The sequence below is a fragment of the Eleutherodactylus coqui genome, chromosome 3 (assembly GCF_035609145.1).
Source record: "Eleutherodactylus coqui strain aEleCoq1 chromosome 3, aEleCoq1.hap1, whole genome shotgun sequence".
In the NCBI taxonomy this organism is placed as follows: domain Eukaryota; kingdom Metazoa; phylum Chordata; class Amphibia; order Anura; family Eleutherodactylidae; genus Eleutherodactylus; species Eleutherodactylus coqui.
Window position 1 is genome coordinate 79,800,368 of NC_089839.1, and position 72,089 is coordinate 79,872,456.

The 72,089-nt window shown below is 44.5% G+C and overlaps 1 protein-coding gene across 1 annotated transcript; it reads left to right on the plus strand.

The window, feature by feature from the left end:
• Nucleotides 1–5,883: 5,883 nt before the first annotated feature.
• On the plus strand, nt 5,884–60,522 carry SNX5 (sorting nexin 5). Its single transcript, XM_066595781.1, has 13 exons — nt 5,884–6,014; nt 25,173–25,277; nt 25,364–25,474; nt 34,598–34,719; nt 37,953–38,076; nt 39,848–39,943; nt 48,031–48,136; nt 50,028–50,103; nt 53,974–54,013; nt 54,111–54,197; nt 54,297–54,456; nt 55,422–55,507; nt 60,202–60,522. Exons 1-13 carry the CDS (start codon nt 5,976–5,978, stop codon nt 60,250–60,252), a joined length of 1,203 nt encoding a protein of 400 aa, XP_066451878.1. The 5' UTR covers nt 5,884–5,975; the 3' UTR covers nt 60,253–60,522.
• The last annotated feature ends 11,567 nt before the right edge of the window (nt 60,523–72,089 follow it).

Consider the following 72,089-nt stretch of genomic DNA (forward strand, 5'->3'; position numbering starts at 1 on the left):
AGAGAAAACAAAAAATCTATGTTCTCACCTTGCAGGTGCCATCAGTGTTCCAGGCACCGCTGTCTGGGACCTCCGTGCAGGCTGACGGCACTTGTGAAGCTAGCAGAACATCTTGCTAGTAATGGGGATTGAAATCCCCGTGCCTCCAGCAATTGATTGCTCTGACTGACTGAGTCGGCTGAGTGACAGCCAATCACAGCCAGTGCTACATAAACCAATCACAGCCATTCATCCATGAATGGCTGTGATTGGAGCAATCCATGAATGGCTATGATTGGACAGTGAGGCCAAGTGGGCCGGCGGCCACTGGCGAAATTGGAAGCAGGCAACAAAAGTAGAGGCGAAATCCTGCGGTGAAGAATCGGCGAAACTGGAAACTGGTGAAAAAAGAAGGTGACGAAAGTAGAGGTATGACTGTATCTGCAATATAACCTACATCAGCTGCACTAGTAGAAAACTAAAGGCTCATTTACACACAACGATTATCGCTCAAAAGCCATCGTCTGAGCGATAATCGTTGTGTGAAAAAGCTCCCATCTTTCAGTCTTCGGCTGAACGATGATTTTTAGGTGAGCATAAAATCCATCGTTCAGCCGGAGAGAAAACACAGACAGCATGCTGTGTTTGCTGTCCATGGCGCTGTATTCTCCACGGGAGCTGCTGATTACATTGTATTCAGCAGAAAGCCTGTGGCAGCCCCTGGCAGAACAAAGGAGCTGAATGCAAAGAACAGACCACCTTCTGTTCTCCGCATACAGCCCTCAGAGGCTCATTTACATGCAAATGAAGCTGATGAGCTGCTAATGGGCATTAGTGTCCATTAGCAGTTTATGCAAAACAATCGCTCAAAACTAGAGATGAGCGAGCGTACTCGCTAAGGCAAATTACTCGAGCGAGTATTGCCATTTTCGAGTACATGCCCGCTTGTCTCAAAAGATTCGGCGGCTGGCGAGGGTGAGCAGTGAGTTGCTCGAGTGAGCATGGGGGAGCGGGGGGGGGGGGGGGAGAAAGAAAGATCTCTCCCCCCCTGTTCCTCCCCGCTCCCGCCGCCCCCACCCTCCGGCAGACCCCAAATCTTTTGAGACGAGCTGGCATGTACTCGAAAATGGCAATACTCGCTTGAGTAATTTGCCTTAGCGAGTACGCTCGCTCATCTCTACTCAAAACCTCTCTTTTAAATGATTATCTTTTTGTGTGAATGGGCCTTAAAGGCCATTTAGACACAAGAATTATTGCTCAAAATTCGCACAAAAGCTGTCTTTTGAGCGATAACTGTTGCATCTAAACACCTGAGTATCGTGCACTTTCCATGCACTGTTCGTTCATCACTCACTTTTAGTTTTCTAGAAATGAGTGATGACTCTTATCAGCGGCACAGGCTGATATGTCAGCCAACAGCACTGATAAGATTCTCTCAGCTGACATCCTGCTGGCAGTTCTCAGTGGGACACCAGTTGAAAGCACAGAGAAGAAAGGAGCTTATACAGAAGATAGCGCTACAGCTGTCTTCTGCATACCTTGCTCGGAGCACTCAGCTGTATACCCACTGAAAGCTCCTACAAGAAAGGAGCTGTATACAGAAGACAGCGCTCCTACTGTCTTCTGTATACAGTGTGAGCTTCATTTACACACTAATAAGCTCTTAAGCCTTCTACCCACTAGCCCTTTCTTTAACGCTGCGAAATCGCTGTATTTTTTTCAATGGGACTTTCTAATGTTAAAATTGCATCGCACAAAAATCGCATGAGCTTATCCAAAGTGAACGCTCAAAACTGTCACTCAAATTGCCGTTTGAGCGAATTTTGAGCAATCATCTTGTTGTGAAAATGCACACAACGATTATCGCTCAAAAGATTGCTTTTGAGCGATAATTGTTGTGTCTAAATGGGCCTTAAGAGTCCTGTTTTTGGAACATCTAAAGGATATATAGGTTTCTTCCTCTAACTTTCTCCAATGCATTTAGGCAATTTATAACTCATCATGATAAATCTGTTCTGTCTCTAAATTATTGGTATTGAGAAGGTGAAAAAAATGCTTTGAGGTGGTGATCAGAGGCGCCTTTTATTAAAAGGTGAAGCCTTTTTGGATCATGAACTTCTATAATTTGAGTGATTTTTATCTTTGCTTCTGAGTCAAGAGTAATATAAAGTTCTCTCCTGGCGTTCACATGGAGTTGGCGCACATTTTCAGAACACGTATTTCATATAATGTGACATCAGGACATGTTTGTGTCCATATTAATTGTTATTTGATGCATATGCTGTCTATCACGTTTGGCCATCTTCTATTCTACTTGAGTACTGTGAAGATTCGTTACTGTTATACACACGGCTTTGGAATGAGTATTCTTAAACCTTGCACTTTATGGAATATCATATGGGTATATGTCTGTATTTATTCTAGGAGTTTATATTGAAGTCATGCAATCTGCAAGAAGTGCGTATACTCACATTATGCGTCGTCCGATGCATCTGTGCATGTGACAACTTTTCCTTTCGCTGCTGAATTCAGTCTGAGGTTTTCCTGACCCGGGGCGCATCTGCGGTCATGTGTAGGAAGCCTTCAGGTGATGAACTCGCATATATGCAATGTATATTTCCAGAGCCAGCGATTTGGGCGCGGTTTAACTGCGGTAAGTATTGTTCTGCTGTGGTTTCTAGACATTTATGAAGAAGATCACACTTTAGGATCCTAGTCACCGCTAGCTCATTCGCTCTCGGGCAGCCTATTTATACGGGCAGATACATCGTTGGCTCGTTCAAATGAGAAATCGTTCATTCGTCACATTCACTGTATATATAAGTGATTGAGAACTACTGAATGAGCGCTGCTTAAACCCAACGATTAATGAACGAGCCAACCATAGTTATTATGCCTACATAAAATGAGCAACGAACAAAAAACAAGCAGTTCTTCTTCATCGTTCAGTGGTTGGCTCACCTTAATAATAATAATTTTTATTTATATAGCGCCAACTTATTCCGCAGCGCTTTAGACCGAACGATTATCGCTCACTTTCGCTCATTTGAATGATTTTTTGAACACAATCGTTCCATCTAGAAGCACCTATAGGTTGATGTCACACAGGCGAGTGTAATATTGGGGGGAAAAATCGCTCATATTCGTGTGAGACTTGTGTGTCTTGCAAAGCCCCAATCTCGCACAATTTTTTCAGATGCGTGAAACCGGCCTAAGACGTATGTTGGTTACCCATGTGCATATTGTGTGAATAACAGCAAGAGTTGGTGTCATCAATTTTTTGTGATAATATATCTTCATATAACTACGTTTTTAACATCTGATGTCTCTTAAAGCTGCCTGTCCACGGGCGTTGCAATATTCCGCAGTGGATCGCCGCTGCCGGGGAGCAGGAGCCAGCTGACAGATCTCCGCAATGAGCTCATCTGATAGGCTCACCGCGGAGAATCGCGTCAATTCGCAGCATGCTGCAATCTGCCGCCCGCGAGCGGAGAATTGCTATGATTCTCCACTTGTGGACAGGGGCGCTGCGAGCGTTGCTATGGAAAGGATGCACTGCGTTCCCCACGGCCGAATTATCGCCGCGGGGAAACGCAATGGACAGGCAGCCTTAAGATACACTGTTGCAGTGCTATTACTTGTTTGTATGTGGTTTCATTATGAATATTTTGACATATTTAGCTGCTTGACCCTGGATCATATGAGTAAGTGAATATGGGTGCGTCAGAGAGAATAACGACACCATGGCTTATTGTGGTCTCATATCAAAATATTTTTAATGATCTTCAAATAAAGGTTTTTATTTGTATATTATTTTTCCAAGCATTGGATGAGCTGATTTTTTCTCTGCATGTAGCTTTTCACCAAGTGTATCAGCACTCTGTCCGTGCAGCTTGGAGGACGCGGCGAGCTGGACTTGTGTTTTCTTACATAACACTCTAGCAGCCTTGCTTTGTTGCTGGTCTCCATCCTGATTTCATGAAACCTACCCTCATCTAACTTCTGCTCTAGGGCCATAAGATGATTTATTTAGCCCCAACCCCTCCAGCAAGATTGAATTATTTGTGATCTGTGTTTCACGGCTACTTACAAGTGGCACCGTGACCTCATTGACATCACAAGAGTGCGAGGTTGCAAGCAGGGGCGTAACTAAAGGCTTAGAGGCCCTGATGCAAAACATGAGCTGGGACCCCTCTATCTGTATCTGTACCTGTACCCATACCTAAACCATGCTGCACAGAGCCATAACGTGAAGCTTCTAGGCCCCAATGCAAAACCTGTAACAGGGCCTTCAACTATAATGCTTTATTCATAGTACTGGGCTCCCTATATGGAGAAGAGAGGCCTTATGGGCCCCCTAAGGCTTCTGGGCCCGGGTGCAACCGCATCCCCTGCATCCTCTATAGTTTCGCCCCTGGTTGCAAGGCTACGCAGCCATCAAAAAGTCACCATGAAGCCATAGCCGTAGAGCCTTTTACAGGGGCCGAGAGATCGTTCAACTTTCCAAGATCAGCCAGAATCTGAACGAGTGTCGTACACTGTAAATGCACGCACGACTGTAAAATGCGCCGATGCACGAGTACATAAGTATAGTTCTTTCTGCAGATACACAGGACTCAGGTGTGCGCAAATATGCATACGACCGTGTGAAGCTGTCCTTAGTGAGATGCAGGTAAAATCATTTTCCCACGACCTACTTTGGCTTTTGATGTGTTTATGGTTTTTAATATATGTCCATTGAAAATTGCACCAAATCGCAATAAAATTGCACACAGTTTTTAGAGTATTTTTAAATGCGTCTTTAACCGCACCATCTGGATATACCCTTATGCCACTTTCTAAACATTAGTAAATATGCATGCTGCAAATATAAAGATCTACAGCATGGTATACAACCCATACAGATATTTTTCCTCCAGCTGTAAATTATTCAGATTATTGAAATCTTCACCAAAAAATATGCCACAAAAAGCCACCATAAAGTGTCAGGGGTGTATGCTACTCCAGTGTACCAGCAGGTGGCACTCCCGTATTTCACTACTTCATAATAACTCTTTAAATACTTTAAAGTATTAACTCCACTTTGTCATTAAATCCTTTATGAATTTATTATGTATTTTATAGAGTGTAAATACTTGCTGACTGTTATGTGTGGAAATTGTATAGTATGTGCCCCCTGTCTCATTTTTACAAGTTGTGAACAGTGTGGCATGCATTATCTGTTTTAATTTTTAGGGACCCCCCACTGATTCCAAAAATCACTAAAAAAGGGGTCCAGAACCCTTCGTAGCTCCTCACTGCTCAACTGCAGTGAGATGGAATTTGGGTGGATCCACAGTCAAGCAAGTGCGCCGTCACTCCATTCAGTTTCTGTGGGGCTGACGGAAACAGCTAAGTGTTCTACAGATTCATCCATCGAACTGAAGTCATGGTCTTGGCCTAGCCTTGATGCGGTTGTCCAGGGTTAGAAAAGCATGGTTGCTTTCTTCTGAACACAGTGCCACCCTTGTTCGTGGGTTGTGTCTGGTATTGCATGTCAGCTTTCATTCACTTCAACAGAGCTGAGCTGCAATACCACAGACAACCCTATGGACAAGCGTGGCACTGTGTTTGGAAGAAAACTGCCATGTTGATCTAAACCTTGACAACCCGTCCAAAGGCGTTGTGTGATTGCAAAGCAAAACATTTTAACAGCTGACTATAAAGGTACAAGCGCTCCGTCCCTGTCATGTGACCCCGCCTCCTACACTACTGCCCCTCCAATAGCGCGGCGTTGTCAATAGGGATACATTGCAGGAGGTGTGGTTACAAATGGGCGGGGCTGAAAAAGTTTTCCTACGGAACAGGAGGGCGTGTTTTAGAAAGTCTTGCGGTGGGCGTGGCTAAGCAGAGGGGTGACTTGGAGCTGTGGGCGGAGCCTGCACACTGCTGCCGGTGATCTGCGGTGTCAGGAAGCGGCGTCCGGCGGGTTCTCCTGCGAGCTGTCAGCCCCGGTTATGGCCTCCTTGGCGGTAGCGGAGAGCGGATCCAACAAGGTACAGCAGTGACACGGCTTGTTAGGTCCGTGCCTGGGCAGCGGGTATAGGGGACGGGTACTTCCTCTCTTCTGCCCTCATACCCAGCGCCCCCGTCACGTGGGTTGGGGTGATGTTCTGCAGGTTATATGATCACGTAATAGAAGTAAACAGGAACAAAGTAGACAAACTTAGTTTTGGGTGCTGCTGTTAGTCTGCTTACTATGAGCTGCAGCAGTGTGACCCTGGGGCACTTTGGTGTGGCTATTGGATGCGCCAAACTTATTATTGTGTCTATGTGTTGTTGTTGATGGCCGCTGTCGCATTGCATTTACATGCCGACATGTTTTGGGACCCGGATAATGCACAATTAAACTAAGAGTCGTTAACAGGTCGCTAATGATTAGCCGCTCTCACACCTGCGTTAGCATCAGTTCAGGGTTTCCGACTCTCTGATCCGTTTTTGGAGGAGAGAAACTAAAAAAACTTTGGGGACAAAAACAGATCCAGTTGTTCCCCATGGATTTTAATGGGTTAAAAAAACGTAAAATCTTCAGTTTTTATGTTTGGGAAAATAGTGCAGTCTTTGGGGTGCTTCCACATCTGTAGAGGGGGAATTGGGAATCCACTGGCTGAATGGATCCATCACATGATGACATAACTGTACAGACCCCATTGACTATAATGGGGTCTGTTCATCTTCTGCCTAGCTGTCCGGCTTTTAGCTGATGGGAAAAGTGCTGCGTCCATCACTACTTTTTCCCCCCCAGTATTTTGTGTAGGATCTGCGATGGAACCTCCAAACAGAAGTTTCGCCACAGATGTGAAGGCAGCCTTTTTTTTCCATCTCCAAAATCCCTGAAATGTGATGGAAAAGCTTTTCCATTTTTTTTTTTGTTTTTTTTGAAACTCCATTAAAATCAATGGAGAAATTAACAGCTGAGTTTTATTTGAATTTGCCCCCCATTCATATCTCCGCTTGGGCTGTATCAGGCTGGGTTCACACAGGGCGGATTTGCCATGGAAATTCCGTCTGGAACTTCGCAGCAGCAAATCCACCTGCGGCCGCTAATCCCGGACTTAGCCAGCCATGTGGACGAGTTTTGTCAAAATCTCGTCCACTCGTGAAGGCCAATCCGTCGCGGCAAAGTTGGCACTGCGGCGCGGGTTCCCTGGTGGCATCATGTGATTTTTTTTTAATTTTTATTTTTTTTTTCTCGTTGCGTCCACGCTCTTCTCTATGGGAGCGCCGGCCGCAACAGAAAAGGATGCGGCCAAGCCGTTCCAAAATCCGTGGCTAAGTGCCGCAGGTTTTGAAGCAACGCTTTCCCAACGGAAATCTCATGGTTTTTCGCTGCAACCAAACGGTGAGATTTCCGGTGCGATTCTGTCATGTGAGAACCCAGCCTAATGCTTTTCTATTTCTCTTTGTTTATGAGACAGACTGAATTTAGGCCCCCTGCACACAGGCGGAAATTCTGCGACGGGATTTCCCGCAGAATTTCCGCCAATGTCCGCCTGCATAGGATTGCAATACAAAACCCAGTCCTATGCAGACGGCCGCGATTTGACTGCGTGAAAGCAAATTGCGGCAGAGGCCTGCACAGAAATGTCACTCCCAGCGCGCCGGCTCCGCTCTGCGCATGCGCCGGAACATCAGAGAGCTGGAGCCATGGGAGCAGGTGAGAGCCGCACTGGTCCCTGCAGGGGCGCGGGTTGGGTCCCTCTGCTAGAATTCTCGCAGGGGATCCGACCCGGCCGTCTGCAGGCGCCTTAAATAGATTTGTTTTCTTCCCACAGATATTAATATTATAAAAAAATAAATGTTTCCATTTGATTTCAGTTTTTTTTTTCTAGGACTGAAAAGCGCAGTCTGCGGCGCTATTGGTCCTGTAAAAGCGGATGTCAAGCAGATTCAAGTGCAAACATTTACGTTTTTTTTTTAATATATTATTGATTTCAATGGGAAAAAAAACATATCTGTTTGAACCCAATGTAACTTCAGTTTCTGTTCCAGAAATGTAATGGAGAAACAGGGAGCCCAAATACAGATGTGAAAGGGGCCTTTCTGTCCTCCAAAAACACAGCAGAGACTGAAACCCTGAACTGGACCCCAACGGCTCTATGACACGATCGTGTTACCGAGCGCATCACCCCTGCTGGGAGCGCACAGTAGTACGCAATATATTGCATACTATTGCATGCCAAATAAACCTTTATGCATGGGGTATACGTGCCAAGATGGTGCCTGTTGCATTCTTTTGCATGCGCATCTCGCTGTGTGTGCGGGGCACTGTTAGCTACCATGTATTGTGCTAGCAAAGCCCGCTGGTGTAGTACGCCTTAAAAACCGCTCTTGCGAGAAAGCCCCAATGAAGGTGTGAAAGCAGCCTAATAATTGCATTGTCAGCTGATGCGAGCTGGAGTCGTGCAAAGGTACCTTCTATACGGAGCAGCCGTTCAGATAGTCACTCTGAAAAGTCGTTGGAAGCGTATAAGGAGGCCTCCCCTGCACAAGCGCTTTTTACTGCGATTTGCGCTGCATTCTGAGTGCCGCGCTAATTGCAGTATAAGGCTCCCATTGTTTGCAATGGAGCCAAGCAGACATCCGTTCAATCGCATCACTTTTCAGCAGCGCGACTTTTGAGTGAAGTCTGTTCTATTTTATTGTGTTTAGCGCACCTTATCAATGATGAGGTGCGCCAAACCCCGCTGTCGGCCGCAGGGAGCTGCGGACAAAGACAAAATCAGAATCGCAGCGCTGCTGTGTGAGGGAGGCCTAATAGTCATTTGTTTGCTTTTAAGCAGAGCGATGATTGTCCGTTAGTTGTTTGTCAGGATAGAGGAACTCCATGCAAAGTAGTTCACAAGTCGTTGAAAAGTGAGCGACTGACTTTAACCCTTTCCAATCCAATTTTAGATTCAGGGTTTCCGAAATTTTTTTTGCTGTTATATAACGGTGCCATCTGCAGGCTAAAGCCAGTGTGTGCGCGCCAGAGAGTGGCTGGTAATAGATGGTAAGAATACCCTGTTGGACGTCTTCTGTCATTGGAGCTGTACAAGCTTCAATCAGAATTTAGGAAGACGTTAGTCAGTGGATGGGAAAGGGTTAAACCGGATGCCTTTTAATCAACCAGCGACTATTCTTTTGGTAAGCTGGAATGAAATGAGCGGTTTATCGTTCATCCTCTTTTCCGTGGCCATGTTTATGCTAAATCGCTATCCTCCCGTGTAAGCGTACCTGTGACTGAAGTATAGATGGTGTTCGTGGCAGCCTGTATTCTGCACATATTGGGGAGATGTATTCAGGAGACACTCTAAAACCAATGTTATACAGCAAAGAACAGTCCAATCTCACACGGGTGTACTGTCATTGTGTATCGCTCGTGACACGCGATGCCAATAGCCCATTGGTTTGTATTGGGTGCAAAAAAAAAATCGCAGCATGTTCTATCTTGGCGTGTATTATGCGTGCATGTATGCCGAGATGCTGCATACCGCCAATCCCCATGCACTAAGTATGCATGCCATCGCGTACTTTTTGTATGTGCATGTGTTTCTCCCGTACGGCACGCAGCTAATTACACCGGGTTGGATTCCACATGTGGGATCCAACCCTGTGCCTTGCTGATGACCCCTACGTACCTGTCCGCCGTCTTCTAATCTGTGCTACGGATGTGCCAGCTGGCGCACGGGCGCAGTACAGATTGTGACGCGGATGCCGCGACCTTTCCACAGTAATGATTGCTTAAGGGTCGTGGAGTGAACAGCTTCCATTGATTGCACAGAGTCGCAGCATGCTGCTCTTTCTCGTCCGTGAGCAGAAAACCACAGTCAATTTGCGCTTGTCAAGATGTAATATACACTGTTGACCTACCATATATAGTGCTGGTATCATGTAACCCCAGGGGACCCCTAGGAAGCCTTCCTATGTGAGTGGCGGTACGCGTGGGGGTCTTCTCCCCGTCACTGACTGCACCTGACAGATGTGGTCTGCCTATATAGGGTCCCTTGGTAGTTTACCGACATAGATTTCTTATTACATCTTGTCTGGGGGGGGGTGTATGTGAGGCACACAGGTTATTTTTCAGTGTGGTGTCCGCACAGTTTATTATTTGTGTGTCTGTATGTTTATGTGAGAAAACTTTTTGTTACTATGTCTGTTTCATAATAACATTTTTTTGTGTGCTATGGGCATTTTATATACACTAACTGCTGTTCCTTGCTGTAGGTTGTGCAAAAAGTTACGGCGGATGTCTGGAAGTGTTTATTAAAAAAACCCAAACCTCTTAAACGGAGTATATGGAAAACATTTTCTATTAAGTAAAACCAAGAGAATCCTATTCCATTTTTTTCAATCTGTTTCTATTTACCAATTGTAGGATGTTTTATTCTGTATGTACTCCAAAATAGTACCAATAGAAACAGGACATCCTGCAAAAAACAAGCCCTCACACAACGGTGTTGGTGGAGAAATAAAGTTATGGCGGCAGAAAATCTTATTTTTTTCCAAAGAGATTTTATTTTTTAAAAAACAGCAGAAAAAAAACTATATAAATTTGGTATCCTAGTACTGATCAATAGAATCATGTGCTGTGTCGTTTTTTTGCTGTAGTGTAGCGCGTACTCCGTAGAAAAAAGCCCCCCCCCCCCTCTTCTGCAAAGTTGGTGGAATTGCATTTTTTTCTATTTCACTCCACTTAAAATTTTTTTAACATTTTTCAGTAGTTTATATGATACAATAAATAGTACCATTTAAAAATACAACTCGACTCGCAAAAAAACAAGCCCTCATAAAAGTGGGGAGGAAAAAACGAAAAACAAAAAAAGCGGCGTGACTTTAAGAGTTAATGACTAGGACAATACGACAGAGCATTTTTAATGATTAGGGAATAAGGTGGAGCGTTATTCCTGATGAGGGCATAAGGAGGTGGCACTATTATTACTATGCCTACTGAGGGGGTGCTATTACAATAGGGGCTACCGGAATAACAGAGGTAAAATCATACCTTGTGATAAGTTGTGCGCCCAGCCTTGCCCTCTGACCATACCCCTATTTTGGTAGGGGTGCCTTTGATGGGGTACTGAGCAAGAAATCGTTCATTAGTCTCTAGTGGTTTCGTTGCAGTTCGCTGAAATGAAGCAACTAGTGAGTGTCAACTTTCTCAGTATAAATAGGCAGTTCGTCTTTGAACGACTGCCTGTTCACCGTGAAGGCAGGCTGGCAGCGGGATGAGCTCTCTAGCTCCCCTACCTCAATCACTGAATGGCTGTCGCTGCTGTGCGAAAGCACCCTAAAAGTGTCAGTATATATGATAAGACACAGTAAGGTATTGTATTCCTTTTTAACCACTAGTAATGATGGCGCCGCTTCCTCTTCCACCCTTGTTCTGCATAGTGTGAATGCCAGCTGGTGAGGACAATAGATGCTCAGTACGACTAGGTGTGGCGTGGTTGTAGTCACCAGTCATGTGACAACACCAACGTACCTGAGCTGCAAGGCACTGCTGCTTTATACACCTGTGCTGGGGGTTTCCAGCTCTCTGCTCCGTTTTTGGAGGAGAGAAACTGATATTAAATTGAAAAAAATGGTCTACCCCCCCCCCCTCCCCATTGAATTCAATGGGGTTTAAAAGAAACAGAAAGCAAGCGGAAAGGCTTCCATTCCATCTGTCATAAGTTGTCATCTGCGTTTATCATTATACGCGTAAAGTTGCATTTACCTTGCTGGTCCCCCAAAAACGCTATTCAGATTTCTGTTCGCATGCTGGAATTGTGTTGCAGAACCCACGTGGAATCCATATAAATTCTATAGCAAATTTACACCCCCTTACTTTCAGTGGGATTTCAAATCTGCATGCAGGAAAAGTGACGTCACTTATTTACGTGGATTCCGAGCCGATCCAGGCAGATTTCCCATTGGGTTTTCTGTATGTAGTCATGGGCTAAATCCACTTGCAAATCCGTGGCCAAATTATTTTCATAGTCGTGGCAGAAATCCACAACTCTGCTACTAATTTCTACCACGCTTGGATTTGTGTCGTATGAACACTTCCTAGGGGGTTCTGTCATACATAACGTGCTGCGCTACTGTTTCCAGTAAGATAATTCGTTAGCCGAGGCTTTTGAGGTGGAATTTTCCGTAAGCCAATTTGACCATGTAATACCCTGAAGCCATATTCAATCTTACATCAGAATCCGCAGTTAGATGGGGCCTTTGGTGTGGATTTTTTTCCGCATAGCAGCAAATTCTGCCGCACATAAAAGACCCCTAAGGCTGGATTCACACGAGTTATTGATTTTGGCTAATGAAAAATGGACCAATTTTTTTTTTGCGGTTTTCATGCATGCCTATTAAAGATGAGCGAACGTACTCGGTTCGGGTGTTTTTGGACTCAAGCACCGCTTTTTCCGAGTAACTGACTACTCGGACTAAAAGATTCGAGGGGCGCCGGGGGATTGCAGAGGGGAGTGGGGGGAGAGAGCTCCCCCCCTGTTCCCCACTGCTACCCCCCCGCTCCACCACGCCGCACGAATCTTTTCGTCCAAGTAGTCAGTAACTCGGAAAAAGCGGTGCTCGAGTCCAAAAACACCCGAACCGAGTACGTTCGCTCATCTCTAATGCCTATGCATTTTTGCTATATTCACGTCCAATTGGCATCCGTTTTACATCAGTTTTTAAAACGTTAACGTATCGCACTCACATGGCGTACGAGTGTGGTCCTTTTTTTTTTCTCCAAAGCTGCCATAGAAGATAACGAGTGATTCTTGAGCTCGAACCACACAGAAATAGGACATGCAGCAATTTTTCTAACTCGGACTGTCCGAGTGAAAAAATTGCATGTCTGACTTAACTGGTTCAAATAATTTTTTTTCCTTTTCCTGCAAGTTCTGTCCATCGCAGATTCGGATATCACCCACATGGGACTATCACCACGTCACATTCAGTCTTGACCAGAGGAGAAGCCACAAGTGGAAGAGTAGCGCAGCACTACCACTCCCTGTGCTGACCACTGATGATAAAGTCCGCCCTGCCGTACTGGACAGTGAGCCGGGCCATCGGTTAACAGATGGGTCCTGAAAGGCGGACCCCCCCCCCCCCCCATTTACCAACTACTATTAAAAATAGGATGAAAGCCACCTTTTAACAAATTTTGTCCACATGGAGGGGAATGTCCACTATATGGAATTGACACATTCTGCTGATGTTAATCGTTGGCGGTGGATTTGAACATATTAACCCCTTGCAGCACAAAACATAAAATCCACAGCCAATACATCCTACACTAAGGCCCAATGTCCACATGGGTTGGATTCCACATGCGGCAGCCGACAGCGTAATCTGACCCTGCCCACGGACGAGCATCTGCTTACCCGTCCGGGTCTTCTATCGTCCTTGCGGGATCCACATTGAAATGGAGCATGCGGCGATTTGTTTTCCAGACCAAAAGGTCCACAAATCAAATCCACAGGCTTTAATACATGTGCGGACGCATTCCTACATACGTGTCCAACACAAATATAGACTTCGCCTACGATTCTGGTTTGATGTTGTATCCGGCCATGCAAATTAAAATTCTTTGGCCTATATCATTAAGGCATGTTTCACACGGGCTACAAAATCGCACGATTGTGTGGCTATGCGACATCACCACAAAACGCATGTAGGTGAAGCTCATGGTTTCCAATGGGTTCTTTCAGGCTACAAAGCATCTCTCATGTGAAAGAACCATTGGACACCATGGGCTTCCCATACATGCATTTTGTAGCCCGTGTAACAGGCCTAACCTAAATGATCAGACTGTGTCTTCAGGGGTCCCGTAGATCCAGCGTGTTCAGTGCTCTTCTGAATTGACCCTCATGCACACTTGCAGTATCTGTGCAATAAATGGTGTTGCGTCTGCTCCTTCCTACCGCGGGGCAGGCAGACCTCTCCTATGCACCCGGTGATGCGGATACGGAACGTTGGCTGGTGCCCAGTAATCGCTGCATGTTACATATGTGGTGGGAGAGGTGATCCCCCTAGTGTCTTGCGTGTATCTCTTCCCCGTAGTTGGTGGGCATCTATAATCGCATAACATAGGCGCATCAAAATTCTGAGCCTGTATACATGCGGGTCCGAGAAAATCTGACCACTTCGATTTCTCTGCGATGGGTTTTGGCATTTAAACCAAATTGCATCGTTGCAGTGCGTATTTCACGTGCGCGCAAAAAAATTGCGTGAGCTTCCAGTAGTTAAAATGGTAAAAAATCACATTGCGTTCCCATGCAAATCACATGGCATGCGAGTGTGATGTTTTTTTTTTTCTTTTCACGCTTCCAATAAATAATGGGTGATTCTTCAACAAGAATCATCCAAAAATAGGACGGGCTGCAATTTTTCGAACTCTGACTCTCAGTCCAAGATGGAAAAATGGTAAATGAGCATTAACCCATAGAAATGAATGGGCCATTTCCACGTGTGAGATCTGTGCTTCTTTTGATAGAACCTGTCCATTAAAATTGTTCGCCCTTTCAGGCTTTACTTACATGGATAATTTCCTTGCGCAAGTTCTGTTCGCTGCGAGATGCCAGAACTCACATGGGAATAGAATCCATCAGTACATGAGCAATTTTTTTCATTTCTGTGCGAGATCAAATAGTCGTAGCATGTCTTATTTTTGGGTGATTCCACTGCGAGAATCAACCATTATTTTTTAGGCAGCCAAAAAAAAAAAATGTCGCGCTAGCATGAGAGTTTGATGCATTTTTTCCCCTTTTTAACTATTGCAAGCGCCTGATGTTTTTTTTTTTTTTCTTCTTTTTTACCGTGTGTGAAGAATGCATTTGCATCGATGCGTTTTTAATGCCAAAACACATCAAAGTAACCGTAAAATCTTAGGTTTACGAGAGCGCTGTAGGTCTGATTGTCTTAAGTACAGCCTATAGATTTTGTTTGCATTCGTATCACAGGGTTCATCCTTATAGCAACTTCTTATGCCCTTTTCTAAAATCTGCATGGAAATCACGCAAATAACATTCTCCACATTCTTCAGATGCAGCAAAGTGCATGATGGGAAAGAAAATGAGTCAAAAGGAAGGGATTTGGTTGTCCTAGAATGTGCTGCATTCAGAACTACACATCCACTGTTATTAGTTGTCTTTAAGTACTTGAGGTTTTCTCCAAGTTGTGCTGATATCCCCCCGCTGCGTTATCACGGCTGCCAGTTAACCGATGCTTGTTGTACGTTGGGCTGAACCTCTCCAATATTATCACATATGTAATATCCATCTACATAAGGTTTCTGAAAATAATCTCATTCAAGTAGGGTGAATATATTCGATCTGTAATGGTAAATACTGTGTTGACAAAAGTATTGGAACCCCCACCAAGCCTGTGATGTTCGGCGGGGGTATAGACCGGATGTGTGACCATTGGCTATAAAGAAGAGTATCACATAGGCATATCCCAGTATAGAAGGGAAAGGGACTTGTTTGTATAGCGCCAACTTATTCCACTGCACTTTCAGGTAATTTATTTATTACCTTCCAGCAAGTTGGGTTCTCATTTTACCGACCCCCTGAAGGATGGAAGGCTGAGTCAACCTTGAGCCGGCTACCTGAACCATGCAGGGATTGAACTCGTAACCTTTAGGGCGTGAGAGCTTAGGACTGCATAGTGCTGCCTTAACATTCTGCGCCACCCATCATGATGCCACCAAAGTTAACTCTTCCAACTGGGTCTGGTGATGGGATGTCGCCATCCAATCGGCACGGGACATTGCTGCACTTTTGGACCTTTCACAATGGTAAACATGTGGTGTGCACAGTGCACCCACGTCCAGGAAGACCTCGTAAACTGACGGAACGTGGACCACGAAGCCTTATACGAGCTGTGAAGGCATCAGGCACATCGTCTGCTGAAACATTCGCTCGGGCGCTCTTACAGGCCATTGGAACATCCAATTCATACACAGGTCCCTATGGAAAGTAAAACTGTGTACCTCGTTAGGTTTTTAGGCATGTTGCCAGGTTATGGTGGAAGAAAACAAAGTGACATCAATTGAGCCTTCTTACATCAACTTTTAGTTTTTTGCGCACATTTTTGGAGCACAATAATGTACATGCAGTGAAAATGATGCATTTTTAATGGACCAAAACTGCACATTTCCGTGTGAATGAGGCCTCAAACTGCATAAAGGTTGAAGTTTTCAGCTACCGCAGGACCTGCAGCAACCACGATCCAATGGAGGAGCCACATTTCAAGACGCTTAGGTCTGATTTGAGGCCGTATTTACATGGCAGATATCATCCCGTGAGTTTTGTGCGTGACGAGACATAGAAATTATATGGAAATAGACGCTGTTGTTTGCAATGGGTCTATTTACATGGACGATTTTTCTCGCGCGGCAATACTGTGAGATGGAAATATCGCTGCATGCTGTATTTTCATGGGAGTCTCACACTAGAATAGTACATGTAAATGTGCGGCACCCCACACCTTACACGGACAGGGTATCTGTGTGATGCAAGTCGCACCCAAGAATCTTGAACACTACTTGCTATCGGCCCTGTAAAATCTGCCTATGCATTATGTCCACGGACGGGTCGGATTCCGCGTGAGGGAGCCCACCCTGCCCGCGGCCAAAGACCCTGTGTACCTGTGCGGACAGGCAGCGTCATCTGCGCAGACCTCTTCACTTCCGGGTTATCTGTACTGCAGATGGTCCGCATGGTGCGCCGTTGGATATGTGCAGTACAGATTTTTTTTTATTCTTGCTTTCCCGCGGGATCTGTGACCCGTCCAAAGTATCAGCTGTAGGCGGATGGGACAGCTTTCATTAACTCCAATGGAAGCTGTCCAAGTGGGAATAGGCAGACTGTTTCTGGATCAGACGGTCCCCAAAACAAATCTGCATGCTTTGATTCATTTGATGGTTCACCCGATTTAACGCTCATATAGCCGTGCTGTTTTAGCGTGGCGTTAAATGAAAAAGGGGGATTTGGTACCATTTTAGCCAGTAGAGCAAAGCCTGATGAAGGATTGATAGCAGACCTGAAAGCTCGCTATAACATCATGTATTTTTGTCAGCCATTAAAAGCTATCATATCTACAAGATTACATGGTTTCTCTCACTGAGAACAATCACACTTATCTGATTGTTAAAACCACGCTTGTCTGAATAAGCCCTTAATCTGTGCCTAGGCTTCTGGCCATGTCTGTTCCCTGTATGATGGATGATCAAATTTGGCAGGAAAATATTTCGTGCTTGGATAATAAAATGTTACTACTGTAATTAGCGTATCTGAGAGCGTTGACATTTAAGCCGTTGTCTACTTATATAACGTGAACTAGTTCTCCGGTAACGAGGTTTTAAGTAGTATTGCTTCTCATTCAACTTGAAAGTGAAGTTCATTGTCTAGGGGCCGGACAAAGGTGGTTTGGCCAAGGTTCTACTAATTGGAAGTGAGCCTTGAGTTCCGTTGAACGCGTTCCCAGTACTTGTCTCTGGATGACTTGTCTTGTGGCCACGTTGAAGGTGAACCCTTTAAGGAGCTTGCTTCTCGGAAACTGAACTAATTATCAATGGATTTAGGAGATTCTAGGAAGAATACATGGGGTTCTACAAAACGTCTTACTTGGAGGTGGAGGGAGCCGTGCATTTGCTGATGAGTCGGCTACAGGCTGTTCATGGTAACCCAATCTCATCCTGGTGATCATCAGATAAAGTAAATGACTTGGAAGATTTCCCAGCAAGGCTGAATGACGGTGAAGCCGGACCCACATGGAAAATGAATGAGGGATGGAATCAAAGTAGTGTTTGTATGTTAAATTGCTTTCTGCTTTTAACCCTTTTAAGGGCTTATTTTGTGAGCAAAGGATTGGTTTGCTGTTTTGTTGCTTATTTATGGACTTCAAGAGCCATAATGTGTTTACTATTTTATTGGTGCTGCTTTGTAAGGTATTATTTTTTGCTTTTTTTTTTTTGTGTGTAACATATAACAGTTTTTTTTTTTTTAAAAACAAAGATAAATCCAACTTTTTAAATTTTTACCGTCACTCTCCAAATACTCCGCTGCACAACTTTATTAGATAAATTGTAAAACTTAAGTAATTGAAGGGAATCTCTATTCGAACATGCTGTCCAAAATGCAAGCAACGTGTGATGGAGCAGGAGGAGCTGAGCGGAATGATATATTGTTTAATGGGGAAAGATTCTGTATAACCTGTATTTTATTCATGTAATCTTCTGACCACTGTGAGCTGAACAATCCAATGGGCGGTCCTATTAATCACTGTGTATGGCTGTCAATCACTGATGGCTCCGCCCATTGGACTGTTCAGCTCAGACTGTGAGGAGGATTATATGAATAAAATACAAGTTATACTGAATCTTTCCCCATAAAACAATATATCAATCTGCTCAGCATTGCCTGCTCGATAACATAATGACTGCAATTAGTACAGCAGGTTTGAGCTGATAGATTTTAACCCCTTAATGCCACAGGAAGTACGTTTACGTCCTGGCTGCGGGATACCTAACGCAACAGGACATAAACGTACGTTCTGTGGATGGCACAGGATCAGAAAGTGAGCCTGTGCCATCCTGCAGTGGGAGCTGGGTGTTACTGTTACCTGACCTTCAGCCGCAATAGCAGGGGTACACAGTGACAGTGATCCCAGCTGTTAACCCTCTACATGCCGCAATCTATGTAGATTGAGGCATGTAAAGAGTTCAGAGGCAGTGCGATCCTTCTGTGACGTTGTTGGACACCCATGATGTAATTGCGGAGGGTCGCCATGGCAACAGAACGTGAGATATTGGCGACGGCCTGCCGTCGCATATGATTGCTACTGTGAGTGATAAGGCATTGCAGAACAGAAGGCCTGCAATCCATTATCACACTGATCATAGCTATTATAGTTCAGGTCCCCTCCAGGGATATAAAAAGTATAAAAAAAAACCAAAAAAAAAACCTCTTGTTTGCACACTTTCCCAAACGTGTATAATTTAATTTTTTATGTTTTAAACCTCACATATTTATCGCGGCCAGAACGACCTGTACAATAAATTGAACACGTTATTTATCCTGAACGGCAAAAAACGTAAAAATACCCCTAAGAATGGAGGCAAAATGCTTATTTTGTTCCAAAAAACGCAATAAAAGTGGTGAAAAACACCATATATACCCCAAAATGATGAAATTAAAAACGTCGGCTCTTCACACAAAAATCATGCCCTCGCATAGCTTCGATCAGGAAAAAAAAGGTTATGGGACTTTGAATGCAGCAATGTAAAAATGATTTCCAAAAAAAAAGGGTTTTAATCTGTGCAAAAAATATATTTTTGGTATCGCCATAATTGTACCGACCTGCAGAAAACGTGTATCATGCCATTTATACTGTATGATTAATGCTGTAAGAAAAATGGCAGCACTGATGTGTTTTCTCTCCCTGCTCAAAAAATAAATAAGTTTAAGACTGAATGCTCACGTCCGGGACGGATTCCGCATGCGGGATCTCCTAGTGGAAACCAACCCTGTGCCCGGCCACTGACCCCTGCGTACCTGTCCACAGTCATCTTTTCTGTATTGCGGATGTGCCCACATGTCTATGGGCAGTATCTGCTGCGGAATTGGAAGGCTAAGGTTCACTCCGGATTCCCATGTGCATTGGGCCTTACAATGTATTATATGCTCCTGAAAATGGTACCAATAAAAACTACAGTTTACCATGAAACCCCCCCCCCCCCCCTCATATGGCCAGGTGGACGGAAAATTAAAAAAGAACTAAAAATCTTCCATAAATCGTTGAATCCTTATGGCCAAAGTAGGCTGTGACCTTAAGGGGTATTCCCATCTCAGTACTTCTGGCTGAGAGAAGAAACCAGCAGCTTATTTCCCCGACCACCTAACCGGGTGATGTGGAAACAGCCAAGAGCAGCAGCCTTAGGCCCCCTGTCCATGGCTGTGACAGAATATCGCTAGTGATATTCCGACGCAGGGGAGAAGACTGACAGTTCTCTGCAGTGAGCCTATCTGATAGATTGGCTTACCACCGAGAATCGTGGCAAATCACAGCATGATTCTCCGTTCGTGGACAGGGGCTGCGCTTTCCATAGCAAAGCTATGGAAAGCGTGAACTACGTTACTCGTGGCCGGATTATCGACGCAAATAACGCAATACAAGATCGTCCGTGGACAGGAGCCCTTACTGTCTCCTTACCTCCCAGTGAAATGAATGGGAGTTACATAAAGGGCACCCGCTGTTTGTGTAACTGTCAATCACTTCAATGGGAGTTATGGAAACTGAGTAAGGCTGCTGTCACATCGGCGTTAGGGTCAGTTCGGGGTTTCTGTGTCTCTGTTCTATTTTTGGAGGAGAAAAACTGTAATAAAATGGGGAAAAGCAGATCCTTTTTGTTCCTAATTGATTGCAATAGGTTTTTAAAAAGGGAAAGGCTTTAGTTTCCTTCCGTTCTTTCAGGTTTCCGTTTAGTTTTTTTTTGGGGGGGGGGGGGGGGGGTTGGAATAGCGCAGTCTGATGAGTTATTTTGATATTTTTAAAAAATGGAAGCCTTACGGAATGGAAGCAAACTGAAGCTTTTCCAGAAATCCGTCCGTGTGGAGCCGGCCTAAGGTGTGTTTGTGCTCGCAGCACTTGTCGGCGCATTATGCAGAGAATAGCACCCATTGATGTGAATGGGCTTGTATTTTAGCTTGCGCATTTTGGTTGAGCAAAAAAAGATAGCACATGTTCTATTTTTCTACATATTTGCACACCAAAGGTCCCCCATAGAAGTCAATATGGGGAGGGCGGTGTAAGCAAATACGTGAGCGGTACACAAGGAAATGCATGAATCGCTACGTAATTCCGCTAGGAAAACAGTATACCTGGAACTCATTAGCTAATTCAATCGATGTTGTTTCCCGCATTCGAAAAACAATGCTTCCAGGCAGAAAATGAAATATGACGACTTGAGCGCATAAAAGGCGTGTGCAATTGCACATATGTCCGTGTGAAGCCAGAATAAGGCCGTGTTCACATCGGTGTTCAGGATTTTGTTTTACCGCTCCGTCATGAGAGAAGGAAAATTGAATTCTGGGCCGACCCTATAGAATATAATGGAGTCTGGCGTTTTCCGTAAGGAGCCTCCGGCACAGATGTGACCGCAGCCGTACTGCGAGAGTTATGTAAGTGAAAGTTCTTCCTACCGGGGAATGGAATGTGCTTGCAGCAAGTGGGGAAGAGGCGAGATTTCTGTCATCAGCCTGGAAGGAGCTGCCGGATCCTGTTGGAGTTATTTTCGAGGTTTAATCTTGCTCTTTCCGTGTCATTTAGATGTTACGAGAACGGTTAATATTTAATTTAACTGTTAGTTGTAACCTATTGATTACACCACTGCGTGGGTCCACGTGGATTTGGGAGAGTAGAGTTTCATTTCTCCGTGGGATGACTATTGTAACATGAAACCCTTACTATGGAAAGCTCCAATACATCAAAGAGGAAGAAAGCAAAGAAGGAAAAACTACACGTGGAGCAAGTCGTCAAAATCAGAAACATCGGGTCAGTCAGTTTGTTTAGAGGACAAGAGCTTCTTCAGAGTTTTGGATAGCACACACCATAAACTGTGAAAATAAAATGGCGCAACCATCACCTCCTCCCTAATGCGGCAGCTTATATTGGAACTGATAGCGTAATAAAGCTCATATACCATGTGTGCAAAGCGGTCCAGTGCGGGGCCATACCACACCGGGTGGAGAGAGCAGGACTATACTGCAGAGTTTTACTTCACAGCCAATGATTGCAGGCAGTAAATCAGCTACAGTCCTTGTGTTAAAAAAACAAAAACAAAAAACAATCCCTTCCCTAGAAGTTGTCGGAATGGAATGAAACTTTCTCTGTGTGATTTGTAACGTTGGTATGTGATTACAATATCAGAGCAAAAGGAGAATTTATTGTGGAGAACTGACCCCTTGTACGGAGGCTCTACTACCCTGTTGGTCCGCCGCTAGCTTGGTTACTGGATGTGAAACAGGTGGGCATGGAGGCTCTAGTAGCCTGTTGTACCACCTCTAGCCTGGATACAAGATGTGATACAGGGGACGTGGAGGCTCTAGTACCCCATTGCACTGCTTCTAGCTTGGATACAAGATGTGATATGGGCAGACATGGAGGCTCTAGTGCCCTGTTGTACCACCTCTAGCTTGGATACAAGATGTGATACAGGTGGGCATGGAGGTTCTAGTACCCTGTTGTACTGCCTCTAGCTTGGATACAAGATGTGATACAGGCAGGCATGGAAGCTCTAGTACCCTGTTGTACAGCCTCTAGCTTGGATACAAGATGTGATGCCGCCCGGCATGGAAGCTCTAGTACCCTGTTGTACTGCCTCTAGCCTGGATACAAGATATGATACGGGGAGGCATGGAGCAGACTGTGATTTTTCAATCGCAGGTGGCAACCGCGATTGGTTTCCACTCGTGTGCATGAAGAATCACTTTTCCATAGCATGCTATGGGTGTTATCTGCTGCGGAATATGGAGGCAAACACCTGCTCCTAATTCCGAAATGCAAATCCGCCCGTGTGCATTCACCCAAACACTCTGGTTACAGAATGGTCCAGGTGGTGAGCAGTTAGTCAATACAATGAGCCTTGTGTGGCGCAGAGTGTAAGCTCTCGCCTACGACCTGAAGATTGCAAGTTCAATCCCCATATGATTCAGGTAGCCGGCTCAAGGTTGACTCAGCCCTTCATCCTTCCGAGGTCGGTAAAATGAGAACCCAGCTTTGTGGGTGGTAATAAGTAATAATTACCTGAAAGCGCTGCGGAATAAGTTGGTGCTATACAAATACCAAAATGTATTTTATTTATTTACAACCATCCAGCTTCTTGCATTCCAATCATTTTTTTTGACCGAGTGTATTTACTGTTGTCTTACCAGTGAAATGCCTACATTGATTGGCGTGTTCCTCTAGACCAAGGCATCGGCCACAGATGAGCACTGTCTGTATCATTGTGAGTTGAATGCGATTTCCAGTTTGGATGACCCAGCGAAAACCATTGCATATTGGAAATTCTTGGGAGCACTGGATCTAGAAATGGTTCTGAAATTCCTCAAACCGTTAATGACCGGTATACCATAATAATCTTTATTTGTATAGCGCCAACTAATTCCACAGTGCTTGTATGTAATAAAATAGCTGTATATGAAGGCTTACTCATTGGTATATTACCATGCCCATTACCAGTGAAGAGCTACATGACTTGTCGGAGCATGCGGTGCCTTTAAGTAAATCTATGGGTTTCCTGACATTTATCTCCGAGGATGTTGACTCTTGTTAGCTTATCTATTTTTCTTCCTCATTCAGCAGTTTCTAGTTTAGTTTTAGTCTTCAGTGGAAAAGGAAATGGCCATTATTGAACCTACCATATCCGTTCCCTCACTTTCACTGTATCCAGTGTTTTAAGACAGGAAGTCTATTTTATCCATGACTTTCCCCTCTGATGGCTCACTTTCTACTAGTCTTTGTTCTGCATTCACTGCTGTAATGGATACGGAATAACATGAAGAGTGTGATTGATATGTAGGGCATCGAGTAGTTAGTTCCGGGAGCGCCATTATATTCTCTTGATATTTCATTTTGTTGTATGCAGTAAATGGAATTGGTTAAAGGGGAAGTAAAACCAAGTCTACTTTACCTTTACAGGTGAGTTAAACAGGAATTTCATGCCTGGGAGAGAAGAGGAGTAGAACGTACTTTAGAGGAAGTCAACGTGTCTACTACCTCATCTTCCCTTATCTCATAACTTTTGTTCTAACTGTTGGCCACTTTATTAGAGAGACCATCTAGGAGCATGCTCGACTTCTTTTAGCCATTGGAACCACAGCTTTTCGGCATGACATAGAGTTCAGTAGGTGTCATTCTGCAAAAATATTGGCCCATGTGGGCAGGGGAGCTTTTTTGCTGTTGCTGCAAATTAGAGGGAGGTGCTGACATGCACTGAACAGCTGACAGGAAGGGGTCATCGATTTCATTCTGACCTCCCATCAATACAGTGCAACACAAATCTGGAATGGTCTGACCATGCAATGTTTTTCCACTGCTCAGTGATCCAATTTTTGTGCTCTTTTGGATTCTCTCCTCTTTCTCATAAAGCGCAATGACGGGTCATCTGCTGCTATAGCTCATCTGTGCTAAGGAATAACGCATTGTGCTTTCAGACATGTCCCTGACTGTGCACCAACTGTTCAGCATTTTTTTTTTCTTTTTTACCCCTGAATGATGAGGCCCTTTTGTTTTTTTCCATATTCGTTCCCCTCACCCACCCCCCTTTTAAAAAATCATAACTCTTTTATTTATCCATCGACGTCTCTGTATGAGGGCTTGTTTTTTGCGGGACGAGTTCTATTTTTCAGTGGTGCTATTAAATGTACATAATCTACTGAGAAAACAATTAAAAAAAATTCTAAGTAGTGTAAAATGAAAAAAAAACCAAACATTCCGCAATCTTTTGGTGCGTCTTGTTTATACGGCGCACAAACTGCAACAAAAATGACCTGATAACTTTAGGGCTCCTGCACACTTGCGTTTTTCTTTATCGTTTTTTTTCACGCGATTGTCCATGGGACTTTCTAATGTTAAAAACGCATCGCACAAAAATGGCGAAGCGCCAACTTGCAATGCGCTTCTAACATTAGAAAGTCCCGTTGACAATCGTGCAGAAAAAACGCGAAGGAAAAACGCAAGTGTGCAGGAGCCCTTATTCTATTCTGCCGCCATCTTCTGTGTGTAATAACGTTTTAATTTTTCCGTCAATATAGTTGGGCGAGGGCTCATTTGCATTGGTACCATTTTGGAATACATACACAACTTTTTGATCGCTTTTTATTCCATTTTTTTCTTAGACAGAGGGTGACCAAAAAAAGTGCATTTCTGATGCCATAACATTACAACTTACTGCGATCGGGTAGGCAGCCTATTGAGCCACGCCATGGGGATAGCTTGATAGGCATGCTGCCGACACAGCCCTGGGGCCTTTCAGAAGGCACTCAGCTGCCATTACACCTGCAGGATTGTTTTCTATGATGACTGCCTTCTTTTCTAGTTTCTAGATGTTTTCTGGATTTTTCTTTTTTTTTACTAAAATGATTTTAAAATATTTCATTTTAATCAAGCATATGTTCCATTTTTAGGTGAGATCAGTATCTGTAGATCTCAACACTGACCCATCCCTGCAGATTGACATTCCAGATGCACTAAGCGAGCGCGACAAAGTCAAGTTTACGGTCCATACAAAGGTGAGATTATTGTGAATGGACGGTGGAGTCCTTCTGTGAGATGACATTGGAATGAGTAATAGGGAATTTATGCCATTGCTTTGCAGACCACATTGAACACCTTTCAGAGCCCAGAGTTCTCGGTGACCCGTCAACACGAAGACTTCATCTGGTTACATGATTCACTTATCGAGACGGAGGAGTATGCTGGCATTATTGTGAGTATAGCAGGTTTCTGTCCATCGTAGTTGGCCACAGTACATGTCTTCTAAGTATTTTAATATATTTTATTTTTCATACTCCAGCACTTTTCCTCTTGATTGCGCAGTGTACAGCTTTTTTATCTACAGCTCCCAAGCACTGCATGGTTAGATACTTTGAACATACTATGATGCATTATGAACTTGTAACGGTGTAACGCACAACTACACTTGCCCCATCTTCTGTCTACATTACCTTAAGCAGGGTTCAGATGTCAAAATCGCAGAAAATGGCCATATACCTACCGATACAAGAGGGAAGGTATAAACCCCATATCCCAAACATGCAGACAGCCAAACTGCTTTATGGAGGAGTAACTGCACATATGGAGGGCACTGATGAACAGTAACTCTCACACCTTCCTTATACGGAGGGGGGCTGCTGCTTAGTACTATTCTTGCACAAAAAAAGCATACACAGGGTGCCAGGCCACATAGTACGTGTAGTGCACCATGTAGGTTTGCAACCTATTAATGAAGCTACATTTCAATCCACCGGGCTGTCCTGCACCTCATAGGTGAACCACACTGGCACCCTGGGCTCCCCCAGCGTTCAAGGCCATACTGCATGTCAATGATAAATACCAATAAATAAAAGGTATAGGATAGTATTTTGGCTAAAATACACAAGCTCACAACCCACGTCAAGGGTCCTCGTTTCCTTGTGGGTCCCTACATGAACATTGATCAAAATCACAGAATAGGAAACTACAAACCGACAAAAAGTATTGCATTATGTGGCCATGTACTTACTGATGCCAGAGGGCAGGTAAAAGCATCCCTCAGCATGCAGGCAGCCATACTGCTATATGGAGTAGCCACCACACAGGTGCAAAGTACTGATGAACAGCCACTAACATGCCTGCCTTATGTTATTATTACACCTGCCCTCTTGTATCAGTGGGTTCAGATGACAGAAGTAACCTATTGTCTACAGGATTAGACTACACGGGGTTTACTTCTGTAAACTCGTAGACACATAAAGGTAGGTAGTGTATTTTTAATCAACATTATTTGCAAAGTGTCTCATTTTCTGCTATATCTTGGATGCGCTGAAGCGATGCGCATGTGTGTACAGCTGTACGTGGCTTCCAGATTTTATTTAACGTCAGTTTGTGCTTTTGCCTTCTCTTAGCTACGGCTAAAGTGATTTTCTCTGTAGATAAAACCAGAAAACATAAGCCGAAGGGTAGTGCTCTTACGTTACATTAAAGGAGCACTCTAGGGAACATTTGTAATTTTTTTTCTTGGTGTCTAATTGACATTCGGTGCATAAGTAGGGCACAAGCTAGCTGCTTTATTCGTTAAATATTTGCTCCGTTCCTGTCCCCTGTTCTCCCACATCGCTTCATAGCATCTTCTGGTCAGCTGTAGGATTCTATCTCCATTCCTGTGAGAGCCACAATGTGAGTCCCATGGGATTGGCTAGCAAAATTGACTTCCGTCCAAATAGATGCTGTTGGATTCAGAGGGTCACAAGGAACTGTGGGAGACCAGAATGCAGGCGATCTTTCAAGATTAATATTATTAATATTGACTGCCCTGTATATCAGTTGCTCCCTAAGAAAATTAGATGCCCCATATGCTTTAATCCCTTAGTGACCACCCGTAAGTGGTTTCACATCCTGGGTGTCTGGGCTTTAATCTATAGGGCCGTCATGTTTTTACTGAATCCCCAGGATCTCTGTATCGGTCAGCTCCCTGCGGAGACCATGGAACTGTTATCGGGGCTGTGGTGTGCGCCCACCCCCCCACCTCCGCTTCCCGAATGGATAACACGATCGCATAAAAGTAAAAAAATTTTACTTTTAAGTTTCAGGTTGCTGCAGCTGAAAGTGAGAGTACAATCGTGGCAAAGTGCCGTTTTTGAAATTGTCGCTTTGCTGCATTCATGTGTGAGAGTGGCCCTACTGGAGGCCTCTGCATTTGAATTCCAACGCGATCATCCTCCACGAACCTTCCCCGGCTTCTGCCCATGCACCCGCCGGCAAAATGATCGACACATGCGCAGGAGCCGAAGATGGCCCGGGAAATCTAAAATCTCCTTGCTCCTGGCTACAAACGGTAGCCAAGAACCTGGAGCAGTGCCCGGAGGCTTCTTTGAGCGGTCCCCAGTCACGTGATCACCATTATCCAATGGTATAAAAGGGTAGCGATTAACCTTAGGCCGGTCTCACACGACCAGATAGAAATTACGTATTTCTCATGCATTTGATCTGCACCAATATACAGATCAATCAAATGCATTGGATTACACAATTCCGCTTACATTAGTGGGTCGGAATTACGTAATCCAATCACAGAAAACAGAATGCAGCATGTTCTATTTTACCACAGATATCCATGGCCTAGAGCCCATTCTGTTCTATGGTCGTGGATATACCCACAACCCATGCGCAATTACATTGTATAGGGCTGCGGGTACCTTTGTCATTGCTAGGTGACAGCGTGGGAAATATAGACAAACAAACAGAAAAAAGTTGTCCTGCGCATGATCACCTGTTTGAGTAGACAGTTATGTGCAGTACATTACGCGGCCGTACGCAGGGCCATGGCCGGACTCACAGCTGGGATCTGCTGCAGGCCTCCGCAAGCGGACTCCGCATACTGCCATGTGAGCCCGGCTACCTGTAATACGTAATTTACAAGAAGCCCCGGGAACGCTTGCCTTCATGCAGTTCCAGGAACAGCTTGTTGAGCGCCTTCTGTGTGAGACCGCTGCACCGCAGCAAGATTACGAAGCCTCAGAGCACGATACATTTTACACTCCATCCCTGCCACGGAGGTCAGGAAATGTCCCATAAAAAAAGCATAGGAGGAAGAGGAATACGTAGCTTTATTGGCCCATGTGCCCATCCGAACCAGCCTCCGTAATTCCCCCTGTTTTCGGACATGTCACACAGTTTTACATTATTAGCTTTATCTAAGATTTAGGGAACGCCAAAAGGAGGGGGGAGATTATTTTTAGGGAGTCAATTTTTTTTTTTTCTGCACAAGTGAGCAATGGGGCGCTGGAATTTATTCAGTTGTGCCCTGCAATCCAATGGGTGTTCCCTCCATTATAGGCCTAGCCATGTGTCCTGTAAGCAAATTGGGGCTACAATGTGGGTATTGATGAACGCAGCTAGTGCTATAAAATTTGGGGGGGGGGGGGGGTGTCCCCAATTTTCCCTGCTTAAAACAAAGGAAACTCATGAAAGTGACATTTATGAAAACACTTATTATTTTGCAAATGCTTTCTAATAATTTTTGCAAACAACTGTGGGGTTAGATGCTCAATACACACCTAGATAGACTAAGGGGGTCTAGATTTCAAAATGGGGTCAATTGTGAGGAGCATTCCATCGGTTTGGCACCTTGACTGCTCTACAAGTGGACAATGGGTTTTGGAATTTATTCAGTTGTGCCCTTAAAGCCAATGGGTGTTTCCTCCATTACAGGTCTAGCCATGTGTCCAGTAAGCAGATTAGGGCACAATGGGTATGTTTCAGAACATGGGACAAACTGGGGGGGTTTACATTTTGGGGTGAACGTCTTCATTCATATGTGTGCTGTACAAAAAAAGGTTTTAAATTGACACAATTGCCAAAAAACGTGAATCGTAATTATTTCCTTTTGCTTTGCTTAGACCCATTCAAAAACTGTGCGGTCAAAATACGCAGTACACCCCTAGATGATTTTGTTAAGGTTAGGTAGGGGTTCTCTGTCGTTTTGACTGCTCAAGGGCTCTACAATTGGGCCTAAATCACCTTTGGACAAAATGTCTGCTCTGAAAGCCACCGGCTGCTCCTTTCGGTTTGGACCCCGTTGTGCATCCAGACATAAGATTAGGGCCACAATGGGTATGTTTCTGAACACAGGACAGACAGGAGTATTCATTTTGGGGTACAAGTCCTCATTTTCATGTGCACTATAGAAAAAAAACTTTCTTTAAAATGACATATTTGCAAAAATTAAATTTTATTTTCCATAGTATCCATCCTAACAGCACACACATGGAGGTTGCCTTGCCTGAGCTAGTTGGGACTGGAAGAAGAAAGTTCTTAAGGCCACCTCCCACCATTTATCTCCAGTGTTCTTTCTGTCCCAAATGGACACCGAGGAGAGTGCTCCTAGCTTCCATCCTCAGCACGGAGAAGTCAGTGACCGGAGTTTTTTACTCACTGGGGCGTGGGTAGCCGGCCAGGTCTGTGCGGTCAAGGGCTGTGGCACCATCCAGGAGTCGACACCAGCGATCCGGAGGAGTGTCGGCGGCAGTAGTGGGACCCACGGAAGGAGCAACTACACTCTGCGCGTCAGTCCCGGCATCTAGTGGTGGCCGGCTTCCTGTGAGGTAGCGGTGCCTCGTCGCACACAATGCGGTAGTGGCGGCCGGCTTCCTGTAAGGTAGCAACGCCTGTTCGTGTGCCATGACGCGTGAAACAGACGCTGTTCTCAGTGCCAGAGCTTAGAGAGAATTTTATTTTTTTTTTTACTCACACCAGGAGTCCAGAATCCGACCTGCTCCGGAGAGCACCGGCGGTGGAAAAACTGCAGGCGGTCAGGAGGCCGCGGGATCCACGGCAAATGCTTATGCATTCTTGCGCTTAGGTCCCAGCATCTAGCAGTGGCCAGCTCCAAATGGTGACACGGCGCCGCACTGTGCGCGATGACGTCAAACGTACACTTCAGCAGTGTCAAAGCGATAGATTTGAATGCCTGAGAGTTTTCTTGCAAGATTCAAGCTCTGCATCTCCTCTTAACCCTATCGACATCATGGAGAGAGCAGGGCAAATCTACAACAGTGAGTAGTACACCTGGACAAAAGAACTCATTGCCTATGCTTAAGACATGGTATATGTTGGTAGCAATCACCTGTTAATTCAGGATGAAACTCCATAGCCAAGCCATGGTGAGTAGTTCGCTGGAACATAAAGCCATGTAGTTACGCCAGACCCAGTCCCCTCTTCTCCAAAAGAGCAGAGAAGTTCGAACTGAATACACTTGGAGCTGTTATCCAGTTCTTTAGTAAAACAGTTGTTTTTGTTTTTTCTCTTGGGCTACTAACTTACTAGTTCTTTTCAAACTATACTTATCTTAAAGGCCTTAATCAGTAAATTTCTGAATTTAGTCTGAAATTAGTTCTATTAGATCTACGATTCCCAGAGTTAATCAGGGCAGCGTCAGGTGCACGTTGAACTCAAAGATGCACACTACATATGCCCATCCACCCGGCATACCAAAAAATATTAGATTGTGGTTAAAATGAGTTTGGAATCATTTACTTTCTGCCTGAACTCGGACACCCAAAAATGTTCTCGGGGTATTCCTTGATTCCTCATCGGATTACGCCTTTCCCTCAAACAAAAATGGGGATATTTGGTCACAGGACCACTTGTCTGCAGATAGGCTCCACTCTAGGTCCCTCCAGCAGGAAATCCTGTCAGCAGGAGATAGAGGGCAATTGTCCTTAGACAAAAGCTTAAATGGTCTATCCAGATGGGCTAGTGAGTCTGGTTGGGGAGCACAGGCAACAGATAAGGGACAGTAGGATTCCTGTCCTACTACTATACAGAGCTCAAAGTAGTTTGGGAAATGTCAATTCAAGCTGAAGATATAATTTGTGGAAAACACGTAATAAATGTTTAACAGTGTCTTTATTCAATCCAGACTCTCCATCTTTAAACGTCTATCAGAAGAATATTCTCCTGCACGGAGAGCTAGATGAAATCCTTACCGGCTATTCACCAGAAAGGCTCTCAAACATTATTGCAGATTTTCGGTGTCTGAAGGTTAGATCCAGGGGAATAGTCCCAAAAGTTAGACATACTTGATCTGCTGACATCTCAGTGGGATTACCCTCAGATAGACCTCTTGCATCAAAGACAAATTCAAAATGCTGACCTTTTTTTTCCTTAAATCCAACAGACAATCCCCTGGCACAGAATGCATCTTCACAGGAATGGGACATGGATTTGGATTTTTTTTTCCTTCTCTTAAATTCTTGGATTCCGCATAATATCCAGAACTGCTGGACTGGGGGTTGTATTCATTGCCCAGTGTGGCCAAAAAGCCCTGGTTCCTGTCATTTTCTAGTACAGTCCAAAGTAATACACACTTTCTTAAGCATTAAAGGAACCCTACCTCCAATATATACTCTAGGGTATGGAGGAAATTCCGCAACCGATGCGGAGCAGATGATCCAGATCTCAGCAGCCCAGATCTTACAAGATCTGGGATCTTATTTTAGTGATAGACAGCCTCTATGAATCTCTTTGAGACCCATACATTTGGTGTCGCTGGAAAACCTATCAATCGAAGTAGCCTTGCTGGTAGTTATTATAACTACTGGTCTGAATAGTGAGATACCGGAATTATCCAGTGGAGTTCTACTTAAGTGCTTGACGATAGGATGGTCGTGTGACAAGATCTACCTTTTTTTCCTAAAGTGGTGTCAACGGTCCACATAGAACAGGGACTAATTCTGCCTGCACAGCTTAGACGTCAGACGGGCAGTCCTAACCTATCTAAAAGTCACAAACCTTTTAAAAAATCAGTTAACTTATTCCTTCAATGCCAGCGTCAGATTAGGGGAAAACAAGCATCCAGAGTTTTAATCCATCCAAAGATGGTATGATCAATTCAGGCAGCATATAAAGCCAGAGATCAGCTTCCTCCTGAGGGGTTAAAAGCTCACGCTACATGGGCTCTCGTTTTCTTCATGGGTTGAAGCTGGTGAAGCTCTACAGAGTAGAGTGTAAAATTGCAACGTGGTATAACATCCACACATGTTCTAAGTATTATTCCTTGGATCTCCATTCTGGTAGGGAATTGGCCTTTGGGCGGAAGGTCCTCCAGGCAGTGCCCCCCCCCCGCCCCAATAGGACTTGGTGATTTGGTATTACCTACATGTGTGCTGTCAGGATGGACGCTATGGGAAGACAAGAAATCTTTCTTACCGATAATTCCTTTTCCATGAGTCCATCATGACAGCACATACTTTTCCCACCTTTGAATGATCTATATTGTACATGTGAACATAACATGTTGTTGATATTTTTAGCAACAATAAAAGACTAGGCCACGTATCCGTTATGATGATTGGAAGTCACTGGAGATGAATGGTGGGAGGTGGCTTAAGAACTTTCCTCTTCCTGTCCCGCTGTCAGGCGGGGCAACCTCCACCTCTAAATTGCATTAACTCCTGAAAAAAAAACTGGGGTGAAAATACTCATGACACCCCTCAGTGAATACATTAAAGGGGAATATTTTTTTAAAATGGAGTCATTTGTGGGGGTATCTATCATTCTGCAATCTTGGCTTGGTGTAGGAAAACAAAATATTCCTCAAAATGTTAACAATTAATGTTAAATTTGTACGTCTCCTACATGGTTAAAAATGTTTTTGAAATATGCTTCCAGAATAAAGTAAACAGATGGAAATGCGTATCTTATCAAAAATTTGTACAGTATTTTTGCACATATTTGACATATTGCGGTGCAAAAAATAACATTTTTTTTTCAAAATTTTCCCAATTTTGGTGTTTTTAATAAATATCTACAAATGCTATCGGTCTAGTTTTACCACCTAAATGAAGTACAATATGTTGCGAAAGACAATGTCAGAATTACTTGGACACGTAAAACCTTCACGGAGTTATTCTATGTTAAAGTGACACGTCAGATTTCCAAAATTTGGCCTGGTCAATAAGGGGTCAATATATAGCTGTTTGTGTTTTGAAAGCTGGGTGACAACCAGCATACAGTTCTACAGGGGGCACTATGATCGATGATCCCTAGACTCCAGCAGGTCTAAATAAGCTGCGGTACAGGTTTGGTCAGTAACTCTTTTTGGATCTGTGACATCCAACTTAATGGGGTTTTGCAGGCAGTGCTGGAATACACCGGGGGTCAAAGCGGAAACTGCTGCTCCGACCTTTGTATAGTGGCTGGCACTTGTAATTGCAGACGCAGTTCTCATTGAAATCAGTGGAACCCTAGCCTGCATTTACAAGCACAGCTCCCATTGATTTCAATAAGAGCTGTGCCGATCCCTACACAGTGCGTGGAACAGCGGCTTCTGCTCTGACGCCAATGTATCCCAGTACTGGCAGTGGGTGCTGCCAGGAACCCCCCTTTTAAGGCATGTCTGTCAGCTGAATGTGTCCCTGTATAAGGGCAGAATATTTCAGACACAAGTCCACGTTCCTAGTGGCCAAAAAGAGACGAAAAGTCCTGTTTTCATTGGTTGATCGAAGTTTGTAAATGGCTACTGTGCGAGACGGAGGGGGCACTCCCCTCATATAAATACAGCTTACTAATAACTATGAGACCGCTGTATGCTTTCATCACTCCTCTTAACCAAACAATGTTTATTTTGTGCCGTTTTGGCTAATCGGATTATGGATTTGCAGCATATTTTCTAACAGATTCACTTTAATGGAAGTAAAACAACTCAAAGGTTTAGAATTCTTGATTCAAAGAGGAAATCCTGAATAACAATAAAGCCGAACATTCAGTTTGTAATCTGGTATTTATAACTTATTACTTATTGCTTTCCTGATGTGTCAGTTTTAATTAATACTTGTATTTGCCATGAAATACCAATTCTCCAGTATCTTTTTGCATAGCTCTGTGTTGTGCTGTTCCTCTATTATTCCTCTGGAATATTTATAAGTAAGTTGACAACTGGGCGTTACCATTTTCCTACTATAAGGTTGTGTCCCTACATGGTAAGATACTGTCAGCACTTATTGGACAGTGTGAGGGTGTGTAGGGAAACGCCCCCAACTGGTTACACCCAGGTATCAGTATACTCCTAAATGTCTGGGAGGGATAACGGAGGAACGGTGCAATGCAGAGTTATAGGAAATGTTCCAGAATTAGCACTATAATAGTAGTTACTGTTATAATTACATGGGTGTACAGCATTTTGTCTATTTTTGTTTTTTGCTCCTCCTGCTATTAGTTTTACGTGGCTTCATGGACATATATCTTTTGCTTTGCCTACATCTATCTGTGTAATTCCACCTTATGTACTTTGCTTTCTCTAACATTTTTATAGCACAGCTGCATATGTCTTATTTTGTTCTTGTACATCTAGATACCACCGTCTCCTGCAAAACCTGATTTCGATGGACCAAGAGACAAAATGCAGAAGCTCGGAGAAGGCGAGGGTTCCATGACGAAGGATGAATTTGCAAAAATGAAGCAAGAATTAGAAGCGTATGTATTGAATGTACACGATGGGGCAGGGGAATTTATGAATTGATTGATGTCGGTTTACTGGAGTGAAAAAGTTGCTAATTTTTGCAGAAGTTGTAGTTGCACAAAAGCGTGACTTTTTGACCTTTTTTGGAGCTCCGCTCACTACTATTCTAAAAGTGTGTGTTTAGAAAAAAGTGTAAATATGGAAGATGGAACAATACCTCTGCAGCGCCACCCACTGGAAGGCAGCATTCCTGTAAGTCAAGTTAAGAGCCTTATAACAATGATTGGGAACTGAAAGCCAAGCCAGAATAACCATACACAGACAGCTGTTTTGGGGGTTTTGCCCCTCATCAGTGTGCAGTAGGTTTCTGGCTTGACTACTGAGCGGTCTATAGACTTGGGTCAGGAGGGGTATCCTCACTCCTTAAGGAGAGCACCCAGTGGGTGAGTGTGGAGACTTATAAGCCCATCAATGCTCCTTTGGTAAATATGCAAATAGGAGCAATACGTCAGTTCCCGAAGGTTCAGCATATAATGCCTTGTTTTTTGTCTCCTGTGTCATGGTTTGGGTCATTGAGTACAAGTGTCTTTTTCCAGTCAGTTTTTTGTTTATCCTTTTATTGCTATATTGCCATTACTGCCCAATTTGGAAAGTAGCTAGAAGAGTGACTAAGTCCTCCAAGGAGTCATGAGAGATCTTCCTCATTTATAAACTTGGATTATTCCCAGAGTAATCCGTGACCTCACAAAATGAATCATGTGACCTGCTGGAGTTCCAGGGTGCTCGCACTCCAGCAGATGTGATGATGAATAAAGCGAGTACCAGCAGCCAGATCACGCATCATGTGATCAGAAGCTTGAAGCCGATATAACCTAATTATTTTTCCGTTAATAGCAATAAACTCGAATAATCTGGAGCGAACCAACAAAATACTTCTACATCTATCATCAGTCTATACATGCTTCTAAATACGCATCAGACAGAGCAATGGCTTCTGACTGGTACGTTTGTGCCGTTTCTGTATTCATTTCAATGCTGCATAACTGTGTGCAGAATAAATGGGATCAGAGCCATTTTGCTGCTCTGCTTTCAACCCTGCTTTTGGATGGAGCACCCTTCAAGTATGCTCTGTAGGGTGTGCTCCAGTAATGCTAAACAGCCAGAGTATGTGTTCCAGAGATGCTTCTGGCAGTGATGAACAGGCAGAGCATATTTTCTGCACTCTAGGGTGCAATAATAAATACGCATGCGGATTTAGTTAAACTTATTAATGTTGGGTAGTCAATGCATTAATCTTCCCAATTACAAGTTACGGCTACTAAAGTTGGACACTGAAGTAAATGGACCGGAGGAAGATTGATGCCTGTGAACTTTGGTGCTGGAGGAAACTTAGATCACCAAGACCACGGACAAAACAGTCCTAGACCGCATCAAACCAAAGTTTTCATTAGAGGGCAAAATTACAGAACAGAGCATCTCATACTGCGGCCACATAATGCGAGCTAATTCATTAGCAATATCGATAATGCTTGGCGTGGTTGGTGGTAATAGAAGACCTGGAAGCCAAAGAATGAGCTGGCTTGATGCTATCAAAGCCGACACCAACATGCAAGTGATGGAACTGAGAGGAGCTACACAAAACAGAACCGATCCATACAGTGTCCTGAGTCGACCCCAACTAAACAAAGTTAGATGGATATTAAAGCAACCCTACAGTTTTAGGACAGAATTCTGTCCCGAGACCGGAGGTAGCATGTGGATATATTACCTGCACTTGTTGTTCTCTGCTCTCCCTTCCAATCGGCAAGTTTTGCGCCATCTAACATAAATATACCTGATTCACACTGTGCTGCTCTGACCGGCATGTGCTGTTCAAAAGGACAGTTGGAGACCAGGTTTAATGTATCAGACGCTGAACACAACCAATGCACTGTGTGGATGAGGTAGTCTGAAGATTGCATTCACCATCTTGAATGTCTGAAAACAGAACCAGATGGTGGAAGCCACGGCAGAGAAGAACCGCAGGTAATATACCTTCTGCCCCCTCCAGCCTTGAGATAGAAGTCTGTGCCAAAACAAGATGGCTGCTTTAAGAAGGCCTGACAATGGTGCAAAGTTTGGCCCAAGTATCTACCTGCTTATAGCATGTGTAGATTTGATTTTCTGACTGTTTTAGACTATCATAAATACACTTTTTAATAAAGTTGGTGCATGATCACTCATTCTCCCTTTTTTTAGACTAGCATAAGATATACACTAGTCTAAGTATGAGCCATCAGAAATACTTCCTTAGTAGTTATTGTTTATAAAGCTCCATCATTATATGTGATGCTTACATCCAATTTATTAGGTGTGGTTTTACATCTTCGTCAAGGATTCCCCTTTCCTGCTCCGTTCGGAAAGCAGAAAAGGGGAATCCCCATGGCTGAACGCTTCAGTGTTTAGATGGAACGAAAGGGCATCGGGCAGACCCCATTGACTATAATGGGGTCCGCCTGCTTTCGGCCAAGTTGCCCGGCTGTTGGACAAAAAAAAAGCACTGCATGCAGCGCTTTTTCTTCAGGCTTTTCCAGCCAGATTTGCGACACAACCTCTGCAGAATGGAAACTGACCTTACCTGTATATATCTTGCTTCTTGGACCATGCCAAACTTGATTAGACCATGACCTTCCGAGCCCACCATGTATCAGGTAACGAAAGAGGTTTAGCGGCTGTGCACACAAAATGAACCCTGGCAGTTTTTTCCCTTAGCCGCTGTACGGACGTCGCATTACATTGTAATTGGCATGATCATGTCAAGTGTTACTTGAACGGACAATTATGCCCTGTCGGAAGAGTTCAACAAAGTACAAAACAGGTTTGTCGCTGGTTACGAGTTGTATTACTTGCGTCCTGTTTATTTTTCGGGAACTATACATACTTTATATTCTTATGTATACCATATTTGTTTAGTATTAACCGGCAGCTGTAGTTATTGGCAGGAAGAAAGAATGCCTTTTTGGAATATTTGCCTTATTTTCATGGCTTTAGTTAATGTTTTGCAGAGCTGCTCCCTGGCTTTATACTGTATAAAGTTAGACTTTTGGGATTTATTAGGCATGCATTGCTGTGCCAGACATTTACAGCATCCCATTGCAGCACTGCCAGTTTGTGAGTTGGTTGGAAAACTTAACTGTTAATTACGAAGTGATCAACACGCAGCCCAGAAGATGTGTAACAGATGCTTTACTCTCCTTCATCCTGGCAGGGAATATCTGGCCGTGTTTAAGAAGACTGTGTCGGTGCATGAAATCTTCCTCCAGAGAATTGCCTCTCACCCCATCTTGAGCAAAGACCACAACTTCCATATATTCCTGGAATACGACCAAGATGTAAGCACCCTTTCCTTCCTGCGTAGAGAGTAAAGCTAGAATGCTGAGACAGGGGTTTTATTCGCTGACATTTCCACATAGTTGCACATTTTATTAAATGGTAAAAGCACTTCACAAAATCTAATTTGCTTTCTCAGGACGTGTCGCTACACATAGTATTCACATACCGGGCAGAAAGTCTTCAGGATACTTTTTGTATGAGCTTTTTACTTAACCAAACTTCATTCTTATCAGCCGCACATGTTAAATATTAGGCTCTGCAATGTTATGCAATAGAAAAACCACTCTTAACACAATAAAGGTGTATTATGAAATCTATCAGGAAGTGTAAGCCAAATGCAATATCACCCTGAGCGCCACTAAATCACAGAAGCAGGTCAAAAAGTTCTAGAACTGTATGTCCACAAGGGGCAGAATTTGTAGCGCAAAATTGGCATCAAAATCCACTCCTTTTTTGGTGCGGAATTCACTCCCTCATTTGATAAGGTGGAATTTACACCGTATATCCGCTGCAGCCAAGCCCAGCTTCACATATATGTGATTTCAATGGGTTCGTTCACTTGTGCGTATTTTTTATTTTTTTTGCTCATTTCAGTTGCACAAAAAAAAAAAACACTGCATGATCTTTTCCTGTGCATTTGTGCACCAAGTCCCCATAGAAATTCATGGGTATGTGCAAATGCATGTGCAATACGCTATGAAATGTGTAACATTGGGCAAGAAAAGGAATGCATCTGGAACTCCTAAGACTATATAGCAATTAGATTGGTTAGGAGCATCGGATCCGCGTGCAGGAAAAACGCTGCGGATTTAGGCCTCATGTCCACGGTACATTTAACATTTTAAATCCGCAGCATTTTTCCTGCACGCGGACCCGCGCCCCATAGGGATGCATTAGACACCCGCAGGTAGTCATTTTTCTCTGCAGGCGCGGGTCCCACGTGCAGAAAAAAATCTGGACATGCTCCATTTAGGTGCCGGTCTCCCGCGGGTACGGCTCCCGCAGGCTTCCATTGAAGCCTATGGAAACCGTCCGGATACGCAGGAGACCCGCGCCTGAATTAAATTCACCTGCTCTGGGCGATGCAGGTCTTTCTTCCTTCCTTCCTTCGTGGCCGGAAACTTCTGTCTTCGGCCTGGCGGATGTGCCCGGCGCATGCGCGCGGCACGCAGCCGGCGTGCCGAGCACATCCGCTGGGCCGAAGAAAGAAGATCCGGCCGCGAAGAAGGGAAGACAAGCACGGCCCGCAGCAGGTGAATTTATTCTTATTTTCAGCCCTCATGTCCGCGGGGCAGGAGGGACCCGCTACGGATTCTCCATGGAGAATCCGTAGCGGGCCTGATTTTCCTCGTGGACATGAGGCCTTAAAATCCGAATTTGCCCGTGGACATGAGGCCTAAGTCTCATCGAAGGGCCCAAGTGTCTTCCATCTTCCACCCTAGCTACCGTTTCATCTTTGGAACCTAAGTTTGAACATTTATGAAGCCGAAAGATGCCTCGACAAGAATTTGTCCTGCATAATGCCAAAAGCTACCTAGTCTACGAGGGTTTGTCCTGGTTAATGCCAGGGACAGTTGGAGAGGGTCATCTATAGGCACTGCACAGATAATGTAGTATATGTGATGAAATACATGTATAGAAGAATAGGCAGCACTCTGGAAGACCTGAGCAAACTGAATACTTCATACCCCTATGATCATACAATGTTTCATATTCAATGCCACACTGCTTAAGTAACAGTTTACTGTATTTCTGCTTCTTAAATTTTAGTTAAGTGTAAGAAGAAAAAATACAAAAGAAATGTTTGGCGGCTTTTTCCGGAGCATGGTGAAAAGTGCAGATGAAGTTCTACTTTCTGGAGTAAAGGTGAGACCAACTGCAGTATCAAAGTAAAAAGGTATTGCAGTGTAATATAGTTATAATAGTAGTAGTGCATTTTGTGTGTTTCCACACATCACTATTTTCAGGAGCTTACAGTCCATGAATGAAAACAGTTCTCACTTGTATCCAACATTGTAAATTCATAGACTGCATACTTGAAGGTACATTCATACATATTAGATTTTCTGCAGCGGAAAGTCCGCACCAAAATCTGCATCATTTCCACATCAAAAACCACACTGTTGGTACGGATTTTGACCTGGATTTTGTTGAGGATTCTCAGCAGATTTCACCCTTTTCAATAGAACAGGTGAAGTCTTCTGCAAATCCGCGCTAAGGATGCAGATTTCCCGCTGTGGACCGTCCACATTATTTCTGGTATGTGTGAACGTACCCTAAAGGATTTTTCCAGTATTAAAATATTGATGACCTATCCACCGGATGGGTCATCGGTAGCTGATCAGTACGAATCCACCACTGGGGATTGCTACCGATCAGCTGATTGAAGTGACTGGGGTGAGTGTCACTTCACTCCATGCCAGTCTCAGTGTAGCAGTTCAGTCCTATTCACTTGGCTGGGACTCAGCAGCCCTCAGGCCATGTGTCTGATGAGCATAATGTCTTGGGCCTCTTCAATCAGCTGATCAGCAGAGATCCGAAGCAGCGGACTCCCGACGATCAACTATTCCCCTGCAGAACAGTCATTAATGGTTTAGTCCTGGAAAACCCCTTTAACAGAGCTGAATGTTTATCTCCGCTCTGTGAGATTCTCTGTGAACATTGGCCTATATAGTGCAGCATGTTATCAATAAGGTATAATTTAGAGGTACTTGAGTATGCCCTGTATATACCTGTTATAGATTGTCTGCCATCTTGATTCTTTCTTTTCCTCTCATATGATTCCCCTAATGCAATTGACATTTCCCATGATGCCTCCAGCTTAGCAGAGACACGGTCTCATCACACTAAATAGGGTCTTTTCTAAGTCCTAAGGGCAGCAGCGATCAAGAAGTTCTGTCCTTTAGCTCGAACTGCAGTTTATATATCCTATGTGGCGCAGCTTCACACTGCCCTCCCCTGTCTCCTACATGTGATAGTTTGTTCCTGTTGGCTGTTATCAGCGGGAGACGGGAGAGCAGTGGGAAGCTGCTTCTCATTGGTCTACACTGGAGAGTCTGCAAACAATAGTACAGAAAGTTAGTGAGTCAGGAGAGTTTTAGGGCTCTGCAGCAAATTATTGGAAGGACTTGCCTACTATATTGTGGCTCTCCTGCCCTATATCACTATATTATATCTCCAGCAGCGTGCTATAGGTGAGGGATATAGAGAGCAACAAGGAGAATGGAGCTCTGTGGGGAGGGAAGTGGTTCTGACAGCTGTTAGGAGGGACTTCATAGATGATGTAACATTGTAATTCACAGGGAGACTGACCTCCTGTCCACACAGGATGACATGTCACAGCTGTCCACTATGTAAGGGTTCAGAATGTGTGGATAAAACACTGCTCAAATATTGCTGGCTAGTCAGCATTATATGTGCCAAAGAATGGTTAAAAACATTTTTTTTTGTGAAATCTTGGATCTTTTTTTTTTTTTTTTTTTTTAAGTTACAGAGCAAAACCCAGAAGTCCATAGTTGATTCTCAAAAATTTGAGCTGTAAGAATAGTGCAGAGGTTAATGCTAGCTTCCTCAATTGTCCGAACTAGTAAAGGAGTTTTCTCGCTCGTGTCATTGGGGTACACAGCAAAGACCGTGGGATATAGCTTCTGCCACTAGGAGGCGACACTAAGCACAAAAAGTTAGCTCCGCCCTCTGGCTATATCCCTCCTGCCGACAGCAGGCTAATTAGTTTTTAGCTTAGTGTCTCGTAGGAGGACGGTCGTGCCCGTTAGGGCTGCTTTAAGGGCCAGGGTTAGACGGAGAGGCAGGACGCTCCCCATCAAACCCGAACGGAGAGGAGGGCGAACAACCTCGGGTTTGTCCAGGTTGCATCTTGCCCGGCCCGCCTCAGAAGGAAAGATGGCACATCCGGGTCATATATATCCGCATGTGGCCCGCCAGCGAGAGCCCCCATGTTTGGTGCAGAGGTCCGCATCCCCTTCCCATGGGCAGGCGATGTTATAGGGGTAGGCTGCTGGAACTGGGGAGCCGCCTTATCTTCCAGCAAGAACGCAGGAGGTAAGTATGCGCTGGCGACCCCCCCCCCCCCCCCCTCTTCCTCTTCCCTCCCTGGCTCTCCCAGTATGTCGCTTTTGTATGCGTACCTTGTGGGCTGCAGCGAGGCGCAGGGATAGGCGCAGGCGGACAGGCTCCTTTTCGCGGGGGTTGTATCCGCTATGTATGGCTGCGGATATTCAGGGCGCTGGTTTCAGGCAAGCCGGCGGGGGGGCGTGGCCTCGTGGGCATGGCACCTCAGGCGGCGGCAGCAACAACTTCAGGATGCCCTGGCTTCCGGCTCCCTGCAGGGGCTCCTGGCAGGAGTTCCTGCGATGTAGGGGCTCAGTGGAGGGGCTGCAGTGCAGCCCCGGGCGAGGCAATGCCGGGAGCGGAGGGGGCGTGGCCTCGCCGCGTGGCCACGCCCACATGACGCATGGGGCGTGGCTTCACGATGACTCCTCCGTGGGGGCATGGCCACGCCCGTGTGATGCTGGGGGCGTGGCCTCGTGGCGTGGGTGCGGCAGAATGCTGCCTTCATTGTCTCCATGTAGGGGGTGTGGCCTCATCGGCAATGCACGCCGCCCTGCCCCCCTTCCCCTTCCTCCCTCAGCACAGGTGAAGGGGGATGACATCAGAGAAGCAGCCTATTGGGGACAGCGCGCCAGGACTTAAAAACCGCCCTGCTGCTCCACTCCTTGCTGCTCAGCTTATACGCTGTACAGCTCAAGCTTCAGGAAAGAAAGCCCTTCAGCACCTGCAGTCTCCCAACCCAGCGGCTCCCCGGACCTCTTCGGACCTCGGCAAGGACCTGGGTAAGCTCTGCCTGGCGGCTAGCTCCCCTCTTTCGCTGCGTATCCCTCCTGCCGGCGGTTGGCATAGCAGAGGATAGCTCGCAGTCTTCTTTGCCCGGTGAAACCCCAGCACCATGTCCGAACCCAGAGCCCTGGAGGCTGGACCAGGGACAGCAAGAGTAACGCACTTTGCTTGCTCACGCTGTAACCTAAAGTTCGCATGCGGACAGGCTGAGCCCTTTTGTAGAGATTGTTCCCCTGCGAAACAGGCGGCTGGGCAGGGCATCCCACCCGCAGTTCAGCCCCCAGCTGTGGCCGAGCCGGAGTGGGCCCGCTCCTTGTCAATGGCGGTGTCTGACCTCACTCGGGCATCTGGCGCAATTTTGGAAAAATTAGCGCAGGACGCCATCGGTTCACGTGAGGAGTGTGGCCATAGACGTAAACGGGTCAGGCCTTCGGACTCACGGCGGCCCTCCCGGTCACCATCCTCCTCGTCGCTTTGGCGCTCTTCTGGTACTAGGTCACGGCGCTCGTCGGCAGAAGAGGATGTTTCGGACGAGGAATGGTCTGAATCCTCCTCAGACTCTGTGGTGGAGGAGGATCAGGTCCCAAAATTTTCGGCAATGGTGGAGAGCTTAGTGGTTGCGGTGCGTGACACTTTTCAGCTCACTGAACAGGAACCACAGGCATCTGGGATATCGTTTTCTTTCAGGCAGCCTAGACGCTCTCCAAAAACCTTTCCTCCTCATGAGGACTTTGACAAGGTCCTATCTAAGGAGTGGAAGGCACCGAATAAGCGTTTTTCCAAGATAGGTTACTTGGACGGGAAATATCCCTTCCCGCAGGACTTAGTGGAGAAATGGTCAGTTCCACCGCTAGTAGATCCGCCCATTTTGCGCCTGGCTAAGCACACGCTGCTACCCACGGCAAAGTCCTCCTCCCTCAGGGATCCTAAGGATCGAGGAGTCGAGGCCTTAGCAAAGACCATTTTTGAGGCGGCAGGGTCAGCTCTTAGGCCTGTGTTTGCCTCGTCCTGGGTCAGTAAGGCTGTTACTGACTGGGCAAAGCGGTTACGGGAATGAATCTTCGAAGGGGCAGCGTCCGAGGATCTGGTGGACATTACACACCAGATTGAACAAGTGGGCATGTTTCTCTGTGAGGCCTCTATGGATACAGCCAGGCTGGCGGCCCGAGCCTCCGCGGCATCGGTGGCGACTCGCCAGACCCTATGGTTAAAATCGTGGGATGCGGACGCCTCCTCCAAGGGGTCGTTAATCAGTATGCCCTTTGTAGGATCTCGTCTTTTCGGCGCCAAGCTAGACGAGCTAATCTCAGAGACTACGGGGGGAAAGAGCTCGCTTTTGCCGCAGAACTGTCCAAAGCGGTCATCTCCGCAGCACAGACGTTTTCGTTCCTATCGCCGGACGAGTCCTCGTAGGGTGGAGAGGAAGGGTCCACAGGTGCGGGAACAAAGGAAGGTTCCTTCCTTTAAACCAAAGTCCTCTTGGCGGGGGCCCCAGCCCGCAAAGGGTACCAAAAGCAAGCCCTCCACATGAGGGACTGCCCCCACCTGTTTCGGACAAGGTGGGGGGACGGCTTCTCCAATTCAGCCAGGTCTGGTCATCTCAGATCTCAGACACTTGGGTACAGGAGGTCGTGTCCAAGGACTATGCGATAGAGTTCCTTTCACAACCGCACGACCGCTTCTTTCGGTCCAGAACCCCGGGGGACCCAGGGAAGGCAGCAGCTTTTCTCGGAGCTGTCTGCTCTCTATTTACAGGGGGTGGTGGTGCGAGTGCCCCCCGAGCAATACTTCACGGTGGGGGCTACATCCCAGGGTCGAAAATTGGGCGGCCGACTTCCTCAGCAGGAAGGAGGTCAACCTAGGAGAATGGGGGCTACATCCCGAGGTATTTCAGGAAGTATGCCTGAGATGGGGTCAGCCAGACGTGGACCTGATGGCGTCTCGCTTCAATCAGAAGCTTCCAGCCTATCTGGCCAGGTCAAGGGACCCCAGAGCTCTAGCAGCAGATGCGCTAACGGCTCCATGGACGGGGTTTCATTACCCCTATGTCTTCCCACCAATTCCTCTCATTCCACGGCTGCTCAGGAGAATCAGGAAGGAAGGGCTACCAGTGATTCTCATAGCCCCAGATTGGCCGCGAAGAACGTGGTACGCGGAGCTCATGGACATGGTAGCAGACGCGCCCTGGCGATTACCCCTGCGAAAGGATCTTCTCTCTCAGGGTCCCCTCTACCACCAGAATTTAGCTACACTGCGTTTGACGGCGTGGCAGTTGAGACCGCGGTACTGAGAGCAAGGGGCTTCTCAGACCCAGTTATCCAGACTATGATTAGGGCTAGGAAGCCGTCGTCATTGAAGGTATATCACCGGGTGTGGAGAACATTCTTTCGCTGGTGCGAGCAGAAAGGGGCGCACCCGATGCATTTTTCGTTGGCCTGTCTCCTGTCGTTTCTCCAAGACGGGTTGGGCTTGGGCCTGAGCCTCAGCTCCCTTAAGGGACAGGTTTCGGCTTTGTCAGTTTTGTTTCAGCGACCTTTGGCTTCAAGGTCGGCGGTGCGGACCTTTTTACAGGGAGTCGCTCATACGGCACCCCCTTTCCGGTCTCCGGTGCCACCTTGGGACCTTAACCTGGTTCTGGATGCCTTGCAGGCCCATCCGTTTGAACCATTAGCGGAAGTACCGTGGTGCTTGCTATCCTGGAAGGTCGCTTTCCTTGTGGCAGTTACCTCCCTTCGTAGGGTTTCGGAGATTGCGGCGCTATCGGCAAAACCACCCTTTACGGTTTTTCACCAAGATAAGGTGGTGTTGCGACCGGTGCAATCTTTTCTCCCAAAGGTGGTGTCTACCTTTCACATTAATGAGGACATTGTACTGCCATCATTTTGTCCAAAGGCGGTTCACCCTAGGGAACGGGCTCTGCACACCTTAGACCTAGTCCGCGCCCTAAGGACATATTTGGACCAGACCGCGTCCTTCCGGCGCTCGGATTCCCTGTTTGTGATACCGGATGGTCCGAGACGGGGCCTTGCGGCATCAAAGGTGACTATTGCACGCTGGATCCGTTTGGCAGTGGTGGAAGCCTACCGGGCCAAGGGTGAGGCACCGCCATTCCAGGTGACGGCACATTCCGCCAGAGCAGTGGGGGCGTCATGGGCGGTCAATCACGGTGCCTCAGTATCACAGGTGTGTAAGGCAGCTACCTGGGCATCCCTGCACACCTTTTCTAAGTTTTATCAGTTACATACGTTTGCGTCAGCCGACGCTTCGCTGGGTCGAAAGGTTTTACAGACGGCTGTAAACTGACCGCATGCGCTTTCATTTATTTGTACCCACCCTCGGGGACGGCTGTGGGACGTCCCACGGTCTTTGCTGTGTACCCCAATGACACGAGCGAGAAAAGAGGATTTTTTACTCACCGTAAAATCTCTTTCTCGTCTCGTCATTGGGGGACACAGCACCCACCCCTCTTTCTGTATATGACACAGTGGTGGTCCTGGTCGGACTCCGAATTCTGTAAGTCGCACGTGGTGCTGCGTGTTTTTCATTACAGTTAAATTTTTTGTTGATGTGTCATATGACTAACTATTCTTGTCTCTCTGTTCCTGCATGGCTATTCCAACTGCTGGCATGACAAACTGATTAGCCTGCTGTCGGCAGGAGGGATATAGCCAGAGGGCGGAGCTAACTTTTTGTGCTTAGTGTCGCCTCCTAGTGGCAGAAGCTATATCCCACGGTCTTTGCTGTGTCCCCCAATGACGAGAAAGAGATTTTACGGTGAGTAAAAAATCCTCTTTTCTCACCTTTTAGCCATTTAAGGTCTACTATAAATTTAGCTAAGTGTAAGTCTGAGGATATGCCAGAAATAAAAAGGGGCTTATATAGGGTTTTGAAGGATTTCAAACGCATTGCTGCTTTCTTTCAAAAACAGTGCCACACCTGTTCCCCCAGGTTGTATGTGGCATTGCAGTTCAGCCCCATTCACTGTAACAGAGTTGAGCTGCAATAATCATAGATGTTTTTGGTGCAGTTTTTTTGAGGGGAGGGGAAGCAGCCATTTGTTCTAATGCTCTGCAACTCTTTTAAGGAGGTGAAAACTCCCTTTAATGTCAGCGTCTGGTGTCCTAGGGTAAAGGGGGGATTATAGCCCACTTCACTGACCTTGATGTTTAGTGTTTAACCCCTTCCAATCCACTTTCTGATGTCAAGACATTATGATATAAGGCTGTACAGCTTCGATGTTGGAAAACATCTGTCAGGGTTCTCTTACTGTATATTGCCAGCCTCTCTGCGGTCGGAGCCTATCCAACGTGTTATCTCATGCAGTACTGGCTTTAGCCAGCAGATCGCTCCGTTGTATAAGGGCAGAAAAAAAGTAAGCCCCCTAGGAAAACCAGGAAACAAATTGGATTGGGAAGGGTTAATACCTCGTGTCCCACTGATTTACTTGCCTTTCCATGCTTCAGTGAGTCTTCTGTCTCTACTTCCTGCCCAGTAACACGGATCAGTGCTGGCATGTACGGAATAGACTGCACACTCATCTTTGATCAGGGGTGGAGTTCTCTATATTAATCAAGCAGAGCATTTTATGTATATGTATACTTTTTTTTGTCCCCTGAAATGGCTTACAGGGGTTTTCTGGGAAACATACTATAGAGGACCTATACTCAAGATAGGTTACCAATAGCTGACGGCCAGGGTCTGCCACTCAGGACCCCAACTGGTCAGCTGACTGTGCACCCACTAACAGAGCTCAAAAATACACAGGGGTGGAATGGAAGCAGATGCTAGTGGCAGGCGCTTGTAACTGCAGGCACGGCTCCCATTGATTTAAATGATGGCTGTGCTTGCAATTACAACCGCTGGCCACTACACAGGGGTCAGAGCACCAGCTTCCTCTCCGATGCCTGTGTACTTGTGACTCTGTCAGCAGGCACACAATTAGCCAATCAGTTGGGGTCCTGAGCGCCGGACCCCAGCCTATCTTGAAGATAGGTCATCAATAGCATTTTCCCCAGAAAACCCCATTTAACTCAGTTGCTGTTAATCGGACCCTAAACTTTCCATTAAGACGTCTTAGACTTATCTCTTTCTACATGCAGGAAGTAGATGAATTCTTTGAGCAAGAAAAAATGTTTCTGGTCAGTTATCACACTAGGATCAAGGACTCCTGCGCCAAGTCTGACAAAATGACGCGATCTCACAAAAGTACGTATTTTGCTCCTATTTTTATTCTTTTTCTGTGGTTTAATTTTATAAAGTGTGGGGTTATTTACTAAAAAGATATCATGAATATACAGGGATCCTTCAAGTTACAATGGCCTCAGGATACAAGATTTACTATTGTCTTCCCGGGCCATTGTAACTTGAAACCAGATTCAACATACAATATCACAGACAGTCCGGATCTGCGTAACATGCACTTTGTTGGAAAATCCAGCCAATCAGCACGGGCATTTCACTGACAAAGCACCTGTAATAGTGAAGTGCGTGCACTGATTGGCTGTCTAATAGTGCCCCTCTACATAGTGTGGTTCTACATATCCTATACTGCCCTCTACCAGCACCAGGATGAGCTACAAAATTGGACACTAGTTGAGAGTGGCTCTCATTTCTTTTGGTACACTGTTTGTTCTGTAGAGGACCCTAAAGGGACGCTCCTGTCCTCTACAGAGAAAGTGATTTACATCTTCCAGCAGACTTTCTGAATGCTATATGTATGGTTACTGGACAACACTCAACCGATAGCTACAACTGCATTATAATAACAAAGAGCTGTACTTGCCCCTTCTCTGCAGTCATGGACTGATGCAATGCTGTAGCCCAAGTTCCTCCCAGTGATTGTCAAAGATGTCATCGCTAGAAGTCACTTGACTGCTGCAGCATCACTGTTGCAGCTATCGGGGGCAATGTTGTCTGGTAACCAGATAACCCTTTTTGATTTTCTTTAATCTGCCTTTTGTATTACTTTTGGGGTTTTAAGAACAATTTAACAGTTTTCCATAGAATTATGGATTCAACTAACAATTTCTTCAACCACTGTATTAGCAACAATAGATGGCTGGTGGATTGTGGGCTAGAGCTCAACGGCAACTGTAGCCAAGCATGCTGGAAGCTTTACATGAGAAACATTAAGAGCTGCTTCACACTGGCCAGGGCAATATCTGACTGATTAATGACCCAATATCGCCCTCCCAATCCATGTGAAACCCCTGGATGCGAGGCGGTTTCATGTGAATCCCTTCACCCCCGCCGGGGGAGGGATTCCCCAGCGCAGCTGTCAGATCTGCGGCAGGGGATTGCAATGTTTTCCCATTGTCTTCAATAGGGCTGCCCCCAGCCCCAATGAAAACGCTGGGGGATATTGCATGAACAAAGGACATGCTGCTTTTTTTTCACACAGCATGGCAGGAGTGAAAACATCACAAATGAGAATGAAAGCATTGAAAATCATCATTTTCATAATCGTGCATTTTCACTCACGCATTGCGATATTTTTTCGCCGGTGTGAAGGCCCCCTAAAGGGGCTATCCGTGGAGTTGGAACAGCCACTTTCTGTTAAGTTCTGAAGAACGGTCATGTAGTATTGTAGCCCCTCTGTTGATGTCATCGCTGAAGGGTTGACTGTCTGCTCATTAGAATAACTGAGCCAACCCTTCTTTTTATCTCTGCATCAGCCGTGATAGAAGGGGGCTGGTTTAGTTATGAGTCCAGCCAAGCCTTCAGCGATGACGTCACCAACACTAGAGGGGCCGCAACACCATGTGATCTCTTTCAGAACTCAGCTAGAAGTAGCTGTTCCAACTCCATTCTTCCGAGTGAGTTTTTACCACCTATGGATAACCTTTAAAAAAACATGCATTTTGGTTTTGGGTACAGATTCCTCTTCCATTTGCAATTGTTGCCTGCTACACTAAAATCTCTTGAGGCGGCCGTACTTGTGTAACATTGCCAATAGAACTCCATGAACACACAATAAGCCTTTATGTCCAGATGTTAGACTAACTGGCCCCAGACTTGGACTGGGAGGGGTTCACTTATATACCTAAAGACTTTTTACTACATAATATACAATGATGTTTCCGATGTCCTTTTACAGATGTGGCTGATGACTACATTCATATGTCTGCTGCGCTGGTCTCTTTAGCCGAAGAGGAGAGCACGCCTATTAGAAAGTAAGTCTTGCTGTCAGTTGTGGGTGGAAAAAGAATTTGGAGTAGGAAGTCCTTTCGATGACTTCCCTTTTGTTGAGTAAACACATTCCATTTAGCAAAGGCCTATAAATTCTCACAATACACGCTACTCACATGTGGATAGTGTCAACGGAGAGATATGTACTCTAAGCAGAGCTACACCACTAGAGGGCGTCATTGCTTTAGATTTTCCCTTCAGAAGACTTTCCAGCAGTAACTTATGTCACAAACCACAAAAACTTTGGGATTTATCCATCTTTTTAAAGGTACAGTCCCACATGGTGCGTACAGCTGGAAACCCACGTAGGCACAAGTCCACTACACACAAGAAGCCTCTGAGAGCCTTTATAGGCCAAGGGTGGAACCACCTTTAGGGCCTCAGGTGGCAAAAACTTTCATCTAATCATTTGTATATGTGCCTGAGATGTAACCGCATGCAGTTTTGCAGAATAATGACAACTTCTTCCTGGGGCTGGATTTTTTAAATTTTTTTTATAAATATGAGTTTATATATTTACAAGGTTTAGAACTTTCTTGTGCCATTTGTTTTCTACCCGTTGATCTTCATAATGTGTACATTTCATGTCCTATGTGTAATTTACCCCATTAAACCTTTGCATGTAACTGGGGAGGTTACTCTAGTGTCAGTTTAACCCCCTAATGCCCCATGGGCCGGGGCGTTTATTTTTATGTCCTGGGTGTGCGGTTTATATGGAGCAGGATTGGCAGCCGATCCCACTCCATACAAGGCGGGTGTTGGCTGTCTTTGACCGCTCACACCCGCCTGCAACAGTCGTGTTTAGCCATTATGCTGATCGCAGCTATTAACCTTCTAAAAACCTTCTCAATTCTGACAGTGGTATATAAATGCTCCGATTGGTCTTCGGTGGTGCCATTCGGTTCTTGAATGCCCCCAGGGCTGCCATGACTGGATGGCTATCAAGGCATGCCTGTGGCACATCTTGATATACTGCCTTTCAAATTGCATATAATGTAATACTATGTTATTACTTTTATACTGTTTGAGGGATCAAACGATCACAAGTTCAAGCCCCCTATGGAGAGAAAAAAATGTAAAAAGCTTTATTAGAAAAAAGGTAGTAAAAGATTAAAAAAAAAAAAAATACACAAAACACTTTTCCTATATAAGTTAAAAAAGCATATTTGGTATTGCCACGTCTGTAAAAGTCTGATATATCAAAGTAACAACTTATTTATGCTGCACAGTCAACGTCGTCAGGAAAAAACAAAAACACAACGCTGGCATCACTAAGAAGAATTTTTAATTAGTTATAAAGCCACATAAACTCTAAAACGGTACTGATAGAAACGACAGGACGTTCCCCAAATAAAGTTATCCTGTTTCTGCTACAATGTGTACGGCATGAATAAAAGACCCTCCCCCCACCCCAAAATGGCAAAATTGGCTTTTTTTTTTTAAATTTTTTTTTTATTGCACTGCAAATAAATTGAGCCCCCAAACAGTTGCATCTTATAGCAAAATAAGTGTTGTGATTTCTTGCAAGGGAGGAGAAACCAAAAATGGGAGTGGGGTGGGGAGTCATTAAGAAGGGGTTAAAGATACTTTTCCTAATCTGTCTCCAATATTATCTATATTAATAACCTTTTTGCTTTCTGTAACATTTTTCACTGATTTGTGCATGCAATCTTGCCCCTAATATCAGATCGGTGTGGGCCGACTCCTGGCACCCCCCACGATTAGCTTGATTAAAGTGGCCCCAACACTCGGGCAAGCCCTGCCACCCCCTTCAGGCATGAGTCTGTATATTTTGGCTGGTATAACGGCTCAGTGCTATTCACTTGAGCTGTAGTCATCATGAAGCCGGCATCTGAGCCAGGAGTTTTGAGTGACCACTTAATTTGAAGTGTATCTGTAGGAAAGTTCAAGCAGCATTACTGTTAACCCTTTAGTGACAAATCTATTTTGCACCTTATGACCAAATGATTTTTATTTATTTATATTTTCATTTTTCATTGTGTTTTGAAGAAACATTTTTTTTTTTTCTTTCGCCTTTTTTTTGTTCTATAGCATAACCATAACGTGTAATTGACATTGGACTTTAATCAGTGGGTCAATGCTATTATGGCGATACCAAGTTAAAAAAAAATTTGTTTTTGTTACTTTTGTGCAGTTAAAGGAATGCAAAATAAAACTTGGATTTGCGTAGTCACATTCCAGGACCCATACCGCTTTTATTTTCCTGCCTATGTAGCTGTGTTAAGAGATGTTTTCTCTTGTTTTGTTTTTTTTTCAGATTTATCTAATTCTCAACTTTTTTTCATTAAAGGGGAATTTTTGTGAAAAGTTGATATGAAATTTTATTTTACACCCCCCTCTCCTCAAGAGAAAACTGAAGATGCAGTTGTGTAATCAATGGCATACAACACTGCACTACTTGTGCAGTGTAGTATTCCTATAACTGCTCTTCTCCCAGCTGTTGTGGTTGCATCGTAGGTTGCTGATGGGTCAGAAAGCAGGTCCCCCTGCCCTGTCAACAGCTTGCATGCCGTGGATGACCTATACAGGCCCATTCACATATTTCATGGAGCCCATTTATTTAAATCACCTGTTGAGATGAATTCAGATTTCTGTTGCATCATGCAGATGGGAGGGTTGGAATTTCATGCAAGCTGCATGCATTGATGAACCCTTATGGCTGGGTTCACACAGGACAGATTTGCCGTGGAAATCTTGCGGTCTTGCCACAGAGAAACACCATGAGATTTCCGCGGGATGAGTGCAGCTTTAATACCCGCGGCACTTAACCGTGGGTTTTGGAGCGGCTTCCCCGCATGCACTCTCCCAGAGAGAGGAACGAGGCCGCAACGGGTTAAAAAAAAAAAATTTGACATACCGCGTCCCGGGAATCCGTGCTGCAGCGCCGGCTTTTTCGCGACTGATTGTTCGCCCCGTGTTGATAAGATTTTTGACAGATCTTGTCCACATGGCTGGCAAATTCCAGGATAAGCGGTCGTAGGCAGATTTGCCGCATGGAAATTCCGCGGCAAATCTGCCCCTTGTGAACCCAGCCTTGCTGTCAGGTGTCAACAGTTCAGGCTGATATAAGTATAGTAATGGTGTGGGTAGAGATTGCTTGGCACCCTGGTCCTACCTGTCCATGGGAAACAAAATGAATACCTGCAGCTCTGTAGGCCATAGTGGATCCAATGCACTACTAGTTGGGTTTTTCCAATTAATGACCATTCAGTGTGTGTTAGATTTTTATTTTCTAATTTGGATGACCACCTTAGAGAGGTTGTTTTACGCTTCCAGTATCCTACAGATACAATCAGTGTATTCTATGTTACATGAGGGCGCACTGCAGGCTGTTTGATCTCAAACATGGCAATACAAGGAATCCAAAGTCCACTGTAAAGTAAATGCAGTAGTGTGGAAACTTCATCCACGTCCACACAGTGCCTGTCAAAAATTAACTAACCTCACTATGTGTGTATTCTACAGCTGAGTACTCCACACGATAGGAAAGTGTACAGAATTTCGATTTCTTGGTGTTTGTGGATGAAAATAGAAGCCCTTGTATACCGTATTTGTTTTTTGGACATATTTTATGGTGCTTTTGATACTCTGTGTAAAAAGCAATGAATCATGCCATGAAAGCGGCCAATAACTTGTAGCGATGCCGCTTTCGTCACATTCAGGCACCCATAACTGCCGTATGGCAAACTGTTGTGTACTCTACTAACAGAATATTCCACGCCGCTATCCTATCACACCAGCAAAATCCACTATAAATTACTGCACATTTCATTACCTCTCTACTTGCATTACAACTTATTTTACACATGTTCATTTTCAATTTCCCCCCTCAGATACTTCCTAAAGCTAGCAGAGTTGTATGAAAAACTCAGGGTAAGCATTTGTTGGTCTTTCTAAATTAGTTTTCTCATTTTTTATGTACTTGTATAGAGTTGGTACCAAACATTTAGCAACTTTTTTTTTTTTTCAGAAAGTTGAAGCCAGAGTTGCATCAGATGAAGACCTAAAGCTGTCAGAACTCTTAAGATACTACATGCTTAATATCGAAGCAGCCAAGGTATTTTTATTATTATTGACCTAGAAGACAAGAAAGCTGGATATGTGTAAGATCTTTTTGGTTTTTACCATATATTCTATTCTATTTACACTCATTCAGGACCTATTGCTTAGGCGGACAAAGAGCCTGGTTGAATATGAGAACTCCAATAAAGCTCTTGATAAGGCCAGGTTAAAAAGTAAAGATGTAAAACAGGCTGAGTTGCACCAGCAACAGAGCTGCCAGAAATTTGAGAAGCTCTCGGAGTCTGGGAAACAAGGTAGGGATGAGTGGTACTTCACTTTTCCATCACAACTTCCTTCTTCAGGCTGCATACTTCACTAGTTTAACCATTCTGTGGTTATAACTGTTCAGTGCACTTCTTTGCCTTCCAATAAGTGCAAGAATGGAAAAAAGATTGAGTATTAGTAAGAGGAAACCACAACCATTAAAATCTGTATTGTGTCTTTAGGCTTTGTGTAAATTCATAGAAGATTGAGAAAAAAAATACTTTTTAAAACCTACATGTTACCAGCAGAGTCAATGCTAGGCAGATAAGATATGACCACTCCGTAAGCTCTACTCTACTGGCTGCATGTCTTATAGACATAGCTAGAAATCTTGTGTCCAGAAACCCTGTGCAGCGAGATAATTTACCCAGTTTGAGATATATCGGCATGTATGGGAACTATTTCAGCTACTAGTGAAGTCAATTCTTATGATCAGTGGGGGCCTGGAAGTCGGATCCCCTTGAATGAGAAAGGGTGGTTTCACATCTGTGTTGGGATTCCACTTTCTTGCTCTGTTGGCGGAATGGTAAAGGAGAATCCTCGTGGCTGAATGCCTCTGTCTCTGGACGGAATCTAGCAGTGCCGGCGGACACCATTGACCATAATGGGGTCCGTCCGATTTCCGCTCAGCTACCTGGTTTTGGGGCAGAAGAAAGAATGCTGCATGCAGTGTTTTTTTTTTTTCTTTTCTTGTACTTTGGGCCGGGTCTGTGACGGAACCTCCGGCCAGAGATTCCGCCGCCAAAGTGATGGCATATCCTAATCTTATACCGTTACTTTCTATGATGGGAAAACCCTGTTAACAGGAAGTCTTTTCTAGCTTTGATATTATAGCCATGGGATTTGCTGCTGCTATAATATAAGTAGCCATTTGTAAGTGAAGAAACTCGGCGGGAAGGTTTAATTTATCTTCCATTATGGAAAATCTCACCATTTGCTGTGAATTATTTTCTAGAACTGACTAACTTCAAACAAAGAAGAGTATCTGCTTTTCGAAAAAACCTGGTGGAGATGACGGAGCTAGAAATTAAACATGCCAAGGTTTGTGGTGGGATCTCTTCAGTTTACTCTATTCATTGACTTTTAGAATAAGGCGCTCTTGGTCTACAAGATACAAAGCTGATATTACTATTAGGTTTTGGTATTGTATTTACACATGCAGAGTTTACACTTTAAAAGGGGTTGTGCCAAGATCCAACGTTATCCCCCCCCCCCCTCCCCCATCAACAGAGTATGTGATAACTTTATGATCAGTGGAGGTCTGACTGCTGGGAGCCCTACTGACCCCAAGAATGAGGGTCCTAACGGTCCCTGCATGAGTGGAGCAGAGGTCATGCATATGCGCTGGCACTCCATTTATTTTTGTGACATTGCCAGAGATTGCCAAGCAAGGACACTCCGCAATTTCTGGCAGTCATTAAAATGAATGGAATGGCGGTGTACAGGTGCTGACCTCCGCTCTATTCATGCAGGGACCATCGGGACCCCTATTCTTGGTTGGTCCCAGCGGTTAGAGCCCCACCAGTCCTAAAGTTACTCCTAATCTATGGATAGAGGATATCTTTAGATCTTGGTATAACTACTTTTAGGGTGAGTTCAGATTGATGAAATTGCTAGACTTTGTGTGGATTCTGCTCCGTAAATCTGTGAAAATTTACAGTTAAATGCATTTTGGGTGGGTTTTGGGGGGTTTTCGTAGCCCAATCTATGTGGAATTTTGAGCATGGTGCGGGCTTTCAGATCTGTTCCTTATTTTTCAGCTTGTCACTGCAGATTTTACCCTTTGCGATGCAAAGGGTAAAATCTGCAGCCAAAGCTGCATGTAAGGCTATATTCATATCTGTGCTACAGAATTCCCTGGATGAGCAGATCTGTCTCATAACAGAACCAAACTGTGCCGAATGTACCCCATTGACTATAATCGGCAGAACAAAAAAGTCCTGTACGCACAACTTTTTTTAATCCAGCATTTCATGCCAGATCTGCGCTGGGTGCTCTGAACGGAGCCTCCTATGCAGATGCAGATAGAGCCTAACCAATCATGTCGGACTAATAATCCCTGTATACGTTTGTACTTCTAGCGTTCTATACATTTGCTTTTAGTAGTATACTGCTCATTCCACTTATGTGATATGTATGTTTTTCTCAATATACTGTGTTTTCTTGGTTTGTGTCTGGAAATAAACTGAGAGTGCCATCAAACTATGGAGATATTCTAGGGGCAACATTTTATTCATTTTGGCTCTTACCAGAGCTCTAGACCCATCGATTTTTCATTAATAACCCATCCTTGGGATAGGCCATCAATGTTTGATGATTTGGACCCTACAATCGGCTCCTTAATTATAGTACCCAACCCAGTGTTGCTCTCAGCCATGCTGCTGTGTTGTGTTACCGCTAGAGATGAGCGAACGTACTCGGTAAGGCCGATTTCGCAATCGAGCACCGCGATTTTCAAGTACTTCACTACTCGGGTGAAAAGATTCGGGGGTCGCTAGGGGGCGTGGCGTGGCGTGGTGGAGGCGGGGGGGGTAGCGCGGAACAGGTGGGAGCTCTCTTTCTCCCCCCCACTTCCCCCTGCTCACCCACGGCGCCCCCCGAATCTTTTCACCCGAGTAGTGAAGTACTCGAAAATCGCGGTGCTCAATTGCGAAATCGGCCTTACCGAGTACGTTCGCTCATCTCTAGTTACCGCTCAACCTCCACTCATATATTTGTCAGGCGCTGTGTCCCGGCCCCGCAGCTACTACTAGGCAAGTTTATTCCATACCGAAACGGGCTGAACTAGATGGACATTGTCTCCCTTCAGCCCAACATACTATGTTACTATTGTCCCATATTCAACTCTGTGTTAAATGTGTATGCAGTAAGCTCCTAAATGGTCTGTGATCAGCAGCCATATAACCCATTAAACCTCTTTCCCCCTCCTCACTTTCAAAAAATCCTAACTTTTTTTATTTTACTTTTACATTTACATAGCTACATGAGAGCTTGTTTTTTTTGTGGAATTAATGCAGCATATCGGGGGACTACTTAGTACATAACTCCTGTTTAATGACACACACATACATAAATTTGATATCAATCAAAACCAACTCCTAAAAATTTCGTTTAGCAAAACTGTCCACCATAAGGTATTCTTGTTGCCTACAGCAGCCAATCACAATGCAGCTCTCATTTCTCAAGCTGCTGAGATAAATGAAAGCTGCACTGTGATTGGTTGATGTGGGCAACAAGGACATCCTTACTGTCAGCTAGTTTTGTTAAATGAGAACCAAAAAAATGTTATTCTGCCTTTTCGGTGATCAGTTTGTAATGGGAAGAATAGCGCAGCCTGCAGTGTTATTCTGGGACAGGGGCTCAGAACGGAGCCTCCAGCGTAAATGTGATGGCAGCGATAATTATGTATTCTCTAGTATTATACACAACATTCAATACTCACATTCCTATCTAATTTAGGTGAAAATGTCCTAAAAACAGTGTGTGTGTAATTATAAATAAACAGCTGTCTGGAATTACTTATCCTGCCGGGAAGTGCTTGTCTGCGTATCGTACATTACATATGAATGGGGTTTACAAAGCCTTATCCATATATAGCAAAGGACATCTGTACTTGCTATTATGTTATGGATTGTTCTCTGCACATTTTAACCTTTACATTTGTAAAGGGGGAGATATTTGGAAAATCCGCAGCACAATCTGCATTTAACATGTGTATTGGGGGAAAGATATCCACCATGTCTGCCCTCTCCCTAAGGCCTCCCTCACACAGGCGTTTGCAGAAACGCAGCGTTTTTCAATGCTGCGTCTACTGCAGATTCCGCCCCGTTTCAGCAGCGCTGGCATACTTTATGCCAGTGTTTTGGCTGCGTCTTCAGCTCGGCTGAAAGCGCAGCCAAGGATGCTGAAAAGAAAAAAAAAAAGCAATACTCACCTAGCCGCTGCCGTCCGGGTCTCTGCCGCTGCTCCGGGCTTCCTCTGCACTCCCAAGTCTATTGCCGTAGGCCAGGTTTGAGAACCCCGCCTCCAGCAATAGAGTGCTGTGATTGGTTGGTTGTCGGCGCTTGCTCGATGCCCCATCACAGCCTTTCATTGACTGTCTCAGCCAATCAGAGCTTGCCGACGCTGATTGGCTGAGACAGTCAATGAAGGGCTGTGATTGGTTATCGGCGCGCTCGATGTCCAATCACAGCACTCTATTGCTGGAGGCGGGGTTCTCAAACCTGGCCTACGGCAATAGACTTGTGAGTGCAGAGGAAGCCCGGATCAGCAGCTGTGACTCGGACCACAGCGTTGGAAGGCGCTACGTTTTCAGGCCTGTGTGAGCAGCCCCATTGAAATGAATGGGAGTGTTGTACTGCGTTTAGCGCAGCGCTTAAAAGGCAGCACTAAACGCTGTACAAAATGCCCTGTGTGAGGGAGGCCTAAGGGTCCTTTTTAGACTGGACAAATGTTGGGTGATTTAGTGCTCAACTGTTGTGCCAGAAGCTATTGCTCTTGTGCTTTCATCAGGCATGGTTGGTGAATGGAGGTGGAGCGGGCTGGAGACTGTTCTGGCCCGCATCTCCATTCACAATAGGCAAGCAGTGGGTCCTAAGTCGAGTTGAGCGAAGGTACTCTGTCGAGCCTGATGCTCGTTCGAGTATTAGCGTACTCGATGGTGCTCGTTACTCGAACAAGCATCAAGCCGTGTTTGACCCCGCCCCAGTTTTTGGCTCCTCCCTGCTGTGACGTGCCTGTTGTGGCCCCTCCCCGCCGCGACGCAGCGCGTGTCAATGGCAAATATTTTGTCGGGGGGGGGGGAGGAGTTACTCTTCTGCATGTGGGAGCTGAGTGATGGGCAAGAGGTGAAAGGCTTCTCATTCATCGTTCGTTCAGTGCATGCTTTTGGGTTGAGCAATGATTATTTGGATTCTCGCTTGATCGTGGTAGTCTGGGCAATAATCGTTTCATGTGAAAGCACCAAGCCCCAGCCACCCTTACTTCCTCAACCATTTCCTCCCAGTTGGTAAGAATTAGGTCCAAGATCGCAGATTCCCTTGTTTTCTCTTCTACTTTTTGGAAGATAAAGTTGGCAACAGTAGAGGGTAAACAAATTTTGGGGCCTGAGAGAATCTTCCCTGATCACTATGTAAAATGGAATGGGCGGACTACAATACCCAGAGAGGTTATCAAAATTGGGGTTATTTAGTGTCGAAAGAAAGACGGCTGAGGGGCGACCTAATAACTATGTATAAATATATTGGGACAATACAGAGATCTCTCCCATCATCTGCTTATACCCAGGACTGTGACTTTAACAAGGGGGCGCCCTCTCTAGAGGAAAGAAGGTTTCTACACTGACATAGAAGGGGTTCTTTACTGTAAGAGCAGTAAGACTATGGAACTCTCTGCCTGAGGACGTGGTGATGGTGAACTTGATAAGAGTTCAAGGTGGGCCTGGATGCCTTTCTTGAGCGATACAATATTGTATGTTATATCACTGATTACTTCAGAAGGGTTGTTGATTACCAGATTGAAGTCAGGAAGGAATTTTTTTCCCCTTTTAAATGAGAAGAATTGGCTTCTACCTCATTTTTTATTTTTTTTGCCTGTCTCTGGATCAACATTGGGGGGTAATAAGCTGAACTGCATGAATAGATGGATAGTCTAACATACAATGTAAGAACAGTGCAGAGATCTGCGTCCTGGTTATTTCTCTGTAAATAAAGGTGTTCTGTCTTTTTCTTCACCAGAATAACATCTCCTTACTACAAAGCTGCATCGACCTCTTTAAGAACAGCTAAAGAGGAACCACAACCTCAAGAAGCACCAATTGCACTTCGGACATCCTGAGCAGAGCGGCTCCGTCTTTACATGATCGTAACTTTGGCTCTTGGAGGATTATCGTGATAGAAGTCAAGCTCTGTATTAGTATATATGTTTTGTAATTTTCTAACAATGGGGGGAAATCTAATGTTGCTCTTCTAAAACGTTGAAGCTGATCTTTTCAAGTATTTGTTCACAGAGATCTGCGTCTTTGTATATATTAATATAAATATATACACTAAGATTTATAGTGTCTTGGATTTTGTTTCTTGGGGAGCACATCACTGTGTAAGTAATTAAAGACTAATCTTATTCTTCTAGGTAAAAATGGTGGCTGTGTTGAATCTCTTTACATATGCCCCCTTTGTCTGTGAATGGACCTGGTTCCTTGTTGGCACATCTGGTAGCATACAATATATAACCCACCATTCATGTAAAGTGCTATAAGATGAATCCTTCCTGGTAGTAATAGCAGTAGAGGGAATATCAAATCTCCTGCTCCAGTATTGGCAAGTTGTAAGAGATGCTAGATATATATAATATCTCATTGTTGGGGGTCCAGCCTGTGTGTAAATGGGACTGTGCTGCAATTCCCCTGCAGAGGTAGCTGGGAGCACGGCTGTGCAGGGAAGAACTATGAACAAACGCAGGCCTTAATGGGGGTTTCTGGTTTTGGAAAACTGGAGAACCCCTTTAGGTTCCCTGCATTACCACTACAGGGGAAACTAAGTACTCACTGTCAGGTTTACCGCCAGATGTTGGCTGATCTGAGGTCCCTGCAGGAGGGGGTACCATGGGATCCGTTTATCAGGGGCTCTTCTAACAAGTAGAGGTATCCAAAGGGGTTAACTTCTTTACACAGTACAGTGGCTCTTGTATTCCAAGTATAGTTGGAGGTGAGACCAAATATGCCTTTACTTTCTGTGGTGGGAAAGCCCCTTTAACGGTGATCTTGCACACAAATTTTGAGGCAATTTTTCATGCATTTTCTCCGTTTTTAAACCCACTTTAGGTTTTGGCTTAAAAAAACATCAACAACTTTGGCTTAAACAAATGACATTCAGGTAACAAGTGAGTGCCTATGAGTTTTTGAAATCAGATTTGTGTGGTCCTATATTAGGGAAAACATTAACTCATTTACTCTTATATGGAGTTTAAAGCCTTTTTTAAAAAAAAATTCTTTAAAAATACCATTTTACATAAAAAAACCCCCTGAAAATCAGCGCATGTTCTGAAATGAATAGGGATGCAAAGATCACTGTCAATTGAAAATAAACTATTAAACATTGGAACATTTCTGGGCTTTACGGAGTTTAATACCACAGATATGATGATGTTAAATGGTCACTATATTTTGAGACTTGTAGTAATATGATAGCCTATGTGATCACTAGCAAAAATACAAATCACGTTACCTAAAGTGATGTTTTTGTGTTAGCGGTCCCCTGCGTTTTGTCAAATGCAATCAATCTCTAGTAACAGAGATAACAAGGCTGAGAAAAGGAAGAGGGTGATGACTCCTGATGCCCATAGAAGTCTATGGAGGAAGACACACATTTACAGACTCTGCAGCAGCTGAGAATTGGATATACATCCTGCAGAGGGTCAAAAATACAAGTCATATAATGACCAGGAACAGTGGTGGTCCTCATGTGCGCACACAGCAGCTTATTCTGCAAAGTCACCCGAAACTCCGGGTACACTTTAACTAACCTATAGGCTTTTGGGTTGAGGAAGGAAACCTATGACCCTGAATGAGAACATGCAGATTTACCCCTGCGAGTATTAGAACCCTAGGTCCGTATTTGCTGCCATCGTGTAATGTAGATATACTGTACCTGTAGTATTTTATGACATATGGCAATTTTCCCATTTCTTCAGAGAATTCCTTCTCTGAGTATAAATGTAGTCATCCCTTACCTTGACTGCATAGTTTGTACATTGGTAAGTGCTTCTCCAGTCACAGAGGAAATGTGCCATGCAAATATTCTTAACAAATGAATGCTCTTCAGAGGAAAGAGTAAAAATAAATGACACGGAGTCAACACACCAGATGTGTCTGATACTTCCTTAATGTGAGCCACATGCTCCAAGTGAAAACTGTAGCAAAGACAAGAAACAGTGTTCCCTCTGTGATAGCCCGAGGAAACAAGACAACCTCCTACAGTATAACAGTACACATTTATGACATCATCCACTGCTAGATGAGGGGTTTCAGAAGCTTCGAATAATGTAAATGGGGACTGAACTAAATTTATCAACTTGTCCGTCAACTTTTTGATACATCTGCTAAAGTAAATCCGATATACAACAGGTGATTCTCTTGTATTACCAGGCCAATGAGTATAATTAAAACTTTTATCATTGCACGAGTCGGTGCTCCTTGCACCTGTCCTCAAGGACCCCTGACAGCCCATGTCTTGAGGATTTCCTACAGAGAGAATGTGCTAATTAATTTATTGAAACTAATCACTGGTGGACCTTGAGTAAATGCTTACTGCCTTTTCTTTAGAAAATGCTTGGGAAAGCCCTGCCATCTGTGATTAAAGAGGTTCTCAGAGTTGTAGCTTTTCAGTAAAGCAGGTCCCCATGCACTAACTTTAAAAAATCGTCATATACTCCCCAATGTGTCCCGTTCCGCTGCTTCGGGTCTCCCCTCTGATGTCATGTGTACAGGCTGTCCCGGTCCTATTTACAGGATGTCCCAGACGATGCAGCCCATCGTGGAGCTCGGCACTAGATGGCTGAGCTCTGTCCTTGCCTGGGATGTCCGGTAAACCGGGCAAGACTACAGTCTGTACACTAACATCGGGCTGGAGGACTAAGCAGCGCCGCAGGACACAGCTGGAGCGGGGAGAGGTCTGTATATGATCATTTTTCTTATATTAGAGGGAAAACTGCTTTTACTGTAAAGCTACAACTTCTGAAAACCGCTTTAAAGCCCTCCTGTACAGTGATGTGAATGTACAACACTGAGAGCTGGTAGTTAATTCCCAGTTTTGTATGTTAACAGCCATGTCATTGGGTGATACAACCACCCACATGAAAAAATGTTGTGCCACCTGTTCATATGCCCTATTAGGACATATGAGAGTCATACAGCGGGGTCCCCTGCTTGGGAACTTCATCAATGATCTAGCATGGAGAGCTGTTAATGAAGAGCTCTCCCCGTTCTGGTTGACCTTTTGCCATTCTGGCATTTACCAAATGGCCGTTTTATCTGAATAAAGCCCCCTGCACGTGGCCCGATTTGAATTGCGGACTCCACGATCAGCTCCTGCGCGGACGAGCCACTGTTCAAGTCTCCCATAGGAAAGCATGGAGCTTCCACAGCTCAACGCACACATCCAGTTTTGAATTGCAGATTCAGCGAACGGAAAATAATTCACAGCATGCTCCATTTTAGCGTGGATGGGCTGCATTGATCTCTATGGAAGCGTTCAATCTGTAATTACATTGCGGATTTGTATGCAGGTACTTCTCAGGTGTTTTGTAGACCAGGCGGGAAGGTGGGAGAAGGCAGGACTTTTTTGAACAAACAAGTGTGATTTCTCTTTTCTTGTGCAGACGATCCGTTCTGCAGCCACATACAATCGTGCAGAAAAACCATCAAATATGCGATCATCCGCAAGCATCTTGAATTCATTTCTGTGATGAATCACAGGTCTTCTGCGGTGGAAATCCGCATGCGGCATCCGGACGTGTCGTGCACAGGCTGCCTAACAGTCCTATAATACTACTTGCAGTGGCTGCTGCGGGGAAAATGTGTATCTGGTCGTGGCTTTGCTCTGCAAAATTGGCTGACTGCCGAAAGATCTACACTGATCTGATGTTTGCCCCAGGCCCCGCGTTCTGGGAATCATTGTGCGTTTTGGCACCACTCCTCTTAAGGGATTACAAACTGGTACCACTAGTTCTTGTTTAAAAATGTGAACTGGCTGTTCTGGCATCAATTTAGATATCCAGATACCTGAGAATTCACGATAATGAATAATGTTCACCTATAATGTGAATTCTAAAAAGTTACAATCCAACTTATCGCACTCAGTGACTTGGCCATTTAGACATGCTGACAGGTATCTTTTACACTGAGCAACAATCTGTGTGACTCTAAAAAGTCGTTAAAGCATATAAAAGTCATTTGTTTGCTTTTGCAGAGACTGATGATTGTTCATTAGTAGTTTGCGGAGATATCGCTCAGAGTGCATCTCCATGCAAATTAGTTCAGAAGTCATTCGCATACGAACAACTGTGACTTTACACCAGACAACTTTTGATCAACCATTGATTGTTTTTTGGTAAGCTGAAGAGACTAGTGACTTACTGCTGGTCACCCTCTCGGTGGCCATGTCTACAGTACACTGAATAACATCTTTTGAGTCCTTTCTTTCGAGTGATGATTCGGCCGATAGTCCTCCCATGTAAAGGTAAGCTTCTGTGCTTTAGGAGTTTCCACTGTTGGTAATCACACATAATGGTACAAACAATACCTCATTATTTGGGTGGTAAGGCCTGAACAAATCCGGATGTAATAGTTTGCTATCATAGTTTAACATGTTTTACAAAGTGTAAAACCAAACATGAATGGTAGACAATGAGTTCTATGTGTTTAGGGCTCAGAATTCAAAGACCACATTATGGTCTGTTTAACCTTATGTTCAGTCATTCCATTTGGGTTTCCATTGGCCCCTCTTGTAAAATAGTATAATCTGCTGACAAAAATACTTGAACCTCAACAGACCCCATTAAAGTCAGTGAAGTCTATCAAGAATCACTGGTATCGCTTTGAAAATCGATCTGGCACAGCCCTTATGGCTCCATTATACACAGAAACAGTCATGCTATTAACAGCCGTAGCAGTTAATACAGAATTGCTCTACCAGCCCAGTTCCAAGATTTGTAAAATATAATGTATAATATATAGTACAGATTATAAACAATCTACACTTTAACTTTTATATATGGAACCAATTTAAAGCAAATCTGTCACAAAAACTTTACAGTACTTCACATAATGGTAGGTGTTGATTGATGTCACCTTTGAAACGTTTTTTTTTAAAGTCTGGGTAGTTTGCCCTCCCCTTTTACAGCAGAGACAACCCTGAAAAATTATTCCATGTTGAAGACACGGCATTGCAAATGTGCGATAAATTTTAATCTCCCTTTTTTCTACAATGTATTGGGTTTTGCATCTGCTGCTTGACATAAAGCTTTGCTACTTGGCTTACTGTTATCTGGTAGATTAACTTTTGAGGTGGTGTGAATACAAGCATACAGTAATTTTACAAGGCATGATCTGTGGGGGGGTGTAAGATGCCCGACAGGCCGTCCCAGCAATGTATATTCAATATGCAGGAATCCAGGTATCGTGAAAAAACCTTGCTTTTATTCCAATAATTTTGTGCTCATGAAAGACAGAGTACGCGTTTTGGTTCACAGAACCTTGCTCACCTATTGGAATAAAAGCAAGGTTTTTTCACGATACCTGGATTCCTGCATATTGAATATATGTTTCAAATCAAAGCCAAAGTAGCAGGATGGCAACGTGAAGGTATGTGAGTACACCTGCTTACGGGACTAAAGCTGCAGCACAAGAAAACAAGGTGGGACAATTTACTTTTTTGCTTCACATCCCAGCAATGATTGGTCCTGTGCATTTACATAGGTATAATCAGCACTAGTCAATGTAGGTGGAACGGCTGGGGATCGTTCTGGCCCGCCTGCCACCATTCTCAGTAAGCGGGCAGATTATCATAAGTGAAGGACTGTCTGTTACATGGGCCAATTCCTTGTTCCGTTTTCTGCATGATACTGAATGATAACCAAGATGCAAACGATTTCTTGTTTGTAGTTCAGTCGGGGCAGGCATTTGCACTGAGCACTGATCCTTCATATTCTCGCTGGACCATGGGATTTCTGAACGATTATTGGCCTGTATGAAAAACTGACTTCACTCAAAATGGCTGCTACTTTTGTAAAATGCAGATACTACCAAAAATTGTCTTCTAATGCGTCATATTTGGATTCTGTGAGCTCTTTAGTTTTCAAAACTATATACCACCTAAACCCCCTCAACCCTGCTCAGTGGATGACTCAATGGTGCAGTGCATGAAGCGTCTGATGTTTCCTACACCCCTTTTGACGGTTCTAATACAGGAAACCTACAGCGTGCCACAGGCCCTTGTCTATGGGATTGGTGATTTGGACTTGTGGGCCTCATGATCAGAAGTTTGGTTTCACCTTCCCAAAGCTGTCTATGTGCAGTGTCTGGAAAAACAACACTGTCAGCTGAGTTGCAATACCGGACATGGAAAACTGAGCCAATGGGGAAAGAAGGCAAATTCTTATTTTTCTTTTTGGATTTGAAATTTTTTTTGGAGACTTCTAATAATTAAAAGGCAACTTGACTTCCAGAAAGTGTGTGTGAATACTGGTTTATGATGGTCTTTGACACTCTGAAAGAAGAGCTGAATCAGTCTGAGGGATTTATAGCTTGCTACAACATCTAAGACAAAAAAAAAATCAGGTTCACAGAGGAGCAACCAAGGTCTACTGAACAATTACCGATCTAGAGACAATAAAACTCAGTCTTATCTGTGGAGTGTTTGAAGGTACCTTTTTACGCAGGGCAACTGTGCTTTCATACGGGTGCGAAAGTCGTTCAGTGAATAGAGACTGAACCCAACAGTTTTTTTTTCCAGTAGCCCTGCTTCCGTTCACTGAAGATGGATTGAACGATTCCTGTTTACATTGAGAAGTTGCTCACTACCGTAGTTGTTTCGTTTCAGTGAGCTTAAGCAAAGCAACTACTGAGCAATTTCTTGCTTGGTTCTTGGCTGTTTCTACGCAGGTCGACCATCACCAAGAATCTGTTTCTAGTGATTATTCAGGCAACAATAACTCCATGTAAAGGTACCTTTTTAGAATTTGCTCTCCAAGCTCACCCGGTTATTCTGTTTATTGAATGAATTACACCATGTCTCTGAAAGTTGAGTCGGGAAAGGGTATCAGTTCTCCATATGGAGAGCACCTAGGTCAGTGGTGGCGAACCTATGGCACGTGTGGCAGAGCCGGCACGCAGGGCCCTCCCTACTGGTACGTGCCATCAGCAACTCACCACTTGTGAATACAGGCAGGGGCCGCAGCTCCTCTGTCGGCATTCACTCAGCAGTTCTGCTAGTGGCTCTGATCCTGGCGCACACTGTGACGTCAGTGTACAGCCGGGATCCTCCTCCCCCCTCCCTGAATATCTCCTCTTAGGTTCTGTGAGAGCAGGGGTGGAGGCGTCCGGCAGCAAACTGATGTCACAGTGTGCACCGGGATAAGCGCCGAGCAGCAACATCGAGCAGAGGAGGAGCTGAGCTTCCACAAGAAGGAGGGGTAAGTATGTGGGGTGTCACTATTATACTGGGGGCCGCTGTGGAGTGTCACTATTATCGCTGGGGGGTCACTCTTATACTGGGGGGCGCTGTGGGTGGGTCACTATTATCGCTGGGGCCGCTGTGGGGGTGTTAACTATTATCGCTGGGGTAGGGGGCACTATTACTGCTGGGGTATGTTTAAATGTGGCAGAAATGGGCAGGGCCGTTTCAAAATAGACCGGGTGCAGATTTTGACGGAATGCGGAAATGCTGCAGAATTTTCCACAGAAATTTCCGCTGAGGACATTCTGCAGCATTTCCGCATCCAAAAAGCAGTCAAAATCTGCACACTGTCTATTTTGAAGCAGCCCTGTCCTTTATAGAACTAGGGTGGTAAAATCATACGTGGTGATAAGCCCCGCCCCGAAGTGTTAGCACTTTGCGATAAATAAGTGGGTTTTGGGTTGCAGTTTGGGCACTCAAACAATAAACGGTTCACCATCACTGACCTAGGTGAATGAGGAGACTTATAAGGCCATCCATGTTCCTCTGGGAAATATGCAAATAAGGAAGATGGAACAATACCTTTGCATCACCACCTATTGGAAGGCAGCATGCCTGCAAGTCAATGTTAGACTCTCTATACAAGCCTTATAACAATTCCCAGGCTTTGTTATAAGGCTTATATAAAGAGTCTAACATTGACTTGCAGGAATGCTGCCTTCCCATAGGTGATGCTGCAGAGGTATCATTATATCTTCCTTATTTTCTGAAAGTTGAGTAGCGGCCATAGACCATCTATTGCCTTTACTTTGTATTCTAGGTAACCACTCCTTGCATTGTAATTTATGGTACAAAAGCAGAGTTGTACTGTATAGGGGTTTTTCAGTACTAGGATAGTGATGACTATCCTCAGGACAGGTCCTTAATATCTGGTCTTCTCGGACCAGTGACGTCATGTGGTCTTCCAACAGCTCAGTTACATTAAAGGGAATGTGACTAGTAGGCAGCAAAGAGACTGCCGCCTCTTCAAAACTGCTAATCAGCGAGGGTCCCAAGTGCCGGATCTTCACCAGTCGCAGATCTATAGCCTATCCTAAACATATACTGTAGGTCATCAATATCCTATTCCCAAAATTCCTTTTAAATAGACCGGGTTCATCTACAGCTATTTTTCATGCTCTATATTGAACATGTAGCTATTCTCGCATGGTATTTCATAAGCTTAAAGCAAACATTACCTGGCAAATTATAATTACCGTCATAAAAGTATGAAGCTGTCTGTGACTCTTAAAAAAGAAACATTTTGTGTGTAACGGGCCGCCAGCCAGTGAAAACAAGCGCAATCATCTTGTGTGGTCGGAAGAAATGGAATTCTGCACTTTTCTCTCTCCAAAACTGGCAATGAAATGCAAAACAGACAGAAAAGTAGAGTACTTAGGTTATCAGAATAGGGAATGCCCCAACTATGTAACCTGGAAGAACCGATGGAAGTACAGTAAAACTTTTCATAAGCCTCAGTGACACTTTTTCTTATATGAGCTCCGTAACCAACCCATTGTGACAGTAAGCCCTATGCTTTGTGCACTGTGGAGTATTCTTAAAAGGGGTGTTCTATCCATAAAAGTTCTCTGATCCACAGGGTAAGGAATAATTAGCTGATTAATGGGGGTCTAACTGCTGTGACCCCCACCGACCATGAGAATTGGGGTCCCTAACATCCCTGCATACATGGAGCATGTGCACTGCTGCTCCATTACTTTCAATGGGACTGCCGGAACTTGCCGAATTCAAGTGCTTGGCTACTTTGGTAGCTTCTTTGTCTTGTATGAGAATTGTAACCATCAAGCTTTTGTACCCCTGACATAACTAAAGTAAAGTCTTCTGTTTGGCCAATCTGGATTTCAACTGTTTCTTTATAGGGGAATCCCTGACTACCATTTTACATAACACTTAAGAAGACCAGACCGTATAACCTCCAAAGGTAATCATACCTGAGAAGTCTATAGAGCCATCTGGAGTATTGTATTTCCAAAATTCCTACATTTATTCCCCCCACCCCCCCCCCCCTGCAGGTGAATAGAAGCATTATTATGACTTTGTCTACTTGTCAAGGTCCATTCGGAAATGCTATTATATTCCTTTTAAGGTGAACTGGATTCTCGGACGTAAAAATATTTCCTCTGCTTCCTTCAAAGTAAATATTTGTTGTACCAAATGCAAGTGATTATTTAAGTAATGACATTTACAGGCAGTAAGTGAAAACCAAGGTTTGATTTGTTCTCTTACGAGATTTTATTTAACTATATCCATGCTTCTGTATCAAGTAACTAACCTTTACTACAACACCCATTTTAGTCTAAGGTTGGCCGAGAATGCAGTTTTTTTTAAAAAATGCCAATTTTTTAATGTAAATTTTTGGAAGTGAGATTATATGACACGATAGATTAATTAGTAAGTGAGCAATTTCTGGTTCACTAGCACCATGCATTGTCACTTGCTGCATGGCTATGCAAGGGCATGTAATAGTGCAAGGACAATTGTTGCAGCACAAAAAAAGCTTTACTGTATACATATATACATCATTCCATAGGGGGGCATATTTTGTCAGACGTTTTGTGGCCTTAAGTTTCAATACATTTATATTTGTCTCTTTTAAGGTGTACATAACTTTTCAGATGACGTTTCAGAATAAGCTGCCGTGTGTGTCCATGAGGAATAACGCTGTTTATATCCGTTATATGATTTCTGTCCGGTATTTTTCCCCTCTGCAGGGTGTACATCTGATTCACAGTCCTCCCAAGACTGATGGGAGGGGCCTGTCTGCTGTGCTGTGCTCTGTATACTGTACACAGAAAAGTGAAGGTTCTGGTCTCTACCTGTGTAACACATGCAGAGATACATAGCATCATATAGGAGTGCTTAGTATTACTGAGCAGTGTGCATGTAAATAAACTGTTGCAGATAATTCACCAGCACCTCCTTCACTACCTAGTGTCAGTGTGTGTCTCCAATCCCTGCTCCCTATACAGTTTCAATGAGCACGGTAACTTATCTTGCTTCTTCACACTTGTTCTAATGTGGTTGTGTCTCTTGCCACTTATTTGAGAGCAGCGGTGACAGCAAGCTATGAGGAAGGGAGTCCCCTGGTGGCCAGCACTTTAAAGGGACTTTTCAATACATAAATGTCATTTTAGGTTTGAAAAAAAAAAAGTAAGTAGCTGTTTTGCTCATTATCACATAAATAGAGTTGTTTGAAAAGTTAGTAACAAATTATTGCTAGTCCCAAGATCCCTTTATTAGGGGTATTAATTTTTTCACTTGGGATACATGCACATGGGTGTTAACAAAAAACTCTGATCAGACGGCACATAGACATCCCATCCGTCTGCCGTCCAATATGCTGAACACAGCCCATTAACATTCTCGCCTGCAAAATTGAACAAAAATAGGACATGCTGCATTTTTTTGTTCTTTTTTTAAACTCTGATGAATAGTCCATGTGCATACAAGTATTCAAATGAATTGGTGCTGCTATTTCAATCCAATTTTTGGACCAGTTCTTCGGTCTCAAAATCAGACGGCAAAGAAAGCCCATGTGCAAATACCCCAAAAAGTGTTTCCCTATTTTTAGAGAAACCTAAATATAGGATAAATTGCATGTGACTAAATATAACAAATGCACACTTCTTTTTTTGACATCCCCCATCGATCCTGTGGTCTTTATTAACTAAGCCACAGCGATAATGTGATACAATCAATAACGTGCCAGCCTTACTGACAGCACTGTAGCTAATGATTGGCTGCCATAGCTGCATGTCCAACATAACACGTCACTGTTCTGATCTAGAAAGGAGGGGCTGTTGAAGGGGCCATAGAACCTTAAAGGGGTTCTCCTACTTCTAGCTCTGTTCAGACAACTCCATACATTTTGCAGTGGTCCAGGTTGGTACTGCAAGCTGAATCCAATTGAAGTGAATGGGACTCAGCCTGCAGTACCAACTCAAGCCACTGCGCAAAGTACGGAGCTGTCTGAAAACGACTAGAAGTGGGAGAACTCCTTTAAGCAATAGAGGAGTGGAAGAGAATATGGAAAGTGAGTATGATGTGCTTGATATTTTTAGTCATGTGCATCTTATGGTTGTGTTTAAGCCCTTTAAGCCCTTATTTGAAAGGAACTCTTAGCAGACATGATTTATATACGTATTGAAGCAAAATATTCTGTACGTGCTGTAAATGTATAATTTTTTTTATACTTTCATACTGTATTACGCTGGTCAAAATACACATCTTTTCACTACAATATAATTTTACATTCCTGACATGTTCCATATTTTCCCCTAAGATTAAATTGCTCAGACTGTCTCTTGGACTGAGTCTGCCGGATTCATACCTGGTCTAAATCAAGTTTACTAGGCCTGCCAACTGTCGACTATTATTTTTGGGTTATTTCC

Coding starts and splice junctions, on each gene's coding strand:
- SNX5 (XM_066595781.1), top strand. CDS start 5,976: ATGGCCTCCTTGGCGGTAGCGGAGAGCGGATCCAACAAG. Junction 39,944..48,030: donor TTCTACTTTCTGGAGTAAAG/GTGAGACCAACT, acceptor TTCTACATGCAG/GAAGTAGATGAATTCTTTGA. Junction 48,137..50,027: donor AATGACGCGATCTCACAAAA/GTACGTATTTTG, acceptor GTCCTTTTACAG/ATGTGGCTGATGACTACATT.